Here is a 66,289-nt window from a genome sequence, read left to right as displayed (position 1 = left end):
ATGGTATATTTCTCCATCTATTAGTGTCCTCTTTGATTTCTTTCATCAGTGTTTTATAGTTTTCTATATATAGGTCTTTAGTTTCTTTAGGTAGATATATTCCTAAGTATTTTATTCTTTTCGTTGCAATGGTGAATGGAATTGTTTCCTTAATTTCTTTTTCTACTTTCTCATTATTCGTGCATAGGAATGCAAGGGATTTCTGTGTGTTGATTTTATATCCTGCAACTTTACTATATTCATTGATTAGCTCTAGTAATTTTCTGGTGGAGTCTTTAGGGTTTTCCATGTAGAGGATCGTGTCATCTGCAAACAGTGAGAGTTTTACTTCTTCTTTTCCAATTTCGATTCCTTTTATTTCTTTTTCTGCTCTGATTGCTGTGGCCAAAACTTCCAGAACTATGTTGAATAGTAGTGGTGAAAGTGGACATCCTTGTCTTGTTCCTGACTTTAGGGGAAATGCTTTCAATTTTTCACCATTGAGGATAATGTTTGCTGTGGGTTTGTCATATATAGCTTTTATTATGTTGAGGTATGTTCCTTCGGTTTTTCTAATAGAAAAGCATTTTCATTCTCAAGAGATGATGTTCAAACCCATCATACATTTTCATAACATTTTTAAAGAAATGTAATCCATTTTAATTGAATGCAAAATATAAGGTAGCTAAGATGCCAACAGCAATCGCTCTCTCAGCAATAACTGTCAAGAAAATATAAGATAGAAATCATGTTATCTATAAGAAACATACGGTATGTAGTAAGTAACCTAAGCAAGGAGACACAAAACCTTTATGAAGAAAAAGTTTAAAGTATGTTATAGAACAGAGGAAAACCTGATGTACTAAGTTTATAGACTGAATGACAACATTTGAAAAGATATCATTTCTTTCTTAATCCATCAGACTTAGCATTTGTAAAAATATCAGCTTCCTTAATCAATCAGGTCATGAAAAAAGCTAATTTAATAGAAACATAACAGGATCTTTTTTCCTCAAATATTATTGAGAGATAACATATAATATTTTATCTAGATATTTATATATGTATTGTAAAATGATTACCACAGTAAGTTTAGCTAACATTCATCATCTTACACTGTTGCAATTTACCCTTGTGATGAGAAGTTTTAAAGGTTTACTCTGTCATAGAAACTTCCACATATATGATATGGTATTGTTAACTTTTGTCACCATGTTGTACACTATATCCTCAGAACTTATTTATCTTATAACTGAAAGTTTTGACCTTCTGACCACTTTTACAGATTTTGCCTACCTTCTGTCATAACAGGATCTTTTAAAGAACTCAACAATTGAATCTAGAATTTTCATAAAATTATAAAATATAAAATAGAGAACCAAAGGAAGTGGAAGAATTTAGAGTCACCCTTCTTAATATTAAGCCCTGATGAAAGCTGTTATAATCAATAATGTACAAGAACAACAAGAGTCCCCAGTGCACCAGAGTAAACAGCATAGAACACACACACATTCACAAACTTTATCTGTCTGATATTTTACATAGCATATGTTAGAGATGGCATCACCAATGAGTGAAGAAAGAACAGACTTTTAGCAAAAAGTAGTAAGAAATCTAGCTTCAGTTCACTTAAGTTCAGTCGCTCAGTCATGTCCAACTCTTTGCAACCCCATGGACTGCAGCATACCAGGCTTCCCTGCCCATCACCAACTCCTGAAACTTGCTCAAATTCATGTCCATTGAGTCGGTGATGCCATCCAATCGTCTTATCCTCTGTCATCCCCTTCTTCTGCATTCAATCTTTCCCAACATCAGGATCTGCTCCAATAAGTCAGTTCTTTTCATCAGGTGGCCAAAGTATTGGAGCTTCAGCTTCAGCATCAGTCCTTCCAATGAATATACAGGGCTGATTTCTTTTAGAATTGACTAAATCTAGCTTACTATATATAAAAAATGAACTTTAATCCCTACCTCATACCATATATATGATGAAATCCAGAGGAATTAAAGACAAATTTCAAAAGTAAAACTATAAACTTAATAGAAAAAAACAGGCAAATATTGTAGTAACTTTGGAAAAGGAACTCTCAAATAAGACCTTCAAAGCAGAAATCTTGAGGATAAAGTTTGGTGGATTTTAATACATCGTTATTAAGTATTTCGGTTCATTGAAGTAGGCAATGGACAATGCTGGCAGAGGAAGATGATGTAGTAGAAGAAATTACTTGCAAATTTCAGATATGACATTACAAACACACACACTCAGATTGAGAGACAGAAAGGAAACAATTTAAAAAATGGGCAAAGATAAGAGAAGTTAGTTCACTGAAAGGGAAACACAAGCAGAGGCCAGTAGGTGAGGAGACTATTAAACTCAATAGTAGGCAGAGAAATCCAAATGGAACAAATCCCTTTGTCAGCTTGGCAAGAATTATGGAGGGATCATATTGTTAACAAGGTAATAGAGAAACAACTTTCATACACAGCTGGTATAAGTGAAACTATGAGTCATTATGGAGAAAGCTTCATCAGTACATGTTGAAATTAAGTGTGTGACTGCTGCTGCTGCTACTGCTGCTGCTGCTACTGCTGCTGCTGCTGCTAAGTCGCTTCTGTCGTGTCTGACCCTGTGTGACCCCATAGACAGGAGCCCATGAGTCTATAATTTAACAATTCTTTGTCTGGATACCTACCTCTAAGAAGCTATTTCTCAAGTCCATGTCATGCCATATATGAGTTTGTTTATTGAAATTTTTTTTGTGAGGCAGGGAGTTGGACGTAAACTATGTGTTCTGTCATTAAGAAAATTGATGGCGCTAATATGGAATATACTATAATGATATACAGCAGTTAGAAACAGTGAGAAAAATGGACATATGATAACATAGCTAAGAATATCAGACTGAGTAAACAAAGAAGCTGAATGAGATCTATGGCAAAATATTTTGTGGGTTTAAAACATAATATACAAAGAAATACTATATATCTTTCAAGGATACTTATATATCCAATGAAATTTACACAATGCATTAAAGAAAAATTGGGATCCATGTGGAGATAAAAGGGAAGAGCTGACTCATTGGCTAAGACCCTGATGCTGGGAAAGATTGAAGGCAGGAGGAGGAGTGGGCAATGAAGGATGAATGATTGGATAGCATCACTGCCTCAATGGAGATGAGTATGAGCAAACTCTGGGAGAAGCCTGGTGTGCTACAATCCATGGGATCACAAAGAGTCATACACGACTTAGCCACTGAACAATAACAGACCTGAGATGATATTATGCCTTAAACTGTACTATGAAATCAATTCTGTGCCTGTGGGAAACATACACACATTTACTCACACAGAGAACATTTATTCATTCAACAACACTTATTGAGCATCTATTTGAAGACAAAAAAAAATCACCAAATCTCACCACATAAAATTAACCATGTTTAATATTACCATATTTAACCATATTTAATACCTGTGCTTTTTTCTCCACCTCCTTCTCCTATTTCTGAATTATTGACTAACAAAAATTATACTATTCTGCTGAAACACATTTTTTCCTATTGAATGATATCATTCCCAATGCTAAAAAACTAGCTTTATTCCCATCCTGGAAAATGACCCATTCTCTTGACCACCGTTATCTGCCTTTCTACTTCTGATATCAATACAACATTTTCAAATAACTTACTTTCACATTCACTTCTCAAGTTAAAACAGTTGCCACTTCTTCCAAACTTCCATGAAAGCTGTTTTTTCAGAAGTTGCCAATTTTTTTAATTTTAATAAAGTGATATTTTCCCTGTTTAAATAAATAAACATAGTTTATATATACCCGGATATGTAGCATGATGTCAGGATCTAGGTACTAGGGCTACTGGAAGATTTTAGTACAGTCCTTGTGTTTTCGGAGATCGCACTCTGGTTGAAAAGTAGACGTGGAAATGGATACTTCTATGTGATGTTCTAATTAGAGAAATCAAATGTGACCAGGTGCTACCGGAACTCACCTGGTAACTTTGGATTCAGGAGGACATTTTGGAGCTTCTCTCAGTCTGAGTGTTGAAGGTGAACCCCTTAAATAACATTAAAAAATTCTAGACAAGTAGCTTTCAAACTTAGCTGCACATCTGGCTTAAAAAATATTAATACCTAGGCCCTACGCAAGACCAGTGAAATCACAATGTCTGAGATAGAACCTGGGCATATATTGGATGTTCCCCTTGAGATTTGAAGGTACAGCCAGATCTGAGAACCACAGATCTAGGTTGATAGACAAACATGGGTGAGGTTAAAGGGTGCAGAATGGTAAGCCATGTGGATAGTAGGTGTCAGAGCCTCCAATCCTGGACTTTCTTATTTCAACCCCCCTTTTGCTGTTTCCACATGACTGCAGTGTTTTTAGGACACGTGACATCATGCTGCAGTGAAGCAGTTTAGTGGTTTAGAACAATACAATGCTGTTTGTGTTTCTGTTTGCTTTCATGGAGGGTCATAGTGGAGGGGTTCATGCTTGATGTCATCCTCACCCTGGGACCGAGGCTTGTGGAGCTTCCACTGTTTGGAGCCAGTTCCTCTGTCAGGGGAGGGAGAATAGTGAATTGCACACCGGTTCTCATTCTTCTACCTGCATGTGACTCATGACGCTTCTGCCCACAGGCACAGGCCAGATCAAGCCTGGTGGCCGCATCTGACATCATGGGGGTGGGGAAGCTCTTTCACCATGAGCCTAAAGTTAGCTGAAACATTTGTAAAGGCAACTATCACTAAGTTCTCTGATATCAGATTGCACTCAATTGCCACAGGCAACCAGTTACATTCATCTGCCATTCCACAATTTAATATATCCTGGAAGTAGTGATCTCACTACATTTGGGTCAACTAGGATATCCCCAGGGGAATTGACTGCTGTACTTTTTCTTTCTTACATCTAATACTTGCACTTTCAATTTTTTAATCCAAGTTATGAACTTGCCAGAGTTGCGTTTCCAAGATTTCAGCACTTCCTGTATTATTCAGATGGAAACCATCTTAAATCTACAGAGGGTGAGTTTAGAGTAACAGTGACTCTTTGAAATAACCAGAATATGTATCCACACAGGCTCCATTTCTCCTTTTCTATTTGTGGATTGCCCCCACCCCCCAACCCACCCCAGCCAAGGACAATTTCCAAGGCCTATTGACTCATGCCTATTTTCTCCCATCTTTATTTCTTTTGCTTGTAAATTGAAACAGTATGTCCTAATTCTTTATGGTTTCAAATAATTTACCCATTAGTAGTTTCATTTAATCCCCAAGTCAAATTTATAGTGAATGGATTATTCTTTTTTTTTTTTTACAGATGGAAAAATGAGGTTTAGAGAAGTGAGATAAGATCTCAGGAGATTAGTTTCTCTTTTTCATGAGCCAAAACATTCTTTCATTTATTCACTCAGCAAGAAATTATCTATTGGAAGCATTTGGCCAGCTGCAGAGGGCACATATTCAGGGTCTCTTGTCTTAGAGGAGTGCTCTACTAAAGAAAGTGGGTATATTCTGCATAGTGGGGTCTGTCTTCTCATGGTCATGACTGATCCTGAGGTTCTAACCACAGACCTGCTAGTGAACTATAACCTGAGGTCTGCCATGCGAAATAAGAACTGGAGGGACTGGAGTCCTCTTTCAGGGCTATGGAATTTATAATTGAGAGAATGGGCCACTGAGCTTGGAGAGCTGAGGTGAGGTTCACAGAGAGGGGCTGGAATGTGTGATGTCGACCAGGAGCAAGCTGAGGTTATGAGGAAGATGATGATGAGGAGTGGTTCAGAGAGGAGCAGGAAGAGCAGAGTAGAGCAAGTGATGCCTTGGAGGTTCCTGATGGGGCATTTATTCCTGACCACGAGAGCCCTCATTAGGAATCACCTTTCTCCTGGGACAGAATGAGTGAACCACTGTCCTTGTCCTTAAGTAAGCTCTAACGAGTACACTAGAGAGCAAAAACTATATTGTGAGTTATATTTTTACCATATCCAACCCCCGTTTCTTTGCATACATAGTGTAAAAGGTAATACTTCTGTACAGGTTTATAGTTGGGATTATATGTGAACAGCACAGTACTTGGCACATAGTGGCAGCTGAGTGTTACTTCCTTCCCCTTTCTCTAACAAGCAGGGCTCTACGGAGCCAGAAAAGACCACTTGGAAGAAAGATGTAAGAGGCTTGACCACATGTATCAGGCTTTGGATGGATGGTAAATTAGTGTTCTTTCTCTTGACTTTCATTTCCAAGATTCATGATTCCCCGTGTCTCTGAACTAGCCTCTCCCAATTAACCAATATTCTTTACTTTGTACCAGTCTCTACAAAAGAATGGTTTAAATGACTGGTTGTACCCATCAACTCAGATGCAGGACTGGATCCACACAGGAAGGGATGGTTCCACAAAGGAAAGGCTGTTGAGTAGGCAGTGATAAGACACGCAGTGCAACAGGTCACTGAGTCTTCTGTTCTCCTCAACACTACCTGAATAGCAGCTACTTGAATAATAATTAACATTTGTTAGGTGTTCACTGTTTACCTGGTATTCTGCTAAATGGTTTCCATGGATCATGTTGTTTAATATTCACAGCAATCCAAGATGTAGGTACTATCATCTCCATTTTGCAGAGATGTAGTCATGCTAAGGACTTCCCTGTAGCTCAAATGGTTAAGAATCTGCCTGTAAGGAAGGAGATCAGGGTTCGATCTCTGGGTCAGGAAGATCCTCTGGAGAAGGAAATGGCAGCCCACTCTAGTATTCTTGCCTGGAGAATCCCAGGGACAGAGCAGCCTGGTGGGCTACAGTCCATAGGATCGCAAAGAACTGGACACAACTGAGCAACTAGAGCATCCACATTCATCCTTCACAGCTGTGCACAGAGAGGTTAAGTAAGTTCCTTGTAGCCACACAGCTGGTTGTGGTTGAGAAGGAATCCAGGCAGTCTGATTTCCCATCCCACAGGAAATCACAGCAAGTATGGAGGCTAATGCAAGGGTGATAAATGAGAAGAAGCTTGCTGAGGGGGATCCTCATTGTTGACAATAAGCAGAAGCTACCCTTCTCCTCCCACTAAGAGAGTCCATAAAAATAGCTCCCTTTTCAGGCTAAAATCATTTCCTGATTTCAAGAGTCATAGATTGTATAAGTTAGAGGAAATTTAGAGATCTTACAGCTAGTTAGCTCTTGAAAATATTTCCCAGTTATGATTTTTTTTTTAAAGTTTTACTTTCAGGTTCCATGACCATACACAAAAGATAGAAATCAACTATATTTGTTAGAAAAAGAAAGACAGTGAGTTCCTCTTCACTCTCATGACTCTTTCATGTGGCTTTTCAGGTCCTTGGTAATCTGACCCCAGGCTGTGTTTCAGCATCCTAACTGGTGCTTCCACTTCTTTCCTCTGATTCAAGTCCAGCCATAGTGAAATACACCACCCCACCCACCCCGCTCCCAACACAAATCAGTAATACTTGGATCACTCCATGATCTATCTCATTGTTAGTCTACAAAGCCCTGTGGGTTTTGTTGGTTTTTTTTTTAATCTTTTTTTTTTGAGAGAATGTTTACGTTCTACCTTTTCTTTAAAATATTATAATATGCATATTTAAGTGTTAGTAGCTCAGTCATGTCAACTATTTGAGACCCATGGACTTTAGTCCGCCAAGCCCCTCTGTACATGGGATTCTCCAGGCAAGAATACTAGAGTGGATTGCCATTCCCTTCTCCAAATATACATCTTTAGATAGCTTAAATAATATAATAAACACTTGAATACCTGAAATTCTTTAGTTAGGCTGAAGTGCCTTGCGGCTATCACCACTGATACGCTCCTTCCTCTGCCTGAAATCCTTTTACCCTACCCCAGTCCTCTCCGATGTCCTTTAGGTCTAGGCTTAGAAAGTGTCCTTGACTGTCTTCTTCCACCTAAAACTTGGGCTAGGAATCTTTTTCTTACACTCCCATAGTGTCTGTCCTTTCCCTGTCACATCTTATCACAGTGTCCTCTGTTGTCTGTTAACTTGCTTGTCTCACATGAGGAAGCACTAGCCTCTGAGCTTGTTGAGGACAAGATTGGCTGGGCTAACGTTGCAACCTGACACATAGCGAGAACTCAGTATATAATTTAGAGGTTGACAGTTCTTTACTGTGAAGACCAGATAGTAAACATTCTTGGGTGTGTGGACCATACTGTATCTGTCCCATTTACACAATTCTGCCACTGCAGTGTGAAAGCAGCCAGAGATAATAAGTAAACATATGAGCATGGTTGTGTTGCAATAAGACTTTTTTTTTTTTTGCATGGGCTGGATGTGGTCCACGGGCCATAGCTTGCTGACTCCCACTATAACTGATGAAGAAATGAACACATTAAATGAATGAGCGGGATTACATTTAACCACAGAGGAATTATTAGCTACCACAAGGAGCCCTTTATCAGAAAACTTAGACTCTATTTTCTTTCTGTTACTTGAAAGAATTATATCCTCTGTGGCTTCCAAGGCCTTGTCTTAAAATGGCACCTGAAGATACCACCTCTCCTTTAAGATTTGAAACTATCAGGTCCTTAAGGGTAATCTATGTCTTATTTGTCCTTACTCCCAGAGCCCAGAGTCTAGCAGAATTCCCACACGCCTAGAGTAAAATAGGTGACAATCACTAGTTGGGGCAAAGCAGATGATTGGGGAAGCAGATAGTTGGATTAGATAATAGTAGAAACTCCTAAAACTGGGAAAACTTTAGTCCTCCAAATAACTGCTGTACCGAGGTCCTTCCAGGTTTAGACTTGGGGTCTTTTGGTTCCAAATGATGGAAGGCTCAACACAAACTGGCTGAAGCCCAAAGGGAATTTACTGGCACATTGGTGTGTTTTGTTCCAGAGGGTCAACCCATGTCAGAAATCCACTCTAGGGCTCCACTTGCCTTCTGCTTGATTGGTTCTCTTATCAGACAGGCTTCATCCATTGGTGGCATGATGACTAATGTCGGCTTCATTCTCTTGTGCACACAGTTCAAAGCCAGGTGGAAAACAGGGAAGTTCCTGTTCTCAAAAGCTCCAGCAAATGTGACAAGACTGTGCACCCTTGGCTTTGTTTGGGTTGCCTCTCCATCCTTGAGCCAATCACCACAAATGAAATCAATGCCAGCTGAACTTTGTTGACCAAGAAAGAGGAAGAGCTTATTCTCCAGAGGCAAACTGCACGCACATGAAGTGCATACACTGCGTACCCAGAGAAGGTGGCAACCTCACGAAGCATCTAGAACTGCATGGCACCCCTCCCCCCAAATAGTATGCTTTCATACGGTGATGCAAGCTGCTGCTGCTGCTGCTGCTGCTGCTGCTAAGTCGCTTCAGTCGTATCCAACTCTGTGCGACCCCATAGGTGGCAGCCCAACAGGCTCCGCCGTCCCCGGGTTTCTCCAGGCAAGAACGCTGGAGTGGGTTGCCATTTCCTTCTCCAATGCAGGAAAGTGAAAAGTGAAAGTGAAGTCACTCAGTCACATCCAACTCTTAGTGACCCCATGGACTGCAGCCTACCAGGCTCCTCCGTCCATGGGACTTTCCAGGCAAGTGCACTGGAGTGGGGTGCCATTGCCTTCTCCAATGATACAAGTTAGCTATCCAGAATTAGGATGTTTATAAATTCCCTGAAGTCTGTCCACTGAAGCTATCTTAGGAAGAGAAAACAGTCAAGCTTATTCACAGTTTCTAATGTGGGTACTTCTAAATACCTAATTACTACTAACATTTTCACTTGTAAAATAAAGGTACATGTACTTCTTTAAAAATAAACTTAATATATTTTAGACCAGCTTTAGAGTTATAGAAAAATTCTGAAGAGTGTGCAGGGAGTTCCCATAAACCCAATATTTAGTTTCCCCTATTGTTAACATCTTCCGTAAGTGTGGTGTATATTCATGACTGTTACTGAGTGAACACTGATAATTATTATTACCCAAAGTCCAAAGATTTCCTTAGTTTTTATGTAATGGCCTTTCTCTCTTCCAGGATTCCATTCAGGATACCACATTACTTTCAGTCGCTGTGTCTCCACTGGCTCTTCTTAGCTATAAGTTTTTTTAGACTCTCCTTATTTTTGGTGACCTTGGCAGTTTTCAGAAACACTGGTCAGATCCTTTGTAGAACGCCCCTCAGTTTAATTGTGTCTGATGGTTTCCTTGTGTCTAGACTTAGGTTGTGAGTTCTTGGGAGGAGACCACAGAGGTAGATTGTGTCCCATTTACCTCACTTTTCTTAAACTGTCAGCATAATTGATCTCTCTTGACATTGACCTTGACCTCGACCTCCTGCCTCAGGCACTGTTTGCCAGGTTTCTCCACTGCAAAGCTGGTCTTTTTCTCTCCCTCTGCATTCTGTATTTTCAGGGAAGAAAATCACTGTGTCCTGCCCACACTCAAGGAGCAGAGTTTTGCTTCACCTCCTTGAGGGGTGAGTATCTACATCAATTATTTGGAATTCTGTGAAGATTTGTCTCTTCTCCCCCACAAATGTATTGATTCATTTATTTACTGTATCAGTATGGACTCACAGGTTTTTATCGTTTACTACTTTGGATTATAATACAGTACTACTTTTGTTGTTCAGATTGTTCCAGCTCTGGTCATTGTGAACTCTTTCAATTGTCTCCTCTGTCCTTTTTTAATAATCTTACTGTAAATTAATGGATTTTTACCTCCTGAGCATTCTCTACTTCCTAGCACTGCAAGAAGCTCCAAGCTGATCTTCAATATTTCCTGCCTCACTCCCAGAATCAGCCATTTTCCCAAGATGCTCTAGTTCCTTTTGTCGGAGAGCAATGTTGAAAACTAAGTTCTGGGTGCTAATTGTGCTCAATATGTACATTTAAGAAAATATATTCTAAATGCCATAGAGTATGCTAACTTATTTAGAAGAATCCAGCATTCTTGCCTGGAGAATCCCAGGGACTGGGGAGCCTGGTGGGCTGCCGTCCATGGGGTCGCACAGAGTTGGACACGACTGAAGTGACTTAGCATAGCATAGTTATTTTAAAAGACTTATTACTAAAAATATAGTCAATTCCATAATTTCCTTTGCACAAAATTTTAACTTCTTGAGATCTTTCTTTTCTTCTTGAAATATTGTTTTTACATCTGTATTACTATTACTATGCTTATGCTGATATTGTTTGGTTAATTTGGACATTAACTATTGACCTCATATAAGGGCAAATAGTGTTGGCCTGTCTTCTACCACCACCCTACTTTCTGTCTGCCCATCTTCCCATGATGCCATATGACAATTTTCTGTCAAATCAGTAGCAAGATTTTCTGTTATTGTGACCGTCATTTACCCCTCTGACTTTTGAAAGCATTCCTGCAGTATTTTCTAGATTATCTATTTAGAAGACCAATGCCTTTCTGATACTAAACATTTTCAATACAATATGTATTTCTTTGTTTTCACCCTGGAGCCTTTTAATATCTTCTCCTTATGTTTAATATTCTCATATTTCATGATAACATATTATTTTTGCGGGGATCTTTTTTAATGGAATTTAAGATTTGGTTGGCCCTCCCAATGGAGACTCATGTTTGTTCATTACAAAAATTAAGAAAGCTATTTCTTTAATAATTTCCTGCTCTCTGTTTTCTATTTTAATATTTAGAAACATCCCTAACCATTAGACTTTATAAATAAAGTTATGTTTTCTAGAAGACTTAAGTTTATTTTTCAAACCTTCCAGAAAATTTTGGTGTGAGTACAGTCTTTTTAATTTCTAAGATATCTTTCTTTTCTCTGATGTTTTCTTTTTTATAGTTTCTCTGTCCCTTCTCCTTTTTCCTTGAAAGATACTTGTGATTTTTTTTTGTTTGTTTGTTTGCTTGCTTGTTTTCTTCTGCTCTCTTTGATGTCTGTGTATCCTTTTCATATGGAAGACTTTCCTGAAATGTCTGGAGAAGGCAATGGCACCCCACTCCAGTACTCTTACCTGGAAAATCCCATGGACAGAGGAGCCTGGTAGGCTGCAGTCCATGAGGTCGCTAAGAGTCAGATGTGACTGAGTGACTTCACTTTCACTTTTCACTTTCCTGCATTGGAGAAGGAAATGGCAACCCACTCCAGTGTTCTTGCCTGGAGAGTCCCAGGGACGGGGGAGCCTGGTGGGCTGCTGTCTATGGGGTCACACAGTCAGACATGACTGAAGCAACTTAGCAGCAGCAGCAGCAGCAGCAGCTGGAGATCCTCAGTTGTCTATTCATACCTAAAAGTGACGGCCTAAACACTAATTAGGAGAGGTGCATACAGGACTTAAACTCGTGCTCTGATGGATGGCTTTATTGAAGGGAGATTGGGTGATATTGTTGGGACAATGAAAATCTCTGTATCTTTGAGTGTTTTATTTGGACCATTCAGTTTATTCAGATTTTCTATCCCCCAGGTACCTGGGAATGAAGTGAGAAAGGATTCCACAGTTTAGTGAGCATTCATGGGAAAGACTTTCTCTGAATCCCTCTATGTTCATCTTTCCTCCCTGTTCTGTCTTCTCTGAGTCCAGTGCCTCACCCAATATTTGTATATTCACTAGTCCTTCAGTGTGAGAAATGTGAAGGTTTAAGGCTCATTTGGTTGGTTACAGTTAAATGAGATTTTTTTTTAAAATTCCAGAACATTTGTGCATCCTGAAATTCCCTCTCCGAGGCTAGATAGGAGCTAGACACTGATATGCTTGGTCTTATGGTGTATTGCCCTAAGGGTCACAGATCAAAGGAGTGTGCAGTGATTAAGATCAGGGGCTTTGGAGTCAGAAAGTCTTGGCTTGAGTTCTGTTTCTACCATAAATTTGCTGTGAATGTCATTTCTTTAGTTCCCTTTAGCTTGTTTCCTCATCTGTTAAATAGGGAAAATAATATCTATTTCTCAGGGTTGTAAGGATTAAATATAATACATCTACATCATTAGCAATAGCACAGCACCTATCATTTAATTAAGCATCCAATAAATAATGATGATGAAATACATCTATTTTAGAAAACACATCTGATAGGTGAGCATTGATTTGATTCCTCATCTAACTGATTCTGTGGTCCTGGGTATATTGTTGAATCCATAGAGTCCAGAAGCGCCATAAGTATCACGAAATTCAAGCGCTGAAATCTGGTTCGTAAATTGTCTTTTGTGCTCTTCCCCATCAAGTGGTTTCACTACAAGCGGTGGAACTGGGCCCAGATGTGGACTTCTTGGTTTTCTGAGCCTGTCTGGTATCTATCACCACATGCTTCCTCTACTGAATCTCTTCTTTCCTTGCCCAATAAACTTTAACGGTATTTTGGCTCATGTGATGGTTGATGGCAGCCCTGCTTTTATTTATTTTTTTTAATTTAATATTTTTTCTTTAAACTTTTAAATTTATTTTTGGCTGCACTGGGTCTTCATTGCTGCACATGGGCTTTCTTTAGTTGAGGTGGGTAGGGGCCACTCTATTGTAGTGTGAAGGTGTCTCACCATGATTTCTTGCATTGCAGAGATCAGGCTCTAGGGTGAGTGGGCTTTGGTAGTTGTGGCACGGGTGGGCTTAGGCGCTCCGTGGCATATGGAATCTTCTTGGACCAGGGATCAAGCCTGTGTCCCCAGTACTGGCAGGCAGAAGCTCAACTGGGCCACTAGGGGAGTTCAACCCTGCTTTTACTTCTCCATTATTAGGGCAAGGAGGCTAAGGTTCTGGGAGAGGGAGAAGCCAGAATGGCAGCAGAGCCAAATTCCCAAGTTACCCTAGTTTATGAGTCTGCATGTACATAAAATAGGTGCTCATGTACATGTAGGAAACCAACTATATAAGTGGACGACGGAGTACACGCATGTCCACACCATTGCTCCACGTGTCTGCACACACACTAATGGCCAGGAGAAATGTACTCAGCACATTTCATCATACATCCCAGATTGAGAGAGGCCATTCAGGAGAAAGAAAGGGAAGATTATGAGGCAAAAAGAGAAATGAAACCTAAAGGTCCCACCCTGTCAGCATTAACTGGAGTATAAGAAATGGAATTCGGACAGACAGACAGACTCCTGACATCTGCAAACAGCCAAAATGTCCAAAGGGCCTCTGATTCTCTGGCTGGTGATTGAACTTGGGCGGCTTTGTCTGAGTAAGTGTTTTCAGTCCTTCCATCCAGGAGTCCCTGTGATGGATTCCCATGGCTGATCTATAAAACAGAAATCTATTGCATTCCTGCATCCACTCAGCTTCTCTTCTGGGCAGGTCTCTTTCCCTATCTGGGACACAGGGTTTATCCTGAGATTGCTGTGGATGTTTTAGGGTGGGGGTATTTATGTTAATACCAGAAATGGCAATTTGAGAAGAAATATAGATAAGGGATGGGATAACATGGGGAAAAGAAACATCCTTTACAGGCGTTACTAGCACAGTAAACTCTAGGGGAATTTGTTCTGCTAAGAGCTATTATTATAAATCTTATTTTATCTGTATTTTTAGGGTTTTTTATTTGCTTCTTGGCTTATTTTATTTTGCGGGGGGTCAGGTGTCCAGATAAGATTTACATTTTCCACACATCGTCTCCAGCTTTTGGACAATGCAAATGTGCACACTCGGTGTGGATTGGTACAGACACTCACATCCTGAGTTATAGGACGGGATGCTGTGGGCTGAGCTGAAGTCACATCTTGGTTACTATCCTTTGACCCTGAAGACTATGGCCCTTTCATGTAAGAAAGGAGAGACCTGGATAAGACCAGTTTTCACAATCTATGACTCTAGGACTAGACAGCATCTAATGTCCCTTACAGTTTAAACAGTTCCTAGTTTCTGCACATGAATCTTTCAGATGTGCTGCATGAGAAAACACCTGTATTTCAAGAAAACAAGGCTTTGTCCTACTGTTCTTTGCTTATTATTTTCCTCTATAACTTCATGCATTCTCAGGTCTTCACCTAAATCAGGCTTTTTCTGACCACCGGTAGCCTCCGAACTGGTTTCAGCGAGTTTGCTATGAGTTCCTGTCCTCTCTGAAGTCTCCCCATTAGAGAACTTATTTCCCTGACCCTACAGTAGTTGTTCATTTAACCACCTCTCTCTCCAGATACATTGTGGGAGTTAATGGAGTGAAAGCAGTTCCTGTCACTTTATCATTGTTTTTGCCTGGTCTTATCTTGTCCTGTGGACTTGTCCAGTGTGGAGGGTTTGGTTGATGGTTGCTATGGTAACCTGTCCAGCTACTGGCTGGACCTGAGTGAGTGAGCTTCTCCAACCCTGCTTGAAGAGGACAGTGCCTGGTGGATGATTTCTTTTGTTTTTTCTCTTTGTGCCTTTTCTAAAATGACCCTTTAGAAGACACTGACTACTTGGATTCATTAATGATCAGAGCTGAATCGCACTTCAGAGATGCCAGATCAAATGCTTCACTCTGTCAATGATGCAACTGAGACCCAGATTGGGGAAACACCTTGGATAAGGCCACAGCTAGAGAAGGAACCCAGCTGGTGCCAGAACCTAGGTTGTACCCACCATTCTGAAAGAGAAATTGATTTAATTTCTTTGCTCCAGGATAATTTTGCAGCTGGAAAGAACAGTCTCTTTCCTATTTCTACATTCTGATATGCTTGGTGATTTGTCTTAATACCTTATTTGTTTCATGTGGCCTTTAATGCTCCACCTCATGTGGACCTGAGAACTATTTTTGAGGCGAGCATGATCTCTCCCCTTTGCTGCATGAAGATAATGAGGTCAGGATTATTGTGGTTTTCCTCCAGAGAACACAAAAGCAGTAACTGGCAGAATGAGGTTTTCATTGTAAGCATAATGGGTGTTTTTCTGCCATGCCTGCTTCCTTTTTTTAATATTAATTTTTAACAAATAAGTAATACAGAAATACCCTTGGTAAAACAATTAAATTGCTATAAAGCTAATATCTCCTTTGACACTACTACCCTCAACCCCAGTCCCTGATCAAGGCAATGCTGACTCAGTGAGTTGGATGTGTGTCCCGTCAGCCACTTTTCTATACATTTACTTTCATATGTCTGTGACTGCAAATCCTGCAAACGGTTTTGTTACTGGTTTTGTATTTTAAATGTCATTTTGAAATTTCCACTTTTTGTGCATTAAGCAGCCTTGGAGTTTTCACACCATTAGTGATAAATCTGTCTCATTCTATAAATCTTGTATGTGTGGCTCAACAGAAGGACTGCACCATAGGTTAGCCGCTACCCACATACACATGTTCACTCCATCGCACACATATGACCTGGCAGTAAACATTTTCAAATTGGCTTCCTCGTGCGTGTGTGCTTTTCTGCAGCAGAAAACACACCACGAAATTTTTAAGGCTTAGTTCCATTTGAGTGTTAACCAAAACTGCAAAATTGCCCCCGAGTGTGGCTATACCAATTCACATCCCATTTCACTCCAGGTTACTCCAGTCATTTGCTTGATCCCTGACTGGGCAATGCTTGATATTATCAGTGTTCTACATTTTTGCCAGTCTGATAGGGGAAATTTACTGGCCACTCATATTTCCTTATCTGTCTATGGATTGCCTGTTTTGTCCTTTTCCAGTTTGTTTCTGTCTGGAAAAGGCTCTCCTTAGTGAATATGGGGTGCCTCCTTCTGTACTGTGATAATTGGGAAAATAAACTATTGAATCTCTAGTGGAAATAATTCTGTCACATATTTTTAAAATTAATTTACCAACTAGTTCTGAGAACAAGCTCATATTTTAGAAATGATTGGGTTTTGGTGCACATGTTCTGTGCTGCTATGACAGTTGAGGATGATGACAGTTATTCCCCGCCCCGCCCCCCACCCCCCAGCCCCTGGCTTCATGGGGTGGGGAAGAATGGGCTTCTACCGCATTTACATTTACAACGTATGGAATAGCTCCACTCTGGCAAGGTAAAGAGTCGACAGGTTCAGAGAAGGTCCCAGGCAGGCGTGAATTTACAACGGCCTTTCATCCTGAGAGCAAACTTGGGAAAACCCAGCATGCACATCCTTTGGCTTTCTACCTGGGCCACTGGTAGGACTCATGCTCATCTTCTCTCAGATAAGGATAGCTGGAAGTTGCTGACTGCTGTACCAGGGAGGAGCACAGTGTTGCTGGCCATGTCTTACACAATTTAGCCGTCGGGGTTAGCAGAGTTAGTGAATGGAGAGTCTTAAAGGAGGGCAACTTGAAGAAAACAATGAGCAGAGATCAAGGTACCCAAGAAGGAGCAGGATGTCATCCTGACGATCTGGAGCTATGGCCTCCCTGGCTGTCCCTTCAATAGCTTGATTTGATTGAGAACAATCACTGATGCTCAATTAAACCAGAGAGCTTAATATTTGCAGCAGTGGAAAAGTTTCATAGATTCTCACAGATGGAAGTTACCTTAGAAAAGGCACAGAGTGAGTGTTCGGTGACCTTGGTTGTCACTTGACCTTGACTTTGGTTGTACATTACCATGGGCCTCATTCTTGAGATTCTGACTCAGGGTTGGGCAAGATAACAGGTATTTTTAACAAGCTCCACCGGCCATGCTGATGATCAGTCGAAATTGGGAAACACAGATATTGCATTTTTTAAATGGTGATATATTCCATTGCATATAGCTAACATGATCAACCTAATCTTCCAGCATCTTTAAGTCACAGCTGCCATTCTAAAGAATTCCTATGATTCCTCTCCAGTTCTAACTTTTAAAAAATCCACAGACTTCCACCTAATTTCATATTCTCTAACGACAAACAAATGGTCTAGAGCAATTAATTTCTGAGCAAACTCCAGGAGCTAGTGAAGGACAAGAAAGCCTGGCGTGCTGCAGTCCATGGGGTCACAAAGAGTTGAACACACCTTAGTGACCAGACAACAACAGCCTGTCTCCCTGCCATAGTACACTCTGGGGTAGAAGACAGAAGGAGACCCATATGAGACATTCATATCAGTAGTACACAATTGCTGCCTATTGACATACACTGGGTAGAATGTTACTTACACCTGTTTATATGAGAGTGCAGTTAGATTAAAGGGTCAGAATTTTCCACTGGAGAATTTGTTTTATTGAATGGTACTCAAGGACAGCAAATCTGAAAATTAGAAAATTAATCAGCAAATCTGCAGCAGAGATGGGTTCAGACTCAGGTAGTCAGCTGTTCCCACTTGAGGGATAGCAGAGTGTGAAGTTAGGAGCTTAGTGGCAGCAAAGGACAGGCCAGAATTTGGGCTAAAGAAACATATACAGTACAACCCTCTTCATCTTCCTGGAAGCATCTGCATGCATGATGTCTGTGGAGCATATTTGAGAGATTTCAACACCTCACAAGTTAATTTTCTCATCTTTCCTCACAGCTCCGGCAGCATCACAGATTGTCGTGAGAGCATTTTTGGGTCAGCCAGTGACTTTGCCCTGTACATACCCATCCTGGTCTCCGCATAGTAATAGCATGTGCTGGGGCAAAGGCCAGTGTCCCAACTCCAAATGCAATGATGAGCTTCTCTACACAGATGGGACAAAGGTGGTCTCGAGCAAGTCGCCAAAATACCAACTTCGGGGGAGTATCCAGAGAGGGGATGTCTCCTTGACCATCATCAACACCAACGAAAATGACCAGAGTGTGTACTGCTGCCGCATAGAGGTGCCTGGCTGGTTCAATGATGTGAAGAGGAACATCCGCCTGGATCTGAGAAGAGGTGAGCACACAGAGGCTGTGTCTGTGGGTGGAGAAGTTCGTGTTGGGTCATGGAGTCAGAGGGTGGTGGCAGAGAGACTGAAGCTGCTTAAGCAATGAGTGGACAGATTAAACCTGAGACCTGTTTGTGTCTAGAGGAGCCACAGTCTGGAACAATTGCCTGTGGGAGCTGAGGAACCCACAGAAATGAATGAAAGAGTGGAGGGTGAGGAGTAGGGGGTGGGAAAGGAACCAGTGAAATTCAAGGTCAAGATGAAGAGGGCAGCTGCCTCTTGCCTAGGGAACTGAAGAAATTCGGGCCCAGGCCTTTCAGATCTGCCAGTTTTTATGTGAACTGTATTGATTTTTGCATCTTGGCAAAGATTACAAAATTTTTACAAACACTGGGTGAACAAAATAAAATGCTTTGATCGTGCATTAGCTTCATCCATAAACTAACAGTGGGCTACTTCCAGTGAGGGGAAAGGGCAGGAGATTTGGAGACAATCATAAATAACAGTTTCCAGGTGGTCTTTCCTTCTGCTACTATCAGCTGCTTTTGATGAAATCTGCAATATGATAGAACTCCTAAAGATTTGAGGTGCATGCATGCATGTAGGGTCTATGGTTGAATTATGTAAATAATAATCACCATTCCTGCTAGTCTGGAATGGAGCCACTCAAAGTCAGCTCTGTGCTCAGCCTGCACCAAGGACCAAGGATTCTTGGGCTCTGTTCTTAACTGGACTGGCATCTCAGAAGGCAAGGTCTCCCTGCTGCTGCGGCTGCTAAGTCGCTTCAGTCGTGTCTGACTCTGTGCGACCCCATAGATGGCAGCCCACCAGGCTCCCCCGTCCCTGGGATTCTCTAGGCAAGAACACTGGAGTGGGTTGCCATTTCCTTCTCCAATGCATGAAAGTGGAAAGTGAAAGTGAAGTCGCTCAGTCGTTTCCGACTCTTAGCGACCCCATGGACTGCACCCTACCAGGTTCCTCTGTCCATGGGATTTTCCAGGCAAGAGTACTGGAGTGGGGTGCCATTGCCTTCTCCAAGGTCTCACTAGCCATATGCATAAGAAGCTTCTCAGGTGAGTCTCAGGAGCTCTAAAATTTGAGAAGAACTGATGTGGATGCTTCTAGTTAGAGAACTTTGATAAGCATTAGTGTATTTTTCTCCCAAAGCAGCTTTGTGGGATAGAAGGCATTATTTGGATTTGTTGAAGATAAATGATGCCAATCCAAGTCTTTGCTTTTCAAACCTGATATAACCAGCTATTAATAATATTTTATAAAATACTGGTTGACATCAATACTCTGTGACATCATTGCTCAGCTCACTTGAAACTAACGATATCTTTCTGATCCATTAGAGTTAATGGAAAGTTGGCCTATTTAAGGAAGGGTGGTATGTGTGGAATATCTGTTGCTAATGAACCCAAATTCAGATGTTTAGGGGGTGAGCAGTTTTGGCATGAATCAGTCTTTACACTCTTTGTTTTAGATCTTGATTTTTATTGTGGAAAGAACACCTAGAATAAGGTTTGTTCCCGTCACAGATTTTCAAGTAAACAATTGTTGACTTGGGTACAATGTGTGCAGCAAATTTCTAGAGCTTATGCACCTTGCCTGACTGAAATGTTATGCTTGGGTTTCCTTTTGATACAGTCATTTATGCCACATTTTTGCAACATCTACTAGGTAGATCTACTAGGAACATCTACTAATACCATGATTTGTAGAAGAGAACAACATCAATTCCAGCTTTTCGCTTGTGGAGATTACAGTATACTAGGAGAAGCAGACATTATATAACAATCAACAAATAAATGTGTCTTTAGGAAATGCTACAAAATCTGTGGTCAAGTATGAGTGTGCAAAAAACATTGTTATTGTAGACTGTGGATGACCTCTTTGCAGAAGTGACCTTTTAGCTGAGACATGAGGTTTAAAGAGGAGTCAGTCTAAGGACGAGAGGGACTAGGAAGCAGTCGGTACAAAGTTCCTCCAGAGGGAAGGTCAGTTATATAGTTTAAGAACTGAAGAAAGGCCCATTGGCAAGGGAACGTGAGAAGAATAGAGTGGAGGCATGGGGTTGAAAAGAAAGATCCAGATCGAGTGGGACCCTGTGGGTGGGCTTAGGGATTGGATCTTCACCAGAAGGGCAAGGAGAACCCAGTTGAAACAAAGTTTTAAGTTGGGGACTGACATAATTTGGTTTGTCACTGTCAAAGATTACTCTAGCTAGGGTTTAAAAAATAGATTGGAAAGGCCACACGTGGAGTTTAAAATCCCAATTTTCATAGGCATTTTGATGGTCCAGGCTCATGGACCAGATGAGGCTGTAGAAACACAGACAAGGGGATGGATGCCAGCAATACCTGTGGCGTTTCCCTCTTTCTCTGTCTCTACTTGGTACCAGCAATATTATATATTGGTTACAGCCCCCACAACTACACGCTTGACAACCACCCGCCGCCCAACCACCACCACCACCTCCACCACCATGACAACCACCACCACCACCACCACCGCCGCCATGACAACAGCCACAACCGTGCTTCCAACAACAGTCATGACCACCTCTGACCTCACGTCCACACCACCACTTCAGATGGGAACTACAGCTGCTCTCACAGCCACGGCCTCCATGTGCCCTCTGACAACACTGAGCTTGCTTCCTGAGGAAGACACAGCACTGCTGACCCTTGAGCCTTCCACCGAGGGGCCCATCCTCACTGCAGGTACCTGGCTCACCTGGTACTTCCCTTCTGCTGCTCAGGTGTACCTTGGATCCCTTGGCAGAGGGTTCTCCTATTGAATGGGGCAGCTCAGCAACTTGCTCTAGAGTCTGTGGGTGTGTGTCTGTGTGTGTGTGAGTTTGTCAGGGCTGGGCACCACAGACTGGGCAGTTGAAACAACAAAAGTTTACTTCTCACAGTTCTGGAGGCTAGAAGTCTGAGACTAAGGGGTCAGCAGGGTTGGTTTCTTCTGAGCCTTTCTCCTTGATGGCTGTCTTCTCGCTTTTTACTCATGTCCTCTTTCTCCTTTGTGTGTCTGTGTCCTGATCTCCTCTTTATGTGAGAACATTGGTCATATTTGAGTAGGGCTGTCCATATAGTATCACTTTTACTTGTTTAAAGACTCTATCTCCAAATACAGTCATGTTCTGAGTTACTGGAGATTAGAGCTTTAAATATGAATTTACAAGCAGGGGTGGGAGTGGGGTGGAGGTCAGAATTCACCCATAACTCTGTGTGTGCACATGTGTGGGGGAGGGGTGTAGTTTCATTAAATTGTTCCTTTTCATTGTTTTATGGTTTCCTTTTTTGTTCCTATTTTTTTTCCTTTGTGTTTTAGAAAAATCATCATTTTTAGTTCTCAACTTGACCTCCTAGGAGTACAGATACTTAGTAAAGAACCAGGAAATGTCACCCTGGGTCAGACACCAGTTCCATCCTGCCAGGGCTCAACTGTCTACTTAGGCATTAGAGGAAAGACCTCCAGATGCCTTAAAATATCCCTTGAAGGTGAACTTCCTTCCTTCCTTCCTTTCTCTCTTCCGTCCAGTCCTCCCCTGTTTCTCCCTCTCTCTTCCTCCCTCCCACCCTCCCTCCTGAATCCTTCTTGATCCTATACCTTGGAACTCTCACTGAGTTACTAGCTCCATTAATTATGGGCCCTTGTCAAAGCTCTCACCATGTTTCAAACTCTAATTCTGAGGGAAAGATATTAGAAAACAATCATGAGATATCTCGAAGCTTAGGCATTTCAACTGCCTCAATAAGGCCTGGATTAATTTAAACAACTTTACAGTAATGAATTGGCTAATTCCATTACACTGTGAGTACTGACCTAAGGTCCATGAACCCTAAGCAAATGTGTATGTTTTATTCCTTTAGTCTTTAAAATAATCATCTTCAAATACAACATTTACAGTTCTCTTGGATTCTAAAAATTACTTAAAATACTTGAAAAAAAAAAAACTCTAAATATATATGTGTTAGTCGCCCAGTCACGTTTGACTCTTTGCAACCCCATAGACTGTAGTCCACCAGGCTTCTCTGTCTATGGAATTGTCCAGGCAAGAATACTGGAGTGGGTAGCTGATATGTCCCTTCTCTAGGGGATATTTCTGATCCAGGTCTCCTGCATTGTAGGCAGATTCTTTGCCATCTGAGCCAGCAGGAAAGCCTCAAAATATACATAGGGATCGGGGGCCATTTTTATAGCTGTCTTTGTACTTGCCTAAAATAAACATAGAAAACTACAAAGACAACTGTAAAAATTGCTTGGCACAAGCACCAACTTTCAGCTGCCTTTTATCAAACTTTTTTTTCTCTTCCAGAACCAGAGCCTGCCCTGCTCCCCGGGACCTCTCAGAGAAGCATTGAGGCGACTTCTCACCACAGCGGTGCCTTATTCACATCCAAGGGTACGTGGGTGTGGTTCTCACTTCTTCTTCCCTTGTGCCTTAGGTTGAGGGGAAACACTGAACAGAGTGTCACAGAGTCCAATGACTAGAGACGACTGTTGGGTCCTGTGTGGTGAAGCCCTCCTGGGACACACTGGTGTCAAGACTGCATTTGTGGCTTGTTCCTCCCTGCGGATTTTAGAGAGTAAGGGATACCATTGACCTTGATTCATTGGTTCAGTTCTCCATGGTAGATCATCACTTGCCTGTCCACTCTAGGCTGGGTGGAGCTCTGCTGCTACTGCTAAGTCACTTCAGTCTTGTCCGCCTCTGTGCGACCCCACAGACGGCAGCCCACCAGGCTCCCCCGTCCCTGGGATTCTCCAGGCAAGAACACTGGAGCGGGTTGCCATTTCCTTCTCCAATGCATGGAAGTGAAAAGTGAAACTGAAGTCGCTCAGTCGTGTCCGACCCTCAGCAACCCCATGGACTGCAGCCCACCAGGCTCCTCCATCCATGGGATTTTCCAGGCAAGAGTACTGGAGTGGGGTGCCATTGCCTTCTCCGGGAGCTCTGCTATCTCACCCTATTTCCAAATACACTGATCTTCCTTGAAGCCCCAGAGGGTTTACTCACTTGACCCCTGGCTCTGTATAGTGAAAGAAGTGTTCATTTGTCCTTTCTTCCTCCTGCCTGACTTCTTTAGGTATTTATTAATAGTAGGGCCCAGGGACAGAAAAAGGGCTCCTCAGATGTCTCAGTGGTAAAGAATCCACCTGCCAAGCAGGAGATGGGGGTTTGATTTCTGGGTCAAGAAGATTCCGCTGGAGAAGGAAATGGCAACCCACTTCAATATTCTTGTCTGGAAATCCCACAGACAGAGAGGCCTGGTGGGCTATAGTCCATGAGGTCACGAAGAGTCAGACACAGTTTAGAGACTAATAGTCACAGCAACAGCAGCAAGGGCAGAGAATACCCTAAAATTAATTCACAGCCTTGGAGGCTAGAAGGGACTGCTTGGGCTTGATTATCAGTGGCACTGCTTTTTCCTGGGGGTCTCTGGCCTTTGTTGTGTAACGTCATGCATATAAAAATGTAGATGAGTGTCTGGCTAGCTAGTAAGCATGCAAAAGGTGGCTGTTATCTTAGTAGGTAAGAGGAGGATTCTTTATCACTGATTCACTTTTTCTTAGCCGTAAGGCAGTCTATGGGGTTGCACAGAGTCGGACATGACTGAAGCGACTTAGCAGCAGCAGCAACAGCAAGGTGAATCATTATGCTCAGGAACAGCATGAAGTCTAAGCAATAAAATCATTTCAAATTTCAAGCACCCAAATATGCATGAGGACTTCTCTGTGAACCCAGGAAAACTGGGGAAAAAAGCACATCCTCCTCTAGTAATTGTCACATTTTCCTTTCTTTGAGATTTTTACGGTAGCTATTTCTTGGTCCCAGGGTTGGATGGTGGGGGAGTGAGGATGAAGGACTTTTAGGAGCATTTGTCCTCTTACTGTATCTCTCTGTTTAATAAACCACCTCAAGCTTCACAGTCCAGAGCAAGCTGGCCTTTCCAGCAAATCAAAGGCTTCTCAGAGCGAAAAGTGGTTGGAGATGAGATTTTATATATCTTTATCTTGGTATTCCATTTGGATACATAGAAATATGTAGCATGATACTTGGTAAGGGCCTTTCAAATCTGTCATTCATTAAACATGGCTTACCAGGTTACTTTTCTGCCTAAACATATCAAAATGATGAAGTCTTGACGTCTGTCCTTAAAGGAGTGGGAGAGACAAGCTTATGTGGAGCGAACCACCATCCAGTGGGTTTTGTTTTGGGGCAGAAGTATGAAGAGGTGCCCTGGGGACCCAAAGAAGGGAGAGAAGGATTCTAACTGGGAAAAGAAGGCCAGGATGATTTCCCTCAAAGGTCCTTGAATTGGTTCTTCATGGATGAGAACATTTCATTGAGCAGAGTGAATAGGCAGGGAGAACGGCCTGAGCAGAGATAGGGGGACTTATAGGAACATGGAATCTCTGATTATTTAAGAGTCTAGTTTAATCTGATGGAGACTGGAAGCTAGGAGTAGCCTAGGTTCTTAAAGGACTGATTAATGGGCTGAAGAATTCAGATTTTATTCCAGGGTCCCAAGGAACCATTCATGTGTTTGGAGTAGAGAATGGCATTTTCAGCTCTGTTTTGGGAAAGCTTGCTCTGTAAAAAGTTTTAGATGTACAGGAGGGGAGTAAATCCGGAGGCAGAGAGTCTCCCCAGGAGGTTCCTGCTGTTATTCAGACAGGAAGGAGTGTCTCGACTAGAATGACGGCAGCAGTAACAGTAGAGAAGAGACAGTCAGAGCCATTAGGACTTGGAATTGAGAGGACTTGGTGGCTGGAGTAAGAAGGAAGGATGACTGAGTCTCTGCACTTGGGATTGTAGCTGATGTGATGGATTCACTGGTAAAGGAACCCCAGGAGGAAGAGTGAAAATTATTTCGGTGATCTTGAGTTTGAAGTGTCCCTGGGAGATGTCTAACAGGAAGTTAGAAATGTGGGGCTGGGCAGCCTATAGATGCCTTGGTGGGGATTGGTGTCTGATGGCTGGCACCTCCCTCTGGTCAAATATCACCACTGTGATGACACAGTGTAAGTGCTGAATAGGGACTTGCCACTATACCAAAGCTTTCATACATCTCATCTCATAGGGGAGAGTTCAGGATTGTCGATATCATTTTGGAAGTCATTGATAACAAATGACAGTTACTGAGTGCTTTTAGGAAAAGGCTGGGCTTGATGCCGTCAGTGATCTCATAGTCAGGCATTGCCCAGATATGTGAGGAAGATTGTACTGTTACATTTGTTATAAAGGAGAAGAAATTGAGGTGTGGAGAGCTTAAGACACTTGCCAGAGTTTGAGCCCCAGGTCTCCTGGCTGTTGAAACTCAGCTCTTAAACCCTTCATCTATTGTCTCATCAGCAGAGGGGATAACTGAAGATCCTTTGGCATTGTCTGAATGCCCTACAGGAATGGAAGGATGAAGGCAGATGCCCCACCTCCTTACAGGAACAAGTGCCTTGAGAGAGGATATAGTGAAGGCAGCTGAGGATGCAGAGAGAGCCAGCAAAGGTAGAAAGGGGTCCAGGAGACAAAGGCTTTGGAGTGTGTAGGTAAATGGGAAGGGATTCTAAATGCTGGTTAGTAGCATGAGGTGTTTAGACAGTGACCTTGAACTATGGCTGGAAGACCATTAAGGAAACAGGGTAAGCTGTGGGTGGACACCCTAAAGTCCAATGCTGAGCAACTGTCAGAGAAGAAATGTCAGATGTTCTTTCAAGGAGTTGGAGGGTGAATATTTAGAGAGGAGGCAGGGTGAGGGAGAAGGCTTGTCCTGGTATAGGAGAAAGGAGGCAATCAAAAATGGGAGAGGCTAGGTTTGCATCTTGATGTGGAGATAGGAGACAAGGGAGTAAGGTTGGTATAAATGAAAGGGGAAGCCCAATCAGATCTCACGTCGACCTCCCAGGGAGGTAGGAGAAGACTGGGGAATCTTGAACTGTGGGCTCGTCCAGCCCATCTATACCAGGCCAGGCCATGGGCTGGAACCACAGGGAACTTATTCAAAATATAGATGGCCCTACTCTGTCCAAGACTTGCAGAGCAGACTAAGTCAGAAAGAGAAAAACAAATATTGTATACTAACACATACACATGGAATCTAGAAAAATAGTACTGATGAACCTATTTGCAGGGAAGGAATAGAGACATAGACGTAGAGATTGGACTTGCAGACACAATGGGGTCTGAGAGGGAGGGATGAATCGAGGAAGTAGCATTGACATATATATACTGCCATGTGTAAAATATGTAACTAATGAGAAGCTGCTGCAGAGCACAGGGAGCCCAGCCTGGTGCTCTGTGACGACCTAGAAGAGGGTGATGGGAAGGGGGGGAGGCTCAGAAGGGAGGAGACACACACACACACACACACACACATATATATATATATATATATATATAATGCAACCAGCTCACACTGTTGTAAGGCAAAACCCAACACAATGCTGTAAAGCAATTATGCTCCCGTTAAAGACAAAGCAAGCCAGAACAACAAAAGATTGGCAGAGTGAGGACCTCTAAGGATCCAGGGGTAGGTCCAAGGACCTGAAGCCCAGCCCTGGCCCAGAGAGCATATAGGAACTGCTGGTGTGGTAGACTCTTTATCCTGCACGGAAGGAAACAGGCACAGAGACACAAAAAGGATCAAACAGAAGACGAAGTAGGTTATACGTAGGGACTCTCTTCTGGCTCCTGAATCAGAGCTGTCCCGCCGTCACTCCACTATTTCCTTGAAGCCAAAATTGAGCCCTGTCAGAACTTGACACTCTCTGGGCCCTCAGTTTATCAAGGGCATAAAGAACTTGTGGGAATTGGCAGCACTTTCAACAGAAGGAAAAAACGAAGACAGGGGATGAAGCGAAGCTCATTTTCACTCACAAATGCCAGTGTCAAGAGGGAAGAAATTGGATGCAGCTGATTTCAAAGGCAACATCTTTTGCAAGGCGTTAGCCGATTTGTTTTATCTCTCAGGCCCAATGCTGTTCATGTGCTAGAATCAGTTGGGAGGCCAGCAGTCTGGGGATAAAGGAAAAAGGACAAAAACTGGATTCTCAGGATGCTTCTCTCAATAGTGTTACATTCTACCAACCATACAAATGGTTTTTTCTTTCATTAATAAACTTGGAATTGAATCACACAATTCTAGCACGTAACAGTTCACCTTCAGAAAGGTCAACCAAATAAGATGAAAGAAAGTTGCCAAGCTTTAGGAGAGGCATGTCTGTGGTAAGGCAATCAGAGAGTGAAAATGAAATAACATACCAGCCACTGGAACTAGAACTTGAAGCTGGCTCTAAGAGGGTCCTCACCCATGGTTAGCCAGGCGAGCTGGGTGATCACTGCAGACCACAGTGTCCCTCGGACACCAAGTCAGGCACTGGAGACATCCCTGGTTTCACAGGAGGGTGGGATCAGTGGATAAACCGCAGCGAGCTCTGTGAAGAGGTGAGGAATCCTTTCTCCCACTGTGAACAAGTCAATGAACAAAGGTACCAATGTCCCTTGGTGAGAACCTCCCCACACTTGTGGAATCTTAACTCCAGTGATACCCAGAAGCAGAAGAGGAGAATGGAAGTGGAATTTGTAATCAGACACCATTGTTCTACCTTCAGTAGCACTGGGCACTAGCTTTGCACCTTTGGGCAAAATACGAGACCTCTCTGGGCTTCAGTTTCCTTCTCTTTCAATAATTCTGCCCAAGTTTACTTACCTCACAGATTCATCTTGAAGTCCAAATATGAAAATAAATGTGAAAGTGCTTTGTGCATTTTCAACTACTTCCCTTACTGTATCAGCAGCAGCAGCAATATCAATAATAATCATCTTTGGAATCTCTTTTCAGAAACTGCACCCATCTAGACAGCAGAGGGCTAGGGTTCCATTCCAACTGGACCACTTCCCACTGTGCCATAAAACAGCGTGGTCAGTCACCCTCCAGCACTGATCTTTTCAGAGCAAGTGTGTGTGAGCTCTTGCTATATATTCCGAAGGCCACAGAACCCAGAGCGCAAGAGCTTGGGCTCTGCAGGTGGAAAATCCTGGCTCTGAAGTTTGCTTTCTGCCTTCCCAGATCTGTCAGTTGAGCCAGTCTCCTGACATCTCGAGGCCACAGGACTCCCGCTGTGAGATGAGGACAGTCGTGGTGCCTAGCACAGAACACTCTGAGATCAACCCTGGAAAACATACTGTGCTGGGCGTGAAGTGGGCACTTGGTACCTGGCATCCACTTATTACTGTTGTTGCTAACAACCCAGAGGACTCTCTGTGAAATGTGCACCTTGCCCGCTCCCGCAGTGAAGATTTATTAATCAGCTGGTGGGGGCAGAGCAGGGACAGGCATTGCGCTATAGAGAGGAGGCCAGAAATGACCTCTTGTCTGTTTCACTGAGACGTGCAGATAGCAGCACGTGAGGGCAGTAGCCTGAAGTGGTGACTCTGGGCTCTCCAAAGGATGAGGGTGTTTGTGTTGCTGGGGCATCCTTGGAGGCAGTGGAAGTTTGAGGCACAGTTTGAAACTGGGTGACTCTTAAATAATGATGTTCTAGAATCTCTGGTATCCTTCTGTTACCTCACCTGTGTGAAATGCGAAGTCATCATTTCTCCCCTTTATGAGCCACTTTGGGCACTGATACTTAATTTGCTCTCTGTTTCTTTTCAAAATTAAGTAGATCCTACCCAATTTTGCCCTTGGAGGTAAGGAACGCCAGATTCACATAGGTGATGCTCTGTTGATTGATTGAAGTTCATAGTACTCTTGTTGATCATTCAGAGGTCTCCCAAATTTAAAGGAGAGTGTGCATTCAGTAAATGACTCTTTCTATTTTCAAAGCGTGTTTTGAAATTCCGGATCTGTCTTAGTGCTGCCGAGTGAGGTCAGAAAAATGTGGGTTCTGGTCACTCACTTTCATTATTACTCATCATTGTGAAACCTTGAGCGTGTGAAACTGTCTCTCTAGATTTAAATTTTTCTCTTGATTAAAACAAGGGAACCAGAGGAGATCATTTTTAATTTCTTTCAAATCTAAAATATTCAGACTTTGGGATCCTTTTGCTGTCCTTTGGATTTTTAAGGCCATACCACAACTAATCCACAAGGGGGCAGCATAAGCCAGCTGCTACCTATGAAAGGTAAGAAACGTCTCTGAAGCCTTGAAGTTGTCACTTTTAAAACTGCTGCTGCTGCTGCTGCTGCTAAGTCGCTTCAGTCGTGTCTGACTCTGTGCGACCCCATAGACGGCAGCCCACCAGGCTCCCCGGTCCCTGGGATTCTCCAGGCAAGAACACTGGAGTGGGTTGCCATTTCCTTCTCCAATGCATGAAAGTGAAGTCGCTCAGTCGTATCCGACTCTTGGCGACCCCATGGACTGACTCTTGGCGACCCCATGGACTGCAGCCTACCAGGCTCCTCTGTCCATGGGATTTTCCAGGCAAGAGTACTGGAGTGGGTTGCCGTTGCCTTCTCTTTTAAAATTCTAGGGGTGTGTTAAGATTGTATCATGGAACTGACTTATTTCAGAGTTAAATTTGTTTTAAAAGTAGAGACAGATGAGTCCCAGTGTCTGTGAGTTCAGTAATGAGTCTGCATATACACATGCACTGAGAAGATAGTGCCAGGTAATTTCTGGTGTGAAATTCAATGGTTAGAGTGTTCATGTTTTCAAATATGATTTTAATATGCCCTTATTTTTTTCTATCAGAGTGGTTACCTTCATGACTTTTTGAGTCATTCAGAGTTGGGTTCAGATTTCCTGTGTTAACTCAGGTGGAGTGGTTTAAATGTTTGGCCTCAGTTTATACATCTGTGAAATGGGTTTTATAAGCATCAAAATGAAATAAGTTACATGAAGTGCTCATCCCTATGCTAGGCCTGCTAAGGTGCTCAGTAACTGATTCTGAGAGGAAGGTTTTAGGAATTTTGAATCACCTTTCTGCTAAAAGACTAGAAATAGGGGCAATTTTCAGAATGGATTCTTAAAAAATTTTCTAGCCTAAAAATTCAGCGCCATTTCAGAACTGCACAAAGCACATGATTTTATTTGAGTAAGAGAGTGGGGTCTAGTCTACCCCCTCAGACATAAAACCACCTTGTAAAGAACTCTCTCATCATCTTAGGGTCTGAAAGCTTTCAAAATTGTACTCAAAACTCATGGCATCCCCTGCTTCCACATTGTTTCTGCACTGGTAGATTCGCTTACCAGTAGTCAGCAAACTTTTCTGTGAATGGCCAGCTAGTACATCTTCAGGCCTTACGAGCCTCCCTGCTGTTCTCTGCCGTAGCTACTTAGCCCTGCCTTAGCACCGCAGGAGCAGCTGGAGACAACACATTTGCAAACGATGCCTCCAGGCTTCCACAGCACCGCATCAATGGACAATGAAATATAAATTGCCTGCAGTTTCCGTGTGTTATGAGTTCTTCTTTTGATTTTTTCCCCCAACCATTAAAAAATATGAAAAGTACTCTTGACTCTGAGGCTGCGCAGAAACAGGTGGCAGGGGGATCTGGGCCTTTGGCCGTCCCTTGCAGGGTTTGATCTAGACTGTCCAGGCAGTGGATGCGCTTCTTAGAAAGGGCAGCCGTGAGTTTATTTCCATAGGTTCATTTTCCAGAGTGTGCACGGAGCATCACCCGCTACCCTACTAGATGAGAAGTCCTCTGAAGGGAAAGGCTGTTTTCATGCCATACTGTTAAAGTTTAAACTTTATTTTTCATGTTACAAAATAAATACATGCTCTCGTAAAAGAAAAAGTTAAAACTATAAAACGGAAGTTTCTTATTTTTCAATATTTCCCTTAATCCTCGCCCTAATGATTGAGATCAAGGGATAATTACTGTAACAGTTTGTGCTATGTCTTCTCAGATCATTTTTTTTCCCCCTTAACAACATAGTATAACAGCAATTAAAAAAAATTTTTTTTTCAAATTGTTTTCATAGTCATTCTCTCTATATTCTTTTAAATTGTGCTTTAAAGTTCATTCAACATTTTTTTTTCAATAAGTCTTTACTGGCCAGGCTACTACATATCATACTTAGATTAGATTGATCTATATAAAATGGCTGTGTTAAAGCCATTTTTTTAAAAAACTTTTTATTTTGAAATAATTTTGGACTCCCACAAACTTGCGGAAAACAGTACAGAGCGATCTATACATTCCTACAGCTTCCCCTAGTGGTAAGATCTTACATTACAGTGAGTTATCAAAAAGAAACTTACATTGTTGCAATACGATTAACTTGACTACAAATTCTACTTGGATTTCACCAGTTTTTATATGCACCCATTATTATAAAAAACATATTTGACCTGTAAAAGCAACTGATATGTATATCCTATTTCATCTTTATATTCCTTGGTACTCAGATCTTGAGAGGTACCTTTTTTCTAATAGCACCACAAACCCCTTCTTTGGCTGCAGGTGAATGGTTTCTAACAGCTATCTTCAAAGTTTCACTTAGACTGTCACTGTGGTCTGGCTTCAAATAAATGACACACACCCCCAACAGTTTTCCCTTAACTAAGGCATTTTGCAGAGTTTCTAGTAATTAACACAAGATACACAAACTATTTTGAACTTCCCTGGTAGCTCAGTAGTGAAGAATCCATCTGCCAATGCAGGACACAAGAGTTCGATCCCTGGGTTGGGAAGATCCCCTGGAGAATGAAATGGTAACCCACTCCAGTGTTCTTGCCTGGGAAATTCCATGGACAGAGGAGACTGGCAGGCTACAGTCTATGGGGTCACAAAGAGTCAGACACAACTGAGCGACTAAACAACACGGAACATTTTATAAAGATTTCACATTTGAGAAAATTTAGAAATCATTTAAAGTATTAATTTTAAAAATTGAATTGCCCACAATATTTCCACCCACAGTCAGATGTAGTTAGCCTTTTGGATTTCTTTTTAGGTTTCTTTGGGGAACAAGAGGTATATATGTGTTTGTATATATATTTTGAAGTATTTACGTATTCATTCCCTATGCTAAGTATAGCTTTATATCCTTGAAAGAATTAGTATGTAATGATAATTTTCTCAGGTCATTCAAATACTTTGTAAAAAGTTATCCAGATATATAAAGGTTAAATGGGACATAGCAAAATTAGTTGGTGAAATAGCAGCATTTTCAGATGAATAAACTGTGGCTTAGAGAGAGAAAATATCTTGCCCAAGGTCACAGAGCCAGGAAGTCTGGGGGAAATATTTAGCGGTGGTAAAGCATTAGGGACGCTGATTGGCAGTCTCGCTGTGCTCTGAGGTCTAGGGTTGGTTTTTTAACAGAAATTCCATTTTATCAGAGTACCCATGCATACCCAGAACTCAAGAGCCTAAAATTAAACCAGCGAACCATACTAACTTACAGTGAGAATCTAGCTGCCAAGGGGTCCCACTGTTGGTACTTTTTTGTGTAAATACATTCTCACCTTGTAGGAAAATCAGATATTAATCAGAAGCATCAGTGAGTACCTTTACCTGGGAAAAGCATGGTTAATTTTTAAGATTCTTTTGTTGTTGTTGTTACAGTTTTACTAATTTAAGACAGATACTATACATGTGTGGCCAAAGTACAAAGCATACAAAGAACTTGTAAATAAAAAGTAACTTTGCTCTCACCCCTTGTGGAGGCCAGGGTCTCTGTCTTACTTTTCTGTTGCTATTATAAGAATTTACCAGAATGGTAGTTCCATGGACAGAGGAGGCTGGTGGGCCAAGTCCATGGGGTGGCAAAGAGCTGGACACGACTGAGTGTCTGAGCGTGAGTGGCTTAAAACAGCACAGATTTTTTTTTTACAGCTCTGGAGGTCAGAACCTAAAATCGAAATGTCGATTGGGCTACTTGGCTTCTGAATTCTCTGGGGGAGAATTGAATTCCATATCTTTTCCAGCTTTTAGATGACACTTGCTTTCTTGGGCTTTGGACCCATTCCTCCATCTATAAGTCAACAACATAACACCTCCAAATCTTTCTCTCTGACCTTTTTTCCCATCATCACGTAACCCAACTTTGGCATTTTGACCTTCCTTTTATAAGGATACTTGTGATTGTGCTGGGGCCACTGGCTAACCCAGGATAATCTTCCCGTCTCAAGGTCCTTCACTTACTCGTATTGCAAAGTCTCTTTTGCCGTGTACATATCACAAATTTCAAAGATTAGAACATGATAACTGTGGGTGTCGTTGCTCCGCCTACCATAGTCTCCAAGCAACTCATTGTTTCCCTCTTGACCGGAATAACAATGTATTATAAGCTGTAAAACATTTATTGACAGTTTATTCAACCACACCTCCACCTAGCATGTACATGCTGAAATATATCCCTCCAGGATGAATGTTGCAAGGATTCAATTTAATTAAATATGAAGAGGAGCTCTCGTTTTCCCCACTCCCAGTGGATGGCTTTGCACAGCCCAGGTGAGCACCGAGCCCTCTCTGGAGACCGCTGTTCTGGACCGTCCCTTTTCTAGATTGAATGCAAATCATTACAGTGAGCATTCCTTCTTGCCTCAGTGCAACATGCAGTTTACATGGTACAGCTGTGCTTGAACTCCACTGTAATAAGGCTGTTAAGAGCATAGATGTTGGTGTCCATCTGACAGGTTCAAATTCCAGCCCCACCACCTTCAACCTGTCTGACCTTGGTGACATTGCTCAACCCTTGGAAGCTCAGTTTTTTCACTGGCAATGTGTGACAACGTCTTCCCTGCAGGGTTGTTCCTGATGATCAAATTTTCAGTGGAAAGCTAGTAATAATATGACATTAGATTCATTCTCTTTTGAGCTTAAATGCCAGGCCTTTCAATTCCATTTAGTCTTCTCACATGTGCTCAGCGCCCATTTCCTGATTCCTTCTTAGGCTCTCTCATCCTTTGTATGTCAGTTCCCTTTCATTCCTGCATCAGGTTCCCAGGGCTACGGTAATAGTATCACAAACCAAGTGGCTTAAAACAACGTTTCCACTCGCAGTCCTGGAGGCCAGCAGTCTGAAATCCAGGCGTCAGCAGAGCCCTGTCCTCTCTGAACTCAGGCTCTAGAGGAGCGTATTTCCTCGCCTCTTCCAGCTTCGGGTGCTGTAGGGAGTCCTTGATTTATGGCAGCGTCACTCCCATCTCTGCTTCCGTAGTCAGGTGACCTTCTCTGCCTGTGTCTCCCTGTGTCCTTTTCTCTTCTAGAAAGATACCAGCCATTGGTGTCTTTGAGGGCCACTCCTCAATCTAGGATGGATTCATCTGAAAATCCTTAACTAATTACATCTGTAAAGACCCTATTTCTAGATAAGCTTGCAAGATGGTTGTTGAGGCAGTCAGGTCTGCCCACTGTGTTCACAGTGCCATGTTATCTCTGCTCTTTGCTCTCAATGAACTCACTCTCTTCTGAAATGCCCCAGATCTGAAAATGTGGGCACTGCAAGCGCAGTGGGCCAACCTGACCATTTTCATGGGTTAATAGCCGATTTTTATAGTCTCAAGACAAAGAAAATTCCTGCTGGAAGGTTGGAGTTAGGGGATCGGTTGGGGCACTAAAGGGTGTTTACTGGAGTGTGCATCTTTGCCTAACTGCAAGTCAGGAAGCTTGTTAGTGATGATTGGGGGTGCTTTTGGCAACGGTTACAAAGGGGCTCAGTCAGTTTCAGAGGCCACCTGGGTTCTGGGCTCTGCTTCTATGGCCTTGGTGCAACGCCTTGTACCTGTGGCCTGGGGCAGGACTCAACAAGATTTTGGGAGGTGTGGGGACAATATTCCAGCTACTACAGTTGCCCCCTGACAGAACTGCTTTTCCGGCAAGTTCTGGGAGGCCCCTGCCTTCACCTGAATGTGCTTGTGGAAGAATTCAGGGCCTTGAGAGTGTAAAGCCAGCATAACACAGAAGACGAGAAACAGTGGTCTGCACCTGACTCCCACCCCTGCCGTTAGCATCGCTGCTGCTCACGAGCAGGAAAAGCCAACCATCGATGTGCATTTCTTGTTGCTTTTCGGTGTGTAACGCTGCAGTCCTATCAGGGCTTCCATTCGGGTTTCTGGCATTTTCAGAAGAAAGGGGGGGAAGAAAAGGAGAAAGAGAAGAGAAAGTACTGTTTGGTATCACTCAGCAGTGTTTGTTTCCCTTTAGAAGACTCCAATTTAAAATACAGATTAGCCCCGACAAAACTGACCCAGGCTGGCTTTTCTCTTTGATGGTTTCAGTTTTGGGTTTACCCATCACAAATGATTGTAACACAACAGGATTTTATCAGACCAAGGTGGGAATTTTGAATGTTTACCGGAAATTTCCAGCTCTGGGGAATAATAGCTAGGAGAAAAACATTCTAACTAAGTCGTAGGATATGAAAACGTGCTGAATCCCCTCTAAGTTTTCTGCTCTTGGTCATTCTACAAGTCACTTTCCCTTGAAACATGCTCACTTGTATCAAATTATAAACCTTGCAAAATCTGTCGCATTTCTCCTTTTGCCTTGAGTGTGAGGAAGCTTGGGGGAAACAGTGATCAATTTCAAGAACAATTAGCCTGGGTATTTGTTACATTCGGGCCTCCTCTATGTGCGGCTCTGTGCTCTGCTTCTGTGGGAAGTTTTTCTTGCACAGATGACTTTGCATCCCTGCTGGACATTCTCCCCTGCCCTGAGACACTGCTCTCACTCCCTGCTCTCTGCCTGCTTCCTATTCCTTCTCCTCCACCTCCTCTGACTTCCTCTTCTGAACACGCAGCCCTTGGGTTTCTTGTGTACTCTGAGGTTTTCATCTGCTCCCTGGATCCTGATGATTCCCAAAGCAGTACCTCCAGCTCCAACGTCTTCCCCAGTTTGATTCAGATTCAAATCCGTCAGCTGCTTATTATGCAAACAGTGTTCGCACTGTTCCTGGGGTACCTTCCATCAGTGACTCTAAATTTGAGCTCCTCGCCTTTCTCCCCCTGCCTTGCACATCTGCTCTCCCCAGTCTGCTGACACTGGGTCAGGCAGTGGCCCAGTGTCACGAGGAGGAGTAAGCTTCAAGTCATCTGAGACTCATTTCAGTTCTGAGACTAACTTAGCTTTGAGCTATCTGAGACTTATCTCTTCCAGGAGATAGTGAAGGACAGGGAAGCCTGGGGTGCTGCAGTCCATGGGGTCACAAAGAGCTGGACACGACTTAGCTACTGAACAACAACAACCCTTCTCTAATGTGCTGTAAATTTCATGAGGGTGGAGTCATGCCATATTCATCTCTGCATTCTTATAATACCCAGAACCATGCTTAGCACTTGGTAGATTCTGTTTTCCTGGCTGAACTCATCTATGTTATAAATAAGTGATTCCACGTCTCAGCTTAAATTTCACATTCTCAAGAATGCGGCCCCCGAGAACAGGCCAGCCATCCTTATGATATATCCCTCTGACGTCTTATACTATTTCTGCCCAGAGTTTTGCAGAATTACTTTTCCAGCTATTCACAGTCTTTGTTTAAATTTGGTTGTTTGTACTAAGTTATAAGGGACTTACTAAAGAGCCTTTACTGGTGGCTCAAAGGTAAAGAGTCCACCTGCCAATGCAGGACACGAGGGTTCGATCCCTGGGTCAGGAAGATCCCTTGGGGAAGGAAATGGCAACCCACTCCAGTATACTTGACTGGAATTCCCATGAGCAGAGGAGCCTGGCGGGCTGCAGTCCATAGGATCGCAAAAGAGTCAGACGAGACTTAGCAACTAAACAACAACTAAGTTATAAATTCCATCGAGAAGGTCGATAGTGCGGCTAGAATAGTGCATGGCCTATTATAAACGCTTATAAAAATTTGTTAACCGACAGACCGAAAAATTTTCTTTCAGGATAAAAGTCCTGAATTTACTACTGGTGGTTAAAGAAAAATTAGATTCAATCGCCTGGTGACTAATTGCCTAATGACTCACTCTACCCATCTATAAAATGGAGATGCTCCTGGGGAATAATATTAGACAGCAGATGAGCTTTAGATAGAAACATATCAAAACAAAAATGGATAAATAAATTATGCAAAAACGGAAAACCGGGATTAAAAGATTAAGCACATCAACTAAAATGTTTCAGGATGTAGCATTTTATTCTCCCATAGGAAATATAAGCATTGTTTTCTCTTTCTCCTCAGCACCTGAGACATCATTTCTTGTGCAAAATGAAGTCGAACCAGAACAGGTAAAAATTTGTGTGAAGTATTTTGAAGCATATGACTTAGAGTTTTAAAATCCACAATGAACATTTGCAGAAATGGATTAGGGGGAGCATATCTATCCGAGGGCAAAATGCATTACAACTGTTATGAAATAGTGGAGGATTTGTAGACATTCTTGGCAGAAATGACACTGATACCATCACTTCTATATGTATAGATGCTTTGACAAGAAAAAAAGAAATATATATTTATATGTATGTATATATATATATATGCACATATATATATATAAACATTGAAACTATTATGCGGTCCCTCTGGTGGCCCAGGATTAAGGACATCCTATAGCATCAACGCCTGTCACCAACATTCCTCTCATTTTCTGAGCTGATCCGTCACTCATTTTTGTTATTACAAAAGTGATTCAAACTGCTTCATGGGATCCTTCAGGCAGTATAAACAGCCTATAAAGGAAAAGCGAAGGTCTCATCCCTTCTTCCTTCTTCCCTTTCTCTCTCCTCAAAGAGAGCTGATTGTGCTGCATTTCCTGTCTTTTAAGAGACGGAACTGGAAGTTGAAGGGATGCAGCCTGGCCTGGCCAATGGGACCTGGTGTGGCCCCCAGGGAACCGGATGCTGCCCATAGAGCGATGCTTCTCAGACTATTTGGTGTCAGGACCCCTTTATATTCCTAAAAATTAGAACTGAGAAATTAAAAACAATATGAATTCATCAAAAGGGATAATAAATATGTTAACGCAAATAATATTTTATGAAAAAGAAGGACATTTTCCCAGGACTTCCCTGGTGGTAGAGGCATTAAGACACTGTACTTCCAATGCAGAGGGCGTATGTCTGATCCTTGGTTGGGGAACTAAGATCCCACATGCTATGTGATGTGGCCAAGAAAACAAAAACAAATAACCTAGTTCTTCCTGAATGAAAAAATTATTAGTGAGGAAAGTGGCATTGTTTTACATCTTACAAGTCTTATTAATGTCTGGCTCAGTAAGGGATAGAGGATCTCATGTCCACTTTCATATTACATCATCAGAGCCTCGACACCTTCACATCACAGATCATACGGTCGCAACCTCTGGGAAACTGCAATGCGGCTCTCATGAAATACAGTACAAGTAGCAAATAATGTGTCCTGAAAATCATTTCGATCTCACGGAGGGATCCCCTGGCTATACTCTGAGAATCACTGCTGCAGAAAATTTGAAATCGAGTTCCACTTTCTCTTTTACCTGGTTTCTTCTAGAAGTCTAAGTCAGCCAGGAGAAGAACTGAACCGGGTAGGTTGAACTGAAAGGATTTAGGCGATGGCCGGCCAAGTGATTTGACAGTGGAGAGCACAGCTCACAGCAATCTGCCTGATGCTTAAGAGTTAGGAAAATTAGGGAGCTCTGGGTAAAACGTTTCAGATTCTCCAAGATTTTTTTTTTAGTTTAACTTGTAAGGCTGGCTTTGTTCTTGAGATGCATTGGGCAAAATGTGATGGACTGCAGGGAGAGGGTGATACCGCGGGCAGGTTGCTGGCGATGGCAAACAGGGAGGGTGATGTTGGGAAGTGAGTAGCCAAGGGGCTTCCCTGTGTCTCACCAGATAAGAATGACCAGCAACTACGAGCTGCTCATGATCATTGCTCCCTCCTTGGGATTCGTGCTGTTGGCATTGCTTCTGGCATTTTTTCTTCGAGGTAAGGAGGGCAGGTCAAGGTGGGGGGAGGCCTTTCAGAGCTTTGGAAACTCCAGGAGGATCTGAGAGTGGATGAATTTTGCTTCCTGCCCCTGTCTGCTCTCCCCCACCCCATTCCTTAGAGTCCCACTTCTATCATTGCCCTCATCTATTAAGGAGGATAACAGGTAAACTCATTCTCCCTGAGATGCCAAAGGCTTCGAGCATCATCTCCTGATAGTGTTTATGTTTTGAGAAAGCAAAACAACATAAAATAAGAGCACCTTTGTTTATTGGACACTTACTCTGTGTGTTTTCTGATGCTGTATTTTTGACATCTCCTAATTCATTTCATCCTCCTGACTCCCTTAAATGGGAAGTACTGTCTTATCACTGTCTTATCACTGTCTTGGGGTGGAGGACTCTTCTGGTTGGGAATGCCTCCAGGAAGAGAGCCATGAGTCATCCTAGTCTTCTTATTTGTTTGCTTAAAGTAAAACTTCCTAACCTAAGATCCAGAGAGAGAACTCCAGGGAACCAGTAAACTTGAAATGTTCACATCTGTATTTTTCAAGGGGTAGGGGCCATGATTGTCATTAGATTCTCCAGCTAGTCCACAACCTTGTATCTGAACTTCCCCATCTTAAAAAAAAAAAAAAAGTTTTAATGCAATGCATAAGGAAGTCATGAACCAGGGTTTATTGTTTTCATGCAAAGTACAGGCACATAAAATGATCCTGTAAAAATGGGGGAAATTTTTTCTCTATAGTCGTTAATAGAAGCTGGTAGTAAGTGAGGATCTCTGACTAGCAATAATCATCTCAGCCTGTTTGGGCAACAAGAGTGAAACTTATGTGTCTCTACACCTATCCCTTGTGAACGCTGCAAAAGGAAATTTGGAGCTTAGTGGACATTTGCCATTAACCATAATACAAAGTCATGTTACCGTTTGGGAAATTCTGGGTGTATGTCCTAAGGAAGTGTTTTAAAACCCAACTGAGTAACTGAATTTAAGTAACTTAAGAATAAGTCAGCTTAGGGAATTCCCTAATGATCCGGTGGTTAAGACTCTGCGCTTCCAATTCAGAGTGCATAGGTTCAAACCCTGGTCAGGGAACTAAGATCCCATAAGCCATGCTGCATGGCCAAAAATAAGGAACTTAAAACCGTTGTCTATAATGTTGGAACAATCTTGTAATTGGTGGGCAGTAATGAGGGGCCAAAAGAAGCAATCATCTGATCAGGGAAAGGAGTGGCTTTCTGTGCCAATCCAGTTCCTAAGTTTCCACCTTTGGACCACCTCTGCTCTTCATAAGGCTGCTCTGTGTTTCCTCAGCATTTTGTTCACATAAGCACAGCTACTCTGCTTCTAACATGGCCTTGTCTTTTCAGGGAAATTCGTGAAAGCCAGTTGTTTCCAGAAACACACCAGGTAATTCATCTTGCATGGCTGATTGCTGTAATGATTGTGCAAGCTGTTGCAAGTGATCAGATACTATTCAGCGGTTTAATGCCTTGGGCTTGCATTCTGATTAAATATAGAGTTGGAGAGATATGGCCTTAGAGGTAAAAAAAAAGCTGTGGGGATTCAGCTTACATTAACCTTTGTCTTAGATAACACTGTAGTATTTGTCGAATATGCAAATATATTAGCAGCTTGCATTAGCAGAAGTATGACACAAAAGAAGGAAAACGATATGCCATTTTACCCATTATTTGCTCAACTCTGGGTGACTCACTTCAAAAGGTCATTGTTAAACTGGAGTTCATTGAAGGAGCATTGGCAGCATGGAAAATGAAAAAAAAAAAAAAACAAAAAAAAACATAAACTGTTTCATTCCTGGGATTTAATTCCTCTACCAAATTAGGCCATGGGACCAGTTTTTGTTTTGTCTTCTTAAAAAAACAGTTTGAAGAGTCTCTGGAAAGTGATTTTGATATCTATCCTGTTACATAGCTTTTTTGGAAAAGAAATGAAAGGATTTTGTATACACTGTGATTAAGAACTTGTTTTCACTTAATAATTGCATCATTACTACAATAGTTATAAATAAGTAAATATCAATAAGTATGGAAATTAAGGGTTAGCAAGGTAATTTTTGAAAGTCATACTTGGAGATCCTCCTGGTAAACAAGTACATTTAGATAATGTTTTTATGTCTTGCTAACAGAGTCGGACACAGCTGAAGCGACTTAGCAGCAGCAGCAGCAGCAGCAACACAGCTTTAAATCTCCTTATTATAGTAGATAGGCAAAAAGCCTTTTATCTCCTGTGGCCTCAGTTTTCCCATCTGTGAAATAAGAGGCTTGGACTGGATGGACTCTGAGCCATTTTAACTCCTTGGTTAGTCATTTATTAATTTAGCAGCATCCCTCAGTTGCTGGTCTTGGTGTTCTCATCAGCAGGCTGTCTTCTCTCTTTACAGGCTAGACAATGCTGGAGAAGGTAAAGATGTCCTCGGTGGAACAGAAGATGAAGATGGTCTTTTCACACTGTAATGTGCCCCTTTTTCTTAGGACTGGCGATGTGGGTATGACACGTGAATCATCAAAATAAGTCTTAGAATTTTTTTTGAATCCATCTATTGCATTGGTGTCACTGATGCGTCTTGCTTGAGTTTCACAAGTGAAAGTTATTTTAGAGACCACGCTTTCTCTGTCTCGTGGTTTCATCTCTGTAGTGTTGCTGCTGTAGTAGTGACACTGTAGACTTGTAGTGTCACAAGTCCACAATACACTTGAATGCCTTCGGTGATGGTGAACTCACTATCGTACCTAAGGAAGTCCATTCAATCTCAGGGCACTTCTGAAGCTTAAAAACATTTAAAACAAAGTCTGTGGAATCACACCATCATTTTGACTTACCTCTAAAAGGCCCAGATTTTCTATTGTTTTCCATTCACAATTATGTATCTTTAAAGATGGTTTCCATTATTTTCCATTCACAATTATGTATCTTTAAAGCTCAGAGGTTAAAGCGTCTGCCTGCGTCTGCCTGCAATGTGGGAGACCTGGGTTCGATTCCTGGGTCAGGAAGATCCCTGGAGAAGGAAATGGCAGCCCACTCCAGTATTCTTGCCTGGAGAATCCCATGGACAGAGGAGCCTGGTGGGCTGCAGTCCACTGGGTCACGAAGAGTCAGACGCGACTGAGCGACTTCACTCACTCAAGATGACCACAGTGTCACACCTTTATTCTTGCTTGGGGAATTTAATTTTGGAAACAGGCAAGAGTTCATCACAGTAAGGTAAGGTGAATAACGTGGATGTTCGAACATGGATGATGTGACTGAGGCAGTCCAGATCAGTTTCTCTAAGTATATAGTCCATGGGAACTGGCTCCTCAGTAAGAACAGGCTTATTTAAACACTGTCAGAGCCGGTAGCATGAAGAACCATGGAGAGAGGTTAAAGCAAGCAGTCATTGACTGAAAGAAAGAATGTGCACCTCAGTGAGAGGCCTCTGGCTGGGAAGAAATGTGGAAAGTCAGCTGGGGCTGAAAGAAATTTGCTGGAAATACTTCCTGGTATGTTTGGCGCAGTAGCTACTCATGAAACAGGTGCACAGTCTTTCCAGGTAGCCATGCTTTATATTTTGATTCTCTTGACATTACTTTAAGAGAGGGAAAAAAATACCAGTTTTATGACCCATCCACAACAGCCTCTAGGTTCCTCCATTGTTAGTTCACACAAATAGAGCAGCTAATAGAAGCACCCCCTCTCCCCCGAGCACGTGGAGAACCACCTGCCCAGGGCAGCAAGCTTCCGCCTCACTCACCTGGTGCCAGGATGAGTGGCAGGGTTGGACCAAGTGAAGGAAATAACTGGCAGCACACGAGTTGCTTCTTTATTTGGCTTGGCTTTCCACTCTATGTGAACTCAAACTACTGGAAATGACCAGTAGGCTCAATTCAGATTTAGAACCTGGGGATGGGTGGGTGGGGGGCTATGGATCTAGAATCAGGTACAGGGCTTCAGTGTCCCCATCTGGAAAATGGGGTGTACAAACGCTCAAGTTTCAATATTTTGTGGGTTAGTGAGATAGCCCACCCTAACTTAGCTTGTGCTCCCTACCCGCCTTCCCAAACCACCAACAATACCACCACCGACTTGAGTCTGCCTAGAAAAGATGACAGCAAATACGATGCTCCCTAAACCTAATATCTCAGCTCAGTGAGTATATTTGTGTTTTGCCAGGAGCCATCTACTATCTTTTCCCAAGTATGTTTCTGACCCTTGATCAGATTCAGAAACACTTAAATGAGTAATCACAGTATTTTACAAATGAGAATGTCCTCCAGGAGCCTCCAGATAGTAGCTTTCAACCCTAGCTGAACACTGCAATTATCTGGGGAATTTTTATGTTGATTCCTGAGTTCCACCCTTTAGGAGGTCTCTTGGTAATTGATCTGGGGTGTGTGACCTAGGCATCTGATTTTATTATTTATTTATTTTTAATGCTCTGAGTGGTTGGTGAGAACCACTGCTCTCACTCTGTGGTTCTGAAACTGGGCACTTCAGACCAGCAACCCGAGCATCTCCTGGAACCTGTTAATCATACCCATTCTCCTCCCCACCTCACACCTACTGACTCAGAAACCTCAGAGAGGAGCCCAGAGATCTGTGTTTTAATTTGTTCTAAGTTAAGATGTGCCCTAGAATTTGAGAACTATGGCAGCATATAATTTCTAACAGGAAGGTGGAGATTTTAAGAAAAGACTCTTCTGTAACCAGGGTCCAGTGATGACTGGCATGGCAACAGGGTGGGGTGGGGTGGCGGTGGGTGTTAGTTTCCAGCAGCCAATGGCCAAGGTCCCAGTGGAGTCATTATCAGTCCTCAGTCAAGCTAGCATTACTTTCTGCTGGATTCTCAGGGTAGCTTTTAACTACACTCACCAACTTCGCTCATTTCCCTCCCCAGTTTGTCCTCCATGCTGTGGCAGAGGAATCTTCCAAATGCAGAAGTGAGAGTCCTGTCTCCTATTTTCCACTCAAGGGGACTCAGAGGAAACACACTTGGGCTCTGCCCCAGGCTGCAGTGGGGATCTCAGAGGCCAGGCAGCTGATAGGGAGGAATGAAGACGTGGGAGTGAAGTGGCCTAAACTGACATGGAATGTTGTGTGTCCACTTACAGGCACTCACGCCACACTTAGTAAATAACATCCTCGAACCGGATGGCCACGAACTGGAACAAGGCAGCCAGTGGGAGATTCAAAGGTCTAGGGGGTGGAGGGTGGGAGTCACAGGATAAAGAATGAATACATCCAGAATTCTTACCCTGAGACTCCGTGGTCAGAGCAGGCGGTTGGGGTACTGGTTCCTCTTTCCCTCTCTGTGCCATCAGGATGAATTGGTAACATCTACAAACAACCCCATAATATCTACTGTGTGGTTGGCCCAGAGGAGAGAATCGCGTCCCTCAAGAAGCTTAAAATTTTAAATGAGACAAAACCCACATAGGAACCATGTGTCATGTTTGCGTTTCCACAGGGAAAGACTTTAGCGGAGGCAGAGCTCTGACAGCTGTTTTTACACGGCAGGCCCACAGTCAGGCCTTGAGGGTTTAGAGCAGCCTAATTCTGCCACCTGGACCTTTCTAGGCTAAGTGAAAGAGATAACATCTCATCCTTAGAAGCATTTGCTGTGTTCCAGGGTCTCTACCACATTGAAACATATAGATTACCGTGTGCAAAACAGATAACTAGCGGGAAGTTGCTGTATAACACAGGAAGATAAACCCTTACTCTGTGTCAACCTTGACAATCCAGAAGGGACATATGTATACTTACAGCTGATTCATCTTGTTCTATGGCAGAAACCAAAACAACATTGTAAAGCAATTATCCTCCAATTAAAAAGATGAAGGCAAGATCACTGGATCCTCACAGCCGCCCAGTGAAACAGGTATATTATTCTCGAGAAAACAGTAAAACAGAAAGAGCTGAAAGAATTTGCTCATAGTCCTACCCCTGTGACAGAGCTGGTCTGGAACCAGGCCTGAAGGACTCCATGCTCTAACCACTACCCCGTCCTTCACCATGACAGCCCTTGTAAGATTTCACACATTTAAAACTGAGGCACTGACCAGAGTCGGTCTGAATTAGATTTTAGTTGACTCAGATCCAGGGCAACCTGAGAGTTCGGATGGTTCTCCAGTGCCAACCACTTTATAGCTCAGTCTTCCCCAGTCTCCATATTATTTACTCAGAGTCTATTTGCATTTGCGGAGGAAGCTGCTAGTGGAGAAGCTGGCAGGAACCTTAATGAAGCCAGGTGGGACCCATTGAAATGGGAATGTGTTGAACTAAGTTATGAAGAAATGAAGCCAGCTGTCAGCAGGCTTAATGAAAGGTTAACAGGAATCCTGCAACGGGTGGCTGGGGAGACTCTGTCTCTCTGAAGAAAACAAAAAGTTGAGAAGTGGGTTCCCTGCCTGGAGGCAAGAGCAGAAGGAGGAAGCCACTTGTAACCGAAAGGCTGGGTCTGAGATAGAGTTTCATTTAGATTTGTAAACATGTTAGTCTCAAGAAAAACAAAAAAAGAAATAAAGAACTGTAAGTTCTCGGCTCTCTGAGCATCAAAGGCCAGCAAAGGGAAGTGTTCCTGAATATGAGGAAACTAACGCTGCTGTGCAGTGTCCTGGGGCGCCTTGGAGATGGCTGCTCCCAAAACAGAAGGGGGGTTCGCTATCTAATTGTGCTGTTAAAGCGCACTTCTGCAGTGGTAGCTTTATTCATGTTGCATAAATCATCGGGGAATGGGGAGGCAGGAAAAACCCTTCACATCCTTTGATTCAACTCCCATTTCTTAGTTGCTGAACCTGAGGCCCAGAGAGGAGGAACGGGTTACCAACTGGGCTATACAGAAAGCCAGTGCTAGAACAGAGGGCTAAACCACAAACCCTAGATTTATCTGTACATACTGCGTGCTGTGCTCACTCATGTCTGACTCTTGCAACCCCATGAACTGTAGCCCATCAGGCTCCTCTGTACGTGGGATTCTCCAGACAAGAATACTGGAGTGGGTTGCTACTCCCAATCTCCAAGGGATCCTCCTGACCCAGAAATCAAACTGTGTCTCCTGCATTAGCAGGCAGATTCTTTACCACTGGGGAGCCCCAGGTGATAGGATAAGAGTATCTATGGCCATATGATAATCTCAGAATTTTCTAATTCCACTTGGATTTGCTTGATTCTTTACTCTTTTGAAGTCACATTCTTTAAGATCTTATTGGGCCTGCAACTCACATTTCTTTCCCTTATGCTTGTCTTTCCCAGCACACACTTGACCCTGTTGGACTCCCTCCTGTTCCCAGAAAGAAGGAATCGGACACTGCAGTGCAAAGCTTGACTGCTGCTTTCTTAGAGCTGCCACATTAACTCGAGTGACCAATTTGTCCCAGTTTTAAGACTGAAAATTCTGGCACGCAAGAACCTTACCTCGGTGTCTGACAAACTGAGATGGTTGGTCAGCCCAGGTACATAACTAAATTGGAGATCAAAAGCAACACTCCTTCGAGTTCTTTAATATAGTGTCCCTGCACTTGGCTTTACTTCAGGCATTATTTTTTTTTTTCTGTGACTTTGCAATTGGACCCAAGGGGAATTTAATTTCGGAATGGTGGCTCAGACTGTAAAGAATATGCCTGCAAGGGAGGAGGTACTGTGTCGGGAAGATCCCCTGGAGGAGGGAATGGCTCCCCATTCCAGTGTTCTTGCCTGGAGAATTCCATGGACAGAGGAGCCTGGCAGGCTATAATCCATGGTGTCTCAAAGAGTTGGACATGACTGAGTGACTAACACTTTCACTTCCAGCATTAGAATAGACTACTAAATCTATATTCTAGACCTTTGTTCTGCAAAATGTGGGCCTCAGACAGGTGTTGTCATCACCTGGAAGCTTGTTAGGAATGCAGAATATCAGTGGCACCCCAGACCTTCAGAATCTGCATTTAAACAAGACCTCTGTGGGATTCATATGCACATTAAAGATCAAGAAGTACTTGTCTAAAGCACTGATCTTCAAATGTGTCTGTACAGTGGAACCTTGTGGGGAACTTAAAAAAATCCTGAAGCTGGATTCCCCTCTGCTCTCCTGGTTTAATTGCCATGTGGGAGACCTGGGCTTCAGGAGTTTTGAAAGCATCTCAGGTAATTCTACTATACAGCCATGTTTGCAAAGCACTGGTCTACAGGGAGGGCAGCTTTGCACCAGAAAGCAATGTTGCTAATTAATCAGGATAACTCTTGGCCTAAGTTACAAGTTTATGTGGGTCTAGTACCCCCACGTGAGTTTGCTCCAAGAAAAGATCAATAAAATTTCTGAAGAAGATCTGCAGCGACAAGATAATGACCTCAATGTCCTAATTACTGTGGACAAGGCCCATTAAAGTAATTAAAAACCAAGATATGATATTTGGCCTGTGGAAAGTGATAATGAGAAAACAGCAAAGATAAACAGAGAAGGAATGTCTAGAATGGCAAGGTGATGCTATAAGTCTGTTAAGAGATATCAGGGGGATAATGAGAAGGCAGTAAGATGTCAAGGGAAACATGGAGAACGGGTTCAGTAGAAACCTTTGTGTAGAAGAAGCAACTTGGTCAAAGGCAACCCTGTGCCCTTTGGCACCAAATTGTAATAGGAGTCCCTGTGTATGTGTGAATTTGGTGACAGGAGTACAACCACCGAGCACACACCTTTGTAGAAGGCCACTGCTAGTTACAGGGAATGGACATCTTAGCAGTGACATCAGGTCACAAGAAACAGTTAATGGTTTTAGTGCTTTTCTAAGTATACGAAGATGCAAGAATCCAAGTTCATAAAAATTTGCCCCTGAAAATATCTAATTATCAGAAGGCCTGTTCTGCCCTTTTCACCAGAGAAGAGTGCCTCATTCCTGATCTCTACCCTGAGCTTCTTTGGATATGTTAAAGATCAGCAGCTGGAGGGGCAGTTACTCAATCCTTTTTGAGCCAGATGGGGAGTGGCATTCTTTAGTTGACAATGAGATGTCAGAGTCTTTGTGACTTTCCTTGACTCTTCCCTCTTGATCCCAAGATGGCTGCCACAGCTCTAAAATATCCTTCCACAAAAGCAGCCCAAGCAGGAAGGAAGAGGTAGATGGGAAATGGGACTTTCCCCCTGATATGATACTTACCTTTTATCAATATGGGAACTATTTCCTAGAATCAACCAGAGAACTTCCCCATGTATTTCACTGCCCATACATTTCACTGGGTCACAGACCCATTCTTTACCAAGGGGGACTGAAAGCTGTCTGGGACCAATTTACACCAATTATTACAGGCTGTGCACACTGCCATTCAGGCAAAACTTAGGATCAGTCTGCATGGAAAAACTGGGAATAGTTGTTCGGTAACACTGAAGAAGCTGAAGTTGAACGGTTCTATGAACACCTACAAGAACTTTTAGAACTAACACCCCCAAAAAGATGTCCTTTTCTTTATATGGGACTGGAATGCAAAAATAGGAAGTCAAGAAACACCTGGAGTAACAGGCAAATTTCGCCTTGGAGTACGGAATGAAGCAGGGCAAAGGCTAATACAGTTTTGCTGAGAGAACTCACTGGTCATAGCAAACACCCTCTTCCAACAACACAAGAGAAGACTCTACACATGGACATATCAGATGGTCAGCACCAAAATCAGATTGATTATATTCTTTGCAGCCAAAGATGGAGAAGCTCTATACAGTCAGCAAAAATAAGACTGGGAGCTGACTGTGGCTCAGATCATGAACTCCTTAATGCCAAATTCAGACTTAAATTAAAGAAAGTAGGGAAAACCACTAGACCTTTCAGGTATGACCTAAATCAAATCCCTTACAATTATACAGTGGAAGTAAGAAATAGATTTAAGGGACTATTCTGATAGACAGAATGCCTGATGAACTATGGTCGGAGGTTCATGACATTGTATAGGAGATAGGGATCAAGACCATCCCCATAGGAAACAAATGCAGAAAATCAACATGACTGTCTGAGGAGGCCTTAAAAATAGCTGTGAAAAGAAGAGAAGCGAAAAGCAAAAGAGAAAAGGAGAGATATTCCCGTTTGAATGCAGAGTTCCAAAGAATAGCAAGGAGAGATGAGAAAGCCTTCCTCAGTGATTAGTGCAAGGAAATACAGGAAAACAACAGAATGGGAAAGACTAGAGATCTCTTCAAGAAAATTAAAGATACCAAGGGCACATTTCATGCAAAGATGGACACAATAAAGGACAGAAATGGTATGGACCTAACAGAAGCAGAAGGTATTAAGACGAGGTGGCAAGAATACACGGAAGAACTGTATAAAAAAGATCTTCCAAATAAAATAATCACGATGATTTGATCACTCACCTAGAGCCAGACATCCTGGAATGCGAAGTCAAGTGGGCCTTAGAAAGCATCACTATAAACAATGCTAGTGGAGGTAATGGAATTCCAGTTGAGCTATTTCAAATCCTGAAAGATGATGCTGTGAAAGTGCTGCACTCAATATGCCAGCAAATTTGGAAAACTCAGCAGTGGCCACAGGACTGGAAAATGTCAGTTTTTATTCCAATCCTAAAGAAAGGCAATGCAAAAGAATGCTCAAACTCAATGCACAATTGCTCTCATCTCACATGCTAGTAAAATAATGCTCAAATTTCTCCAAGCCAGGCTTCAGCAATACATGAACCGTGAACTTCCAGATGTTCAAGCTGGTTTTAGAAAAGGCAGAGGAACCAGAGATCAAATTACCAACATCCGCTGGATCATGGAAAAGCAAGAGAGTTCCAGAAAACTATCTATTTCTGCTTTATTGACTATGCCAAAGCCTTTGACTGTGTGGATCACAATAAACTGTGGAAAATTCTGAGAGAGATGGGAATACCAGACCACCTGATCTGCCTCTTGAGAAACTTATATGCAGGTCAGGAAGCAACAGTTAGAACTGGACATGGAACAACAGACTGGTTCCAAATAGGAAAAGGAGTATGTCAAGGCTGTACATTGTCACCCTGCTTATTTAACTTCTATGCAGAGTACATCATGAGAAACGCTGGACTGGAAGAAACACAAGCTGGAATCAAGATTGCCGGGAGAAATATCAATAACCTCAGATATGCAGATGGCACCACCCTTATGGTAAAAAGTGAAGAGGAACTAAAAAGCCTCTTGATGAAAGTGAAAGAGGAGAGTGAAAAAGTTGGCTTAAAGCTCAACATAAGAAAACTAAGATCATGACATCTGGTCCCATCACTTCATGGGAAATAGATGGGGAAATAGTGGAAACAGTGTCAGACTTTATTTTTTGGGCTCCAAAATCACTGCAGATGGTGACTGCAGCCATGAAAATTAAAAGACGCTTACTCCTTGGAAGAAAAGTTATGACCAACCTAGATAGCATATTGAAAAGCAGAGACATTACTTTGCCAACAAAGGCCCATCTAGTCAAGGCTATGGTTTTCCAGTAGTCATGTATGGATGTGAGAGTTGGACTGTGAAGAAAGCTGAGTGCTGAAGAATTGATGCTTTTGAACTGTGGTGTTGGAGAAGACTCTTGAGAGTCCCTTGGGCTGCAAGGAGATCCAACCAGTCCATCCTAAAGGAGATCAGTCTAGGGGTTCACTGGAAGGACTGATGCTGAAGCTGAAACTCCAATACATTGGCCACCTCTTGCCAAGAGTTGACTGATTGGAAAAGACCCTGACATTGGGAGGGATTGAGGGAGAAGGGGATGACAGAGGATGAGATGGCTGAATGGCATCACCGACTCAATGAATATGAGTTTGGGTAAACTCCGGGAGTTGGTGATGGACAGGGAGGCCTGGTGTGCTGCGATTCATGGGGTTGCAAAGAGTCGGACAAAACTGAGTGACTGAACTGAACTGAAACATTCTTGATTTCAAGCATATTCGTTCATCTAACAAAAGTGTGCTGGATGACTCCTATGTGCCAAGGGTCCTATTGGGTGCTGGGGTCTAAGAATGAACTAGAGAGACCTGTTCCTCATTCCCGTATCCTTATAGTCTCTAAAGCCATTTCTGTCTTTATTAGGCTAAGCACAAAATATAGAAACTTGAATCACTTCTAATGTACCTGAGAGGTAAAAAGAAGGAAGAGAGAAAAAAGAATGAGAGTTTGGAATTCTTCCTGCACACTTCCTTGCAGCTGTGACTTTGATGCCAGTGTCTGGAGTCAATAGAGAGGTCTATTGTTTATGGCCACCCGTCTATCTGTCTGGCATGGATGGGTAGAAAGAAGCAATGGCTATTGAGACATGTGTCCTCTGCTTTAGGTCAGGTCCCCTCCACCCACTAATGCCCTGTGGCACCTCCGGAGCAGGAGCACAGCAAGAGAGATGCGGGAGGTGACCAACCAGCCAAGAGGTTGGGGGGCAGGTTAAGGGGCTCATGGCCTGGTAACCACCTAACTCAGAAAGGGACCACATGACAGTCACATTCAACAGGCCAGATAGCACCAGGAACAGCTGGATAAGAACTTTCACACTTCTCTAGAAGGAGGAACAATCCTGCAGAAAGAGTAACTGAGAACGATGCTGGGAACTTGCTGCATGACTTGTGTTAACCAGGTAAAATGTTTCAGGGGATGAGGCCCGACCTGTTCGCATATACAGATATGCACCTGGAAGTAGGCTTGTTTCTAAGAATATCACCTGTGAAAAATTACTGCATCACTTAGTAAATACTGATGAGCACTCTTCTACATCGGGCACAGGCTTAGTGCCTGAGGACACAACACTCAGCAGGACAGAGAAGTCTGTATGGAGCTTTTGTTCCAACAGGATAGGCCAGCAATGAAGAAGTCACCCAAATGAGGGGCATTGTCTTTGAAGGCTGTGCTTGGTGCCGCAAAGGAGATGCACTGAAAGAAGGTGGGGAGCCCCCTTTGAGGACAGGTGTGCAGGAAGGTGTGGCAGAGAGAAACGGGGCGCCTCCTGCGCCTGGCCTCCCCTTGGACGGTGCTCAGGATGCTTGCTCCCCACCAGCGGTCCTCAGAATACCCCGGTGGCATCGTGGTGCGTGTGTGAGCTGAGAACTGAAGAATGACAAGGAACGGCCTGTGAAGATCTGGGAGAGGCTCTCTCAGCTGCGGCAACAGTTAATGACAAGGCCCTGAGGCTGGGAAAATGGGCGACGCTCAGGCATCAGCATCGAGGCCAGCACGGTGGCAGCACAGGAGCAAACTGCGGACAACGGTGGGGGCGTGGGAGGCGGGAGGAGAGCTGGCATCCGCTGCACTGATGCCGGCGACGATGCAGGCCCCATCCACTGGACGGGCCCTGCGCAAGCCGTGCTAGGAGTTCTGAGAGGCAGGGGGAAGAGTTTTGACTTTATCTCCTAGCTTGAAGACATTCACAAACGGTGAATATACCGTGACTCATGGCTAATGCCATAAATTAAGCCTGTTCTCCAGTAGTGCTTGTCCCTAATAGGACTCTGAGCTTCCCAGGTGTTCAAGTGGTAAAGAATACACCTGCCAATGCAGGAGACGCAGGAAGGAGATGCAGATTCAATCCCTGGGTCAGGAAGATTTCCTGGAAGAGGAAATGGTTGCCCACTCCGGTATTCTTGTCTGGGAGATCCCATGGATAGAGGAGCCTGGCAGGCTACAGTCCGCAGGGTCACAGAGAGTTGGACAGGACTGACCATGTGCCCACACATACAATATGACTACACTAAGGGCTTTCCTTGTGGCTCAGCTGGTAAAGAATCTGCCTGCAATGCGGGAGACCTGGGTTCTATCCCTACATTGGGCAGATCCCCTGGAGAAGGGAAAGACTACCCACCCACTCCAGTATGCTGGCCTGGAGAATTCCATGGACAGTTGATGCAGTCACAAAGAGTTAGACACGACTGAGCAACTTTTACAGTCACACACTAAAGATGTAGAAATGGATACACCAGAAATTTTTGGTCCTTACATGAAAACATCTACAAGCAGAAGCAGACAGCTTCTTCTGCTTTATTGATTATGCCAAAGCCTTTGACTGCATAGATCACGACAAACTACGGAAAATTCTTCCAGAGATGGGAATACCAGACCACCTGACCTGCCTCCTGAGAAATCTGTATGCAGGTCAAGAAGCAACAGTTAGAACTGGACTTGGAGCTACAGACTGGTTCCAAATTGGGAAAGGAATACATCAAGGCTGTATATTGTTATCCTGCTTATTTAACTCATATGCAGAGTACATGATATGAAATGCTGGGCTGGATGAAGCACAAGCTGCAATCAAGATTGCTGGGAAAAATATCAATAACCTCAGATATGCAGATGATACCACTCTAATGACAAAAACTGAAGAGGAACTAAAGAGTGTCTTGATGAAAGTGAAAGAGGAGATTGAAAAACCGACTTATAACTGAACAATCAAAAAACTAAGATTAGGGCACCTGGTCCCATCACTTCAAGGCAAATAGATGGGGAAAAAGTGGAAACAGTGGCAGGTTTTATTTTCTTGGGCTCCAAAATCATGGCAGATGGTGACTGCAGCCTTGAAATTAAAAGATGCTTGCTCCTTGGAAGAACAGCTATGACAAACCTAGATAGTGTATAAAAAAGCAGAGACAACACTTTACTGACAAAGGTTCATGTGATCAAAGCTATCATTTTTCCAGTAGTCTTGTATGGATGTGAGAGTGGGACCATAAAGAAAGCTGAGCTCTGAAGAATTGTTTTTTTAATATGTAGTGCTGGAGATCAAACCAGTCAGTCCTAAAGGAAATCAACCCTGAATATTCACTGAAAGGTCCAGTACTGACCCTGAAGATCCAATACTTTGGCCACCTGATGCGAAGAACTGTCTCACTGGAAAAGACTCTGACTCTTCTAAAGACTGAGGGCAGTAGGAGAAGGGGCACCAGAGGATGAGACGGTTGGATGGGATCATCGATTCAACGCACAGGAGTTTGGAAGGTAGTGAAGGACAGGGAAGCCTGGAGCGCTGCAGTCCATGGGGTTGCAAAGAGTCGGACATGACTTGGCGACTGAACAACAGCAATACAACGTAGTGTATGTTACATTGGTATATTTTATATGTTACAAAATTGCCACTGCTATTTACATAAGACTAGTTACCATTTGTCAACATACAAAATTTTGGCAATATTATTGACTCTATTTCCTATGCTCTACTTTACACCTCCCCAGAATTATTTATTTTGTAACATAAAGTCTGTGCTTTTTATTCACCCTTACCAATTTCACTCATCCTCCCCCAAAGTGAAGTGGCTCAGTCGTGTCTGACTCTTTGTGATCCCATGGACAGTAGCCTACCAAGCTCCGCGGTCCATGGGATTTTCCAGGCAAGAATACTGGAGTGGGCTGCTATTTCCTTCTCCAGGGGATCTTCCCAACCCAGGGATCGAACTTGGGTCTCCTGCATTGCAGACAGACGATTTACCGTCTCAGCCACTAAGGAAGCCCAAAACATCCTCCCCCAACTTCCCCACTAACAACCACTAATTTTTTGCTGTGTCTATGGGTCTGTTCTGTTTGATCATTTGTTTTGTTTGAGCCTATATATAAGTTAAATCATATGATATTGTCTTTTATGTCTGACTTATTTCACTTGGCAGAGTATCCTCTAGGTCCATAAATATTATCACAAATAAGATTTAATTCTTTTTTATAGCTGAATAATATTTCATTGTATATATACCATGTATTCTTTTTTTATTTTATTTTCTTTTTTAGTTTTTATTTTTAAATTTAAAAATCTTTAATTCTTACATGCGTTCCCAAACATGAACCCCCCTCCCACCTCCCTCCCCATAACATCTCTCTGGGTCATCCCCATGCACCAGCCCCAATATATATACCATGTATTCTTTATCCATTCATCTATAGATGGGTACTTAAGTTACCTTCATATCCTGAGTACTGTAAATAATTCTGCAGTCAATGTAGGGGTGCATATATCTTTTTGATTTCATATTCTATTTTCTTTGGAAAAATACCCAGAAGTAGAATTGTCGGATTATTTGGACCTTCTGTTTTTCTAAGACCCTCCATATGTTTTCCACAATGGTTATGCCGATTTACATATCTACCAACAGTGCACAAGGGAACCTTCTCTCCACGTCCTTGCCAACACCTGCTATTTTTCGTCTTTTTCATAACAGCCATTCTGACACGTATGAGGTGATAGTTCATTGTGGTTTTAATTTGCGTTTCCCTGATGATTAGTGACTAGTGGCCCCAGGACTAGAAAAGGTAAATTTTTATTCCAATCCCAAAGAAGGGCAATGCCATTGATTTTTCAAACTACCCCAAAATTGCACTCATCTCACATACTAGTAAAGTAATGCTCAAAATTCTCCAAGCCAGTCTTCAACAGTATGTGAACGATGAACTTCCAGATGTTCAAGCTGCATTTAGAAAAGGGAGGGGAACCAGAGATCAACTTTTCAACATCTGTTGGATCATAGAAAAAACAAGAAAACTCCAGAAAATCATCTACTTCTGCTTTATTGATTATGCCAAAGCCTTTGACTGTATGGATCGCAACAAACTGAAAAATTCTTCAAGAGATGGGAATACCAGACCACCTTACCTGCCTCCTGAGAAATCTGTATGCAGGTCAAGAAGCAACAGTTAGAACTTGACCTGGAACAACAGACTGGTTCCAAATTGGGAAAGGAATATGTCAAGGCTGTATACTGTCACCCTGTTTATTTAACTTATATGCAGAGTAAATGATGTGAAATGCTGGGCTGGTTGAAGCGCAAGCTAGAATCATCATTGCTGGGAGAAATATCAATAAGCTCAGATATGCAGATGACAACACCCTTATGGCAGAAAGTGAAGAAGAACCAAAGAACCTCTTGATGAAAGTGAAAGAGAAGAGTGAAACAGTTGGCTTAAAACTCAACATTCAAAAAACTAAGATCATGGCAACCAGTTCCATCACTTCATGGCAAATAGATAGGGAAACAACGGAAACAGTGACAGGCTTTATTTTCTTGGGCTCCAAAATCATGACTGCAGCCATGAAATTAAAAGACACTTGCTCCTTGGAAGAAAAGCTATGACCCACCTAGCTGCTGCTGCTAAGTCGCTTCAGTCGTGTCTGAATCTGTGTGACCCCATAGATGGCAGCCCATCAGGCTCCCCCGTCCCTGGGATTCTCCAGGCAAGAGTACTGGAGTGGGTGCCATTGCCTTCTCCAGACCCAACTAGACAGCATATGAAACAGCTGAGACATCACTCTGCCAACAAAGGTCCATCTAGTCAAAGCTATGGTTCTCCCAGTAGTCACATATGGACGTGAGAATTGAACTATAAAGAAAGCTGAGTGCCAAAGAATTGATGCTTTCGCACTGTGGTGTTGGAAAAGACTCTTGAGAGTTCCTTGGACTGCAAGGAGATCAAACCAGTCAATCTTCAAAGAAATCATTCTGAATATTCACTGGAAGGACTGATGCTGAAGCTGAAACTCCAATACTTTGGCCACCTAATGCGAAGAACTGACTCATTGGGAAAGACCCTGATGCTGGGAAAGATTAAGGGCAGGAGGAGGAGATGACAGAGTATGAGATGGTTGGATGGCATCACCGACACAATGGACATGAGTTTGAGTAAACTCTGGGAGTCGGTGAGGGACAGGGAAGCCTCGCGTGCTGCAGTCCATGGGGTTGCCAAGAGTCAGACACGACTGATCTACTGAACAACAACAACAAAAAAATGAATCAATTTTCCTGGGTATTCATTTTAGAGTCTATCCCTTTCTAGATATAAGTACTCTATCTAGATAAAAATAGGCTCTTTCTTTCAAAGCCTGTTTCTTCCTTCATATGACTCTCTCTTTTACATCATGAATAGTTTGCACACAGCCAATCGCGCTGTCCAATGGCTGGGCTGTGTGCTCATTCTCACCGCCTCCCAGTGAGAACACCAGATCAGGAGTTAAGTGAGCTGGAATTGGGAGTCCTCTGCTACCAGCTGCGAGGTCAGGAGTAGGTACTGCCCAATCTGGACTCCCCCTTCCTGCTGTGTCCAATGAAGCTGTCTCGAATCCACTGTCTCTAAAGCCTGTGCCATCTCTCTAAGCCTGGGAACAGCTTTCTCATCTTCTCTGCACTCGGTCTATGAAAGGGGCACATCCTTGGGGTTGGAGAGACCCCTGCCTACTTTCCCTCCTGTGTGTCTTGCTCCAGAACATTCAAAACAGAAAATTATGCCGCACTGAGAAATTGGCACTCATAGAACTTTCCAAACCTCTCCCAGATCAAGTGAAGTTAACTCTGGATATTTAAACTTTCCGGCCTATACCAAATCCCTCCAGCTATGCGGACAACTTCTCCGTGAAATAAAAAAGCTGCTGCTGCTGCTGCTAAGTCGCTTCAGTCCTGTCCGACTCTGTGCGACCCCATCAACGGCAGCCCAATAGTCACAAAAGATAAGTCACAAAAGATAATCCTAAGCATCTCCCGAAGGACCTTCCCTCATCCTGATAGAGCCAAACAATTAGCCCAGGCTGGGAAATGATCAGCAAAGAACTCCAAGGAAGAAGAGACAGCATTCAAGTGTCAGCTCAGAGATTTTAGCCTGTTGCTCTGCAAGTTCCATGTCTTAGCCCACAACTTTGTTTTTCTTTAAGTTTGAGCCAACTAATATATAAATGAGAACATTTTACATAAAAATTCAGATATAATATTTCTCTCAAAAAATCTGAAGATCTGCCTGTGCTCAGTCTCCACCGCCTTGCTGACATATAATACCACCGCCTCTTTACCCTTTTCCCACTGTTTCCCCAGATGTCACCAAGGGAGACCGTGCTTCATCACGCTTGTACAGCCTTTCTGTTGTTGTTTTAAAGCAGAAGAAAATTTGTGTCAACACTGGTAAAGCCAGATATACATCAAATGGACTGATCAAGAAAAATGGAAAATGGTGTTTTTCTAAGAGGAAGAAGAGCATTGCTTCTTGTGTAAGCAAATGTGAACCCACATGAGTCTTTTATCTGCCTTCCCCTGTGGACATTTAAGTTTGAGAGAATTTGGGAAGCCTCGGGTGTGGGCTTCCCTGGTGGCTCAGAATCCACCCGAAATGCAGGACACCCAGGTTCAATCCCTGCATTGGGAAGAGTCCCTGGAGAAGGGAATGGCTATTCACTTCTATATTCTTGCCTAGAGAATTCTATGGACAGAGGAGCCTGGTGGGCTACACTCCATGGGGTCACAAAGAATCAGATGTGACTGAAGTGACTTCGCATATAGAATATGAAAAGACAATACTGACACCTAGTGGTCCATTAACCAGCTCCCATTCAGTGTCCTAAATTCCTGAGGAGGGCTGTCCACTCAGACTCAGATAGAACTGTCTTCAGGTTCTAGAAACACAGGAAAGAAAAGACCACCAGTAGCTAATGACAATAAAGCAAACAAATAAAAATAGCATGTACTGTTTTGTTTTCTAAACGTTTCTGATGGGGATCTGGCTAAATCTTGGTTTGGCTCAATTATCTCCATTATACCAAAAGCATTTGTATCCAATAATGTATTTCTCTTACAAAACAGAGAAAATTATGCTTTTGAAAATGCAAGACTTCTTCCCCAAGAGGTAAAAGCTCAAAAACCCTGAAATCTTCCATAATTATTTATTTTATTTATTAATTAGCCCTCTAGGCACTGAAAAGTAAATAATAAATACCCAAGATTATGCATGCTTTTGAACTGCGGTGTTGGAGAAGACTCTGGAGGGTCCCTTGGACTGCAAGGAGATACAACCAGCCCATTCTGAAGGAGATCAGCCCTGGGATTTCTTCAGAAGGAATGATGATAAAGCTGAAACTCCAGTACTTTGGCCACCTCATGCGAAGAGTTAACTCATTGGAAGAAACTCTGATGCTGGGAGGGACTGGGGGCAGGAGGAGAAGGGGACGACAGAGGATGAGATGGCTGGATGGCATAACTGACTCGATGGACGTGGACGTGAGTCTGGGTGAACTCTGGGAGTTGGTGATGGACGGGGAGGCCTGGCGTGCTGCGATTCATGGGGTTGCAAAGAGTCGGACATGACTGAGCGACTGAACTGAACTGAACTGAACTGAAGATTATGCATGTGTGCCGGTCGCTCAATTGTGTCAGATTCTATGTGACCCTGTGGATTGTAGCCTGACAGGCTCCTCTGCCCAAGGGATTTTCCATGCCAAGAATATTGGAGTAGGTAACCGTTTCCTCCTCCAGGGCATCTTCCTGACGCAGGGATCAAATCCATGTCTCCTGGATCTCCTGTATCTCCTGCACTGCAGGCAGACTCTTTACCACTGACCCATCAGGGAAGCCCCTAAGATTATCAGGACAGAGAATCTGTTAGACTTGTTTGTGAACCTCCCGCCACAGCCCCAAATCCTTCAATCTGGAATAATAATGAGGTTACCACAGGAAGGAGAGCTGAGGCAGAACTGGCAGAAGAATGCATTTTGAGAGCTGCTTTCATTTCCTATGGGCTAATAGTCTCCAGAGTCTTAAAATCAGCAAGATCTAAAATATAATCTTTGGTGACATTCAGTCTGACTACTGAATGAAAGAAAAATAAGTTAAAAGTGTATTTTAATAATTATTGTTTCACATCTAGAGCCTTTGGGAAAAAAAAAAAAAAAAGCAACCTGGTCTTCCAATCATAAGCTGACATCTCAATGTAGTACTCTAAATTGGACTTCAGAATAATAGCACTGGTGAGAAATGTAGGAAGACATGATGCAAATTTTAAAAAATATCTAAAGTTCCTGCCATTTTATTAGAGGAAAAATCACCAGCTCGTATCATGGCATAACTGAAAAGCTCAAGACACATGTTCAGGTCAAATAGAGGGAACAGATTCAGAGAGTCTCTCTCCTCTCAGAAACAACAACATCAAGAAAAACAACAGTGCGGAAAAGAAATCAGCCACAACCAAACAAGGAAATCAAACGTCAAGATCTCTACAAGGCAGGAGGAGAAGGAAGGAAGAAGACTGGCTCCTGTCCTATCCCCAGAGGGTAGTGAAAGTCCTAAGAATGTCCCTTAATATTCCCAAATTGGACAAGAAATGCAAGAAGAATGGTATCCTTTTTGTCTCTTTTGACCTCAAGGAAGTAATTAGAGCTTCCCTCATAGCTCAGTTGGTAAAGAATTTGCCTGCAATGCAGGAGACCCGGGTTCAATTCCTGGGTCGGGAGGATCCCCTGGAGAAAGAAATGGCAACCCACTCCAGCATTCTTGCCTGGAGAATCCCATGGACAGAGGACCCTAGCAGGCTATCGTCCATGGGGTCGCAAAGAGTCGGGCATGACTTAGCGACTAAACCACCACCACCAACTACTTAGAATTAACACTGGTTAGGAGAAATGAAAAGGAAGGGAACAGTAGCATGGTCCACTGGTGCAGAATCATAGGCTACTGAACTCCACACTCAAGTGAGGGAATCATCTAGAAGGCATCACCCTATGCTTCATTAACTGGAGCAATTCCAGGCATAGGATAGAAAATGAAATTTAAGGAAAAGGAACAGGAACCAGTACCTCTAAGAAAGACTGCACCCAACCCCAGCTGAATCCTTCCCCCATCACACACACAGAATAGAGAGAGGAAGAGGGAACACAGGGCTTGAGCCTTTCAGCTGTAGCTGGAAGATAAGTCAAGTCTCAGGTAATGGTGGAAAGAGGGTGGGGAGAATTCTCTCAGGCTGTAGGCAGTCTACAGAGCAGCTCTTTTAAGCAACAGTCATGCAACAGGGATTGAAGTTTTAATGTGAAAATACCTAAGAAAATACAGCATGAGAAAGAAGTTAAAAAGATTAATATCTTGATCTCACAGAAAACATACCCCAAGGATCATTCCCAAGTGCTTTGTCCAGTGGAAAAGATTAATGGGAATAAGATTATTTCAAAGCAATAAACAGAAAATAAAACCTCTCAAAGTCCCACCAATAAATCTACAGAATTAAATATAAAGGGATATGGCCAATGGAAGGAAAGAAATTAATAGCCTAACTAAAATAATACTATTTTAGAAGTAATGAATAAATTAGAAACAGCAAGAAAGAGAACAGGTAAAAATTGAAAAAGAAATTCAGGACATAGAAGAAAGGCAAGGTAATCATAGTAGATATGGAGGGGGGAAATGAAGTTTATGAAGAGCAGATATTATATAAGAGAAAGCTCTTTTTATATTCTTTTTAAACTTTTATTTTTTATTAGAGTATAGTTTGTTTAAAATGTTGTATTACTTTTCTGTTGAACAGCAAAGAGAATATATACATACATATATCCTCTCATTTTTAGATTCTTTTCCAATATAGGTCATTAGAATATTGAGTAGAATTCTCTGTGCTATACAGTAGGCTCTTATTAGTTATCAGTTTTATACATAGTAGTGTGTATATGTCAACCCCAATCTCTCAGTTTATCATCCCCTGTCCCAGATTCTCCATCAACTCAGAGGGAAAGAATCCCCTTGCAATTCAGGAGACACGGCAAGAGCCCCAGGTTGATCCCTGGGTCAGGAAGATCCCCTGGAGAAGGAAATGGCAACCCACTCCAGTATTCTTGCCTGGGAAATCCCATGGACAGAGGAGCCTGGCAGACTATTGTCCATGAGGTCACAAAAGAGTCAGACATAATTTAGTGACTAAATAACAACAGCCTGTTTTTATATCCTAAAGACAGAAAATCTCTGGAGTAGTGCTATGGTTTAAACTGTGTTCCCCAAAGAGATGTATTAAAGTCCTAAGTGTTTAGTACCTGTGAATGTGAATTTATTTGTAAATAGTCTTTGTGGATATAGTCAAGTTAAAATGAGATCACACAGTAGGTGGAATCTAATCTGCCTTTTATACAAGAAAACAGGGACACTAGGAAGAGAACCTGTGTGAAGACAGAGGACACCTATGGAAGGACAGCCTAGGGAGCATGGAAGCAGGGATTTGAGCACTGCACCTACAGACCAGGGAACCCCAGGGACTGCCAACCTTCACTGGAAGCCTGGAGAGGAGAAAGGAAAGGAGGCGCACTCAGGGAGAATCGACACCACCAAGTCCCTCTTTTCAGCTAGTAGCCTCCAGAACTGTGGGAGAATAAATTTTCATTGTTGCAAACCACTCAGTTTGTGGTACTTTCTTACTGTTAGATGTTCCAGAAAACTAACACAAGTAACAATGCGTACAAATGGAACAGAAGAATAAATCACTTAACTAGGTACTAATAAGAATTGTTTAATGAAACAAAATAAACTGGAAAAGTACAGATGGGCAGGATATACCATATTCCAGAAAGCCTGAAAGAGCTGATGGACACCAGCGACTGCCATGGTTAAAGAATTAAACTTCAAGAAGCCAAAAAAAATATGTTTCAAACCTGGAGGCAGAAAAACTCAGAGGCTCTGATAATTTCTGACCCTTTTTCTTGAACAATAAAATGAAAAATTGTTTCTGATGAAATGATGAAATCAAGCCAATCAAGGCAGAAATCAAAATAGATCTCAGCTATGCAGAAGAAGCTCAGATAAAACAACGTGGGGTGAGTACTGAACCAATTTAAATATAGTACTAATAAAATTAACACTGGGAATTAGGGTTGGGAAATATAAATCTTCATAGAAATTTTATAAATCTTAGTGAAATATTTTAAATATTATAAATTGTATTGAAAAGCAACTAATTATGTTTTGAGAGAAGGACTCGAGTCAATGAATACTGGATATAATTCAAATATGAGATTAAAAAATAATGAATCTAAACTGTTTAATGTTTCACCTCATTTTCTTTTTTTTTTTTTTACATTCAACAATTTTTAACAAATAGTGATCAAGTTTTAGACATTGCGTTTGACACCGGGAAGCCTTTATGACTAAGACACAGTCCCTGACTTTCAAGGTTTATATTTTGACAAAAATAATAAATCTGATGTTTGAACTTTATTAGATTTTTATATTGGCATCCTCATGGTTATCAGGGCTTGCCAGGTGACTCAGTGGTAAAGAATACACCTGCTAGTGCAGGAGCCTTGGGAGATGCAGGTTCAGTTCCTGGGTCAGAAAAATCCCTTGGAGTAAGAAATGGCAAGCCACTCCAGTATTCTTGCCTGGAAAACTCCATGGGCAAGAGGAGCCTGCTGGGCTACAGTCCATGGGGTCACAAAGAGTCAGACATGACTGAGCACGCATGCACATCATAGGTAACTCACACCCAAGTATTAAACAGACATTGGTCAAGGGGCTTTAGACATGTCTTATGGATTCTGTGCAACAGAGCTACAAGAAAGGTACATTATTATCCTCATTATACACTCTAAGAAATATTTACCTAAAGGTCATTAACTTCAAGCTCACCTCTACTTCTTTCTGTCAAGTTCTCCTAAAATTCAATTTAATAGTTTTTTGTGTGTGCAAGAATAAAACAGGAGGAGGAAAAGAAGAAGGAAGGGAACAGAAAAACTGGAATCCAACTTCAGCCCAAATATTTATTAGCTGTGTGAGATGCTTAATTTTATGAATCAACTCGAATGAGGATGCCCAGATAGATGGTAAAATATTATTTCCATACATATCTGTGAGGGTATCTCTGGAAGTGATTAAAATTTGAATCCGTAGAGTGAAGAAGGCCTCCCTCACCAATTCAAGCGAGCATCATCCAACCCATGATCCCAACCAGTGCAGGTGAGTGTTATCCTATCCACCCAATAGAACAAAAAAGCAGAGTCAGGGCACATTTTACTCTCTTTGCTTGAACTGAGACATCCATTTTTTCCCTTCTATTAGATATCTGACTCCTGGCTCTCAGGTTTTTGGACTCAAATTATGATGTATTGCCCTCCCCACCCCTAATTTTCAGAAGTTTAGATTTGGAATAAATTATATCACTGGGTGTTCTGGTTCTCCTGCTTGAAAGGCAGATTATGGGACTTCTCAGCTTCCAATTCCTAAGAAAGGCAATGCCAAAGAATGTTCAAATAACTGTACAATTGCACTCATTTCACATGATAACAAGATTTTACTGAAATCCTTCAAGCTAGGCTTTAGCAGTACGTGAATAGAGAACTTCCAGATGTACAGGCTGGATTCAGAAAGGCAGAGGAACCAGAGATCAAACTGCCAACATATGCTAGATCATAGAAAAAGCAAGATAATTCAAAAAAACATGTACTTCTACTTCATCGACCATGTGAAACCCTTTAACTGTGGATCACAACAAACTGTGGAATATTCTTGAAGAGATGGGAATAGCAGACTACATTACTTGTCTCCTGAGAAACCTGTATGCAGGACAAGAAGCAACAGTTAGAACTGGACATGAAACAACGGACTGGTTCAAAATTCAGTTAAGTTCAGTTCAGTCACTCAGTCATGTCTGACTCTTTGCAACCCCATGGACTGCAGCATACCAGGCCTCCCTGTCCATCACCAACTCCAAGAGTTTACTCAAACTCATGTTCATTGAGTCGGTGATGCCATCCAACCATCTCATCCTCTGTCATCCCCTTCTCCTGTCCCCAATCCCTCCCAGCATCAGTCTTTTCCAATGAGTCAGCTCTTCGCATGAGGTGGCCAAAGTATTGGAGTTTCAGCTTCAACATCAGTCCTTCCAAAGAACGTTCAGGACTGATTTCCTTTAAGATGGACTGGTTGGATCTCCTGGCACTCCAAGGGACTCTTAAGAGTCTTCTCCAACATGGCAGTTCAAAAGCATCAATTCTTTGGTGCTCAGTTTTCTTTATAGTCCAACTATCACATCCATACATGACTACTGGAAAAACCATAGCCTTGACTAGATGGACCTTTGTTGGCAAAGTAATGTCTCTGCTTTTTAACATGCTGTCTAAGTTGGTCATAACTTTCCTTCCAAGGAGTAAGTGTATTTTAATTTCAGGGCTGCAGTCACTATCTGCAGTGATTTTAGAGCCCAAGAAAATAGTCTGTCACTGTTTCCATTTTTTCTCCATCTATTTGCAATGAAGTTATGGGAACAGTTGCCATGATCTAGTTTTCTGAATGTTGAGCTTTAAGCCAACTTTTTCACTCTCCTCTTTCATTTTCATCAAGAGACTCTTTAGTTCTTCACTTTCTGCCTTAAGGGGGGTGTCATCTGCATATTTGAGGTTATTGATATTTCTCCCAGCGATCTTGATTCCAGCTTTGCTTCATCCAGCCCAGCGTTTCTCATGATACCTCTGCATGTAAGTTAAATAAGCACGGTGACAATATACAGCCTTGTTGTACTCTTTTTCCTATTTGGAACCAGTCGGTTGTTCCATGCTCAGTTCAAACTCTTGCTTCCTGACCTGCATATAGATTTCTTAAGAGGCAGGTCTGGTGGTCTGATATTTCCATCTCTTGAAAAATTTCCACAGTTTATTGTGATCCACACAGTCAAAGGCTTTGGCATAGTCAATAAAGTAGAAATAGATGTTTTTCTGGAACTCTCTTGCTTTTAGGATAATCCAGCAAATGTTGACAATTTGATCTCTAGTTCCTCTGCCCTTTCTAAAACCACCTTGAACATCTGGAGGTTCATGGTTCATGTATTGTTTAAGCCTGGCTTGGAGAATTTTGAACATTACTTTACTAGCATGTGAGATGAGTGCAGTTGTGTGGTAGTTTGAGCATTCTTTGGTATTGCCTTTCTTAGAGATTGGAATGAAAACTGACCTGTTCAAAATTGGGAAAGGAGTAGGTCAAGGCTGTATATTGTCATCCTGCTTCATCAACTTACATGCAAAGTACATCATACGAGATGCTGGGCTGGATGACTCACAAGCTGGAATCAAGATTGCCTGGAGAAATATCAGCAACCACAGATATGCAGATGATACCAGTTTAATGGCAGAAAGTGAAGAG

At 42.5% G+C, this 66,289-nt stretch overlaps 1 protein-coding gene across 10 annotated transcripts; it reads left to right on the top strand.

Annotated features, from left to right (window-relative positions):
- The first annotated feature begins 14,038 nt into the window (after nt 1-14,038).
- On the top strand, nt 14,039-47,475 carry TIMD4 (T cell immunoglobulin and mucin domain containing 4). Of its 10 annotated transcripts, none has more exons than XR_006060005.2 (10): nt 14,039-14,124; nt 18,322-18,663; nt 21,082-21,381; nt 22,986-23,072; nt 37,763-37,809; nt 39,394-39,487; nt 40,858-40,897; nt 41,892-41,911; nt 45,280-45,368; nt 46,742-47,475. XR_006060005.2 is itself a non-coding variant. In XM_060415954.1 (9 exons), exons 1-9 carry the CDS (start codon nt 14,067-14,069, stop codon nt 46,750-46,752), a joined length of 843 nt encoding a protein of 280 aa, XP_060271937.1. In that variant the 5' UTR covers nt 14,039-14,066; the 3' UTR covers nt 46,753-47,475. The 10 variants fall into 10 exon arrangements, 6 of the variants coding, with proteins under 6 accessions (XP_060271937.1, XP_027826246.1, XP_042106608.1 ...); XR_009600713.1 differs by lacking the exon at nt 46,742-47,475 and adding an exon at nt 42,430-42,712 and having other exon boundaries at nt 18,478-18,663; nt 45,280-45,351; XR_009600712.1 differs by lacking the exon at nt 46,742-47,475 and adding an exon at nt 42,430-42,712 and having other exon boundaries at nt 45,280-45,351.
- The last annotated feature ends 18,814 nt before the right edge of the window (nt 47,476-66,289 follow it).

Source organism: Ovis aries, chromosome 5, assembly GCF_016772045.2.
Source record: "Ovis aries strain OAR_USU_Benz2616 breed Rambouillet chromosome 5, ARS-UI_Ramb_v3.0, whole genome shotgun sequence".
NCBI classification, from domain to species: Eukaryota; Metazoa; Chordata; class Mammalia; order Artiodactyla; family Bovidae; genus Ovis; species Ovis aries.
Note: the sequence above shows the minus strand (reverse complement) of the source record. Positions and strands in the feature narration are given on the sequence as shown.

Excerpts from the sequence above, each read along its gene's own strand:
- TIMD4 (XM_060415953.1), top strand. The coding sequence starts at position 14,067 with ATGTCCAAAGGGCCTCTGATTCTCTGGCTGGTGATTGAACTTGGGCGG. Across the intron at positions 14,125-18,321 it reads ACTTGGGCGGCTTTGTCTGA|CTCCGGCAGCATCACAGATT; the intron begins GTAAGTGTTTTC and ends CTTTCCTCACAG. Across the intron at positions 37,810-39,393 it reads ATGAAGTCGAACCAGAACAG|ATAAGAATGACCAGCAACTA; the intron begins GTAAAAATTTGT and ends GTGTCTCACCAG.